Source organism: Oncorhynchus nerka, unplaced genomic scaffold (assembly GCF_034236695.1).
Source record: "Oncorhynchus nerka isolate Pitt River unplaced genomic scaffold, Oner_Uvic_2.0 unplaced_scaffold_1853, whole genome shotgun sequence".
In the NCBI taxonomy this organism is placed as follows: domain Eukaryota; kingdom Metazoa; phylum Chordata; class Actinopteri; order Salmoniformes; family Salmonidae; genus Oncorhynchus; species Oncorhynchus nerka.
The window spans coordinates 6,821-67,734 of record NW_027039474.1 but is presented as its reverse complement, the minus strand read 5'-3'; the positions used below and the strand labels follow the sequence as shown (position 1 = coordinate 67,734).

Sequence of the window (60,914 nt, the reverse complement as noted above, 5' to 3'; positions counted from 1 at the left end):
ATATTATTACTGTGTAAAACCTAGCAGTACTACTGATTTCACTGAGAGTGAGGCAGATATATATTATTACTGTGTAAAACCTAGCAGTACTACTGATTTCTCTGAGAGTGGGGCAGATATATATTATTACTGTATAAAACCTAGCAGTACTACTGATTTCTCTGAGAGTGAGGCAGATATATATTATTACTGTGTTAAACCTAGCAGTACTACTGATTTCACTGAGAGTGAGGCAGATATATATTATTACTGTGTAAAACCTAGCAGTACTACTGATTTCTCTGAGAGTGAGGCAGATATATATTATTACTGTGTAAAACCTACCAGTACTACTGATTTCACTGAGAGTGAGGCAGATATATATTATTACTGTGTAAAACCTAGCAGTACTACTGATTTCACTGAGAGTGAGGCAGATATATATTATTACTGTGTAAAACCTACCAGTACTACTGATTTCACTGAGAGTGAGGCAGATATATATTATTACTGTGTAAAACCTAGCAGTACTACTGATTTCACTGAGAGTGAGGCAGATATATATTATTACTGTGTAAAACCTAGTAGTACTACTGATTACTCTGAGAGTGAGGCAGATATATATTATTACTGTGTAAAACCTAGCAGTACTACTGATTTCACTGAGAGTGAGGCAGATATATATTATTACCGTGTAAAACCTAGCAGTACTACTGATTTCACTGAGAGTGAGGCAGATATATATTATTACTGTGTAAAACCTAGCAGTACTACTGATTTCACTGAGAGTGAGACAGATATATATTATTACTGTATATAACCTAGCAGTACTACTGATTTCTCTGAGAGTGAGGCAGATATATAGTATTACTGTGTAAAACCTAGCAGTACTACTGATTTCTCTGAGAGTGAGGCAGATATATATTATTACTGTGTAAAACCTAGCAGTACTAATCAAATCAAATCAAATCAAATTTATTTATATAGCCCTTCGTACATCAGCTGATATCTCAAAGTGCTGTACAGAAACCCAGCCTAAAACCCCAAACAGCAAACAATGCAGGTGTAAAAGCACGGTGGCTAGGAAAAACTCCCTAGAAAGGCCAAAACCTAGGAAGAAACCTAGAGAGGAACCAGGCTATGTGGGGTGGCCAGTCCTCTTCTGGCTGTGCCGGGTAGAGATTATAACAGAACATGACCAAGATGTTCAAATGTTCATAAATGACCAGCATGGTCGAATAATAATAAGGCAGAACAGTTGAAACTGGAGCAGCAGCACAGTCAGGTGGACTGGGGACAGCAAGGAGTCATCATGTCAGGTAGTCCTGGGGCACGGTCCTAGGGCTCAGGTCCTCCGAGAGAGAGAAAGAAAGAGAGAATTAGAGAGAGCATATGTGGGGTGGCCAGTCCTCTTCTGGCTGTGCCGGGTGGAGATTATAACAGAACGTGGCCAAGATGTTCAAATGTTCATAAATGACCAGCATGGTCGAATAATAATAAGGCAGAACAGTTGAAACTGGAGCAGCAGCACAGTCAGGTGGACTGGGGACAGCAAGGAGTCATCATGTCAGGTAGTCCTAGGGCACGGTCCTAGGGCTCAGGTCCTCCGAGAGAGAGAGAAAGAAAGAGAGAATTAGAGAGAGCATATGTGGGGTGGCCAGTCCTCTTCTGGCTGTGCCGGGTGGAGATTATAACAGAACGTGGCCAAGATGTTCAAATGTTCATAAATGACCAGCATGGTTGAATAATAGTAAGGCAGAACAGTTGAAACTGGAGCAGCAGCATGGCCAGGTGGACTGGGGACAGCAAGGAGTCATCATGTCAGGTAGTCCTGGGACATGGTCCTAGGGCCCAGGCCAGTTGAAACTGGAGCAGCAGCATGGCCAGGTGGACTGGGGACAGCAAGGAGTCATCATGTCAGGTAGTCCTGGGGCATGGTCCTAGGGCTCAGGTCCTCCGAGAGAGAGAAAGAAAGAGAAGGAGAGAATTAGAGAACGCACACTTAGATTCACACAGGACACCGAATAGGACAGGAGAAGTACTCCAGATATAACAAACTGACCCTAGCCCCCGACACATAAACTAATGCAGCATAAATACTGGAGGCTGAGACAGGAGGGGTCAGGAGACACTGTGGCCCCATCAGAGGACACCCCGGACAGGGCCAAACAGGAAGGATATAACCCCACCCACTTTGCCAAAGCACAGCCCCCACACCACTAGAGGGATATCTTCAACCACCAACTTACCATCCTGAGACAAGGCCGAGTATAGCCCACAAAGATCTCCGCCACGGCACAACCCAAGGGGGGCGCCAACCCAGACAGGCCGACCACAACAGTGAATCAACCCACCCAGGTGACGCACCCCCAGGGACGGCATGAGAGAGCCCCAGTAAGCCAGTGACTCAGCCCCGTAACAGGGTAGAGGCAGAGAATCCCAGTGGAAAGAGGGGAATCGGCCAGGCAGAGACAGCAAGGGCGGTTCGTTGCTCCAGAGCCTTTCCGTTCACCTTCCCACTCCTGGGCCAGACTACACTCAATCATATGACCCACTGAAGAGATGAGTCTTCAGTAAAGACTTAAAGGTTGAGACCGAGTTTGCGTCTCTGACATGGGTAGGCAGACCGTTCCATAAAAATGGAGCTCTATAGGAGAAAGCCCTGCCTCCAGCTGTTTGCTTAGAAATTCTAGGGACAATTAGGAGGCCTGCGTCTTGTGACCGTAGCGTACGTGTAGGTATGTACGGCAGGACCAAATCAGAGAGATAGGTAGGAGCAAGCCCATGTAATGCTTTGTAGGTTAGCAGTAAAACCTTGAAATCAGCCCTTGCTTTGACAGGAAGCCAGTGTAGAGAGGCTAGCACTGGAGTAATATGATCAAATTTTTTGGTTCTAGTCAGGATTCTAGCAGCCGTATTCAGCACTAACTGAAGTTTATTTAGTGCTTTATCCGGGTAGCCGGAAAATAGAGCATTGCAGTAGTCTAACCTAGAAGTGACAAAAGCATGGATTAATTTTTCTGCATCATTTTTGGACAGAAAGTTTCTGATTTTTGCAATGTTACGTAGATGGAAAAAAGCTGTCCTCGAAATGGTCTTGATATGTTCTTCAAAAGAGAGATCAGGGTCCAGAGTAACGCCGAGGTCCTTCACAGTTTTATTTGAGACGACTGTACAACCATTAAGATTAATTGTCAGATTCAACAGAAGATCTCTTTGTTTCTTGGGACCTAGAACAAGCATCTCTGTTTTGTCCGAGTTTAATAGTAGAAAGTTTGCAGCCATCCACTTCCTTATGTCTGAAACACATGCTTCTAGCGAGGGCAATTTTGGGGCTTCACCATGTTTCATTGAAATGTACAGCTGTGTGTCATCCGCATAGCAGTGAAAGTTTACATTATGTTTTCGAATAACATCCCCAAGAGGTAAAATATATAGTGAAAACAATAGTGGTCCTAAAACAGAACCTTGAGGAACACCGAAATTTACAGTTGATTTGTCAGAGGACAAACCATTCACAGAGACAAACTGATATCTTTCCGACAGATAAGATCTAAACCAGGCCAGAACATGTCCGTGTAGACCAATTTGGGTTTCCAATCTCTCCAAAAGAATGTGGTGATCGATGGTATCAAAAGCAGCACTAAGGTCTAGGAGCACGAGGACAGATGCAGAGCCTCGGTCCGTTGCCATTAAAATGTCATTTACCACCTTCACAAGTGCCGTCTCAGTGCTATGATGGGGTCTAAAACCAGACTGAAGCATTTCGTATACATTGTTTGTCTTCAGGAAGGCAGTGAGTTGCTGCGCAACAGCCTTCTCTAAAATTTTTGAGAGGAATGGAAGATTCGATATAGGCCGATAGTTTTTATATTTTCTGGGTCAAGGTTTGGCTTTTTCAAGAGAGGCTTTATTACTGCCACTTTTAGTGAGTTTGGTACACATCCAGTGGATAGAGAGCCGTTTATTATGTTCAACATAGGAGGGCCAAGCACAGGAAGCAGCTCTTTCAGTAGTTTAGTTGGAATAGGGTCCAGTATGCAGCTTGAAGGTTTAGAGGCCATGATTATTTTCATCATTGTGTCAAGAGATATAGTACTAAAAGACTTGAGCGTCTCTCTTGATCCTAGGTCCTGGCAGAGTTGTGCAGACTCAGGACAACTGAGGTTTGGAGGAATACGCAGGTTTAAAGAGGAGTCCGTAATTTGCTTTCTAATAATCATAATCTTTTCCTCAAAGAAGTTCATGAATTTATCACTGCTAAAGTGAAAGTCATCCTCTCTTGGGGAATGCTGCTTTTTAGTTAGCTTTGCGACAGTATCAAAAAGGAATTTCGGATTGTTCTTATTTTCCTCAATTAAGTTAGAAAAATAGGATGATCGAGCAGCAGTAAGGGCTCTTCGGTACTGCACGGTACCGTCCTTCCAAGCTAGTCGGAAGACTTCCAGTTTGGTGTGGCGCCATTTCCGTTCCAATTTTCTGGAAGCTTGCTTCAGAGCTCGGGTATTTTCTGTGTACCAGGGAGCTAGTTTCTTATGAGACATTTTTTAGTTTTTAGGGGTGCAACTGCATCTAGGGTATTGCGCAAGGTTAAATTGAGATACTCAGTTAGGTGGTTAACGGATTTTTGTCCTCTGGCGTCCTTGGGTAGGCAGAGGGAGTCTGGAAGGGCATCAAGGAATCTTTGTGTTGTCTGTGAATTTATAGCACGACTTTTGATGTTCCTTGGTTGGGGTCTGAGCAGATTATTTGTTGCAATTGCAAACGTAATAAAATGGTGGTCCGATAGTCCAGGATTATGAGGAAAAACATTAAGATCCACAACATTTATTCCATGGGACAAAACTAGGTCCAGCGTATGACTGTGACAGTGAGTGGGTCCAGAGACATGTTGGACAAAACCCACTGAGTCGATGATGGCTCCGAAAGCCTTTTGGAGTGGGTCTGTGGACTTTTCCATGTGAATATTAAAGTCACCAAAGATTAGAATATTATCTGCAATGACTACAAGGTCCGATAGGAATTCAGGGAACTCAGTGAGAAACACTGTATATGGCCCAGGAGGCCTGTAAACAGTAGCTATAAAAAGTGATTGAGTAGGCTGCATAGATTTCATGACTAGAAGCTCAAAAGACGAAAACGTCATTTTTTTTTTTGTAAATTGAAATTTGCTATCGTAAATGTTAGCAACACCTCCGCCTTTGCAGGGATGCACGGGGATATGGTCACTAGTGTAGCCAGGAGGTGAGGCCTCATTTAACACAGTAAATTCATCAGGCTTAAGCCATGTTTCAGTCAGGCCAATCACATCAAGATTATGATCAGTGATTAGTTCATTGACTATAATTGCCTTTGAAGTAAGGGATCTAACATTAAGTAGCCCTATTTTGAGAAGTGAGGTATCATGATCTCTTTCAGTAATGACAGGAATGGAGGTGGTCTTTATCCTAGTGAGATTGCTAAGGCGAACACCGCCATGTTTAGTTTTGCCCAACCTAGGTCGAGGCACAGACACGGTCTCAATGGTGATAGCTGAGCTGACTACACTGACTATGCTAGTGGCAGACTCCACTATGCTGGCAGGCTGGCTAATAGCCTGCTGCCTGGCCTGCACCCTATTTCATTGTGGAGCTAGAGGAGTTAGAGCCCTGTCTATGTTGGTAGATAAGATGAGAGCACCCCTCCAGCTAGGATGGAGTCCGTCACTCCTCAGCAGGTCAGGCTTGGTCCTGTTTGTGGGTGAGTCCCAGAAAGAGGGCCAATTATCTACAAATTCTATCTTTTGGGAGGGGCAGAAAACAGTTTTCAACCAGCGATTGAGTTGTGAGACTCTGCTGTAGAGCTCATCACTCCCCCTAACTGGGAGGGGGCCAGAGACAATTACTCGATGCCGACACATCTTTCTAGCTGATATGCACGCAGAAGCTATGTTGCGCTTGGTGATCTTTGACTGTTTCATCCTAACATCGTTGGTGCCGACGTGGATAACAATATCTCTATACTCTCTACACTCGCCAGTTTTAGCTTTAGCCAGCACCATCTTCAGATTAGCCTTAACGTCGGTAGCCCTGCCCCGGGTAAACAGTGTATGATCGCTGGATGATTCGCTTTAAGTCTAATACTGCGGGTAATGGAGTCGCCAATGACTAGAGTTTTCAATTTGTCAGAGCTAATGGTGGGAAGCTTCGGCGTCTCAGACCCCGTAACGGGAGGAGTAGAGACCAGAGAAGACTCGGCCTCTGACACCGACCCGCTGCTTAATGGGGAAAACCGGTTGAAAGTTTCTGTCGGCTGAATGAGCGACACCGGTTGAGCGTTCCTACAGCATTTCCTTCCAGAAACCGTGAGAAAGTTGTCCGGCTGCGGGGACTGTGCCAGGGGATTTATACTACTATCTGTACTTACTGGTGGCACAGACGCTGTTTCATCCTTTCCTACACTAAAATTACCCTTGCCTAACGATTGCGTCTGAAGCTGGGCTTGCAGTACAGCTATCCTCGCCGTAAGGCGAGCACAGCGGCTGCAATTAGAAGGCATCATGTTAATGTTACTACTTAGCTTCGGCTGTTGGAGGTCCTGACGAATCGTGTCCAGATAAAGCGTCCGGAGTGAAAAAGTTGAGGAAAAAATAAATAAATATATGAACGGTAATTAAAAAGTGAAAACCGTAAAGTTGTCAGGTAGCAAAATAGGTTGGCAACAAAACGCACAGCAACTCGAAAACAAACTACTGATTTCACTGAGAGTGAGGCAGATATATATTATTACTGTGTAAAACCTAGCAGTACTACTGATTACTCTGAGAGTGAGGCAGATATATATTATTACTGTATAAAACCTAGTAGTACTACTGATTACTCTGAGAGTGAGGCAGATATATATTATTACTGTATATAACCTAGCAGTACTACTGATTTCTCTGAGAGTGAGACAGATATATATTATTACTGTATACAACCTAGCAGTACTACTGATTTCTCTGAGAGTGAGACAGATATATATTATTACTGTGTAAAACCTAGCAGTACTACTGATTTCTCTGAGAGTGAGACAGATATATATTATTACTGTGTAAAACCTAGCAGTACTACTGATTACTCTGAGAGTGAGGCAGATATATATTATTACTGTGTAAAACCTAGTAGTACTACTGATTTCACTGAGAGTGAGGCAGATATATATTAGTACTGTGTAAAACCTAGCAGTACTACTGATTTCACTGAGAGTGAGACAGATATATATTATTACTGTATAAAACCTAGCAGTACTACTGATTTCTCTGAGAGTGAGGCAGATATATATTATTACTGTGTAAAACCTAGCAGTACTACTGATTTCACTGAGAGTGAGGCAGATATATATTATTACTGTGTAAAACCTAGCAGTACTACTGATTTCACTGAGAGTGAGGCAGATATATATTATTACTGTGTAAAACCTAGCAGTACTACTGATTTCTCTGAGAGTGAGACAGATATATATTATTACTGTGTAAAACCTAGCAGTACTACTGATTTCACTGAGAGTGAGACAGATATATATTATTACTGTGTAAAACCTAGCAGTACTACTGATTTCACTGAGAGTGAGACAGATATATATTAGTACTGTATAAAACCTAGCAGTACTACTGATTTCACTGAGAGTGTGGCAGATATATATTATTACTGTGTAAAACCTAGCAGTACTACTGATTTCTCTGAGAGTGAGGCAGATATATATTATTACTGTGTAAAACCTAGCAGTACTACTGATTTCTCTGAGAGTGAGGCAGATATATATTATTACTGTATATAACCTAGCAGTACTACTGATTTCTCTGAGAGTGAGACAGATATATATTATTACTGTGTAAAACCTAGCAGTACTACTGATTTCTCTGAGAGTGAGGCAGATATATATTATTACTGTGTAAAACCTAGCAGTACATTTACATACATTTACATTTAAGTCATTTAGCAGACGCTCTTATCCAGAGCGACTTACAAATTGGTGCATTCACCTTATGACATCCAGTGGAACAGTAGTGCATCTAAATCTTTTAAGGGGGAGGGGGGGTGAGAGGGATTACTTTATCCTATCCTAGGTATTCCTTAAAGAGGTGGGGTTTCAGGTGTCTCCGGAAGGTGGTGATTGACTCCGCTGTCCTGGCGTCGTGAGGGAGTTTGTTCCACCATTGGGGGGCCAGAGCAGCGAACAGTTTTGACTGGGCTGAGCGGGAACTGTACTTCCTCAGTGGTAGGGAGGCGAGCAGGCCAGAGGTGGATGAACGCAGTGCCCTTGTTTGGGTGTAGGGCCTGATCAGAGCCTGGAGGTACTGAGGTGCCGTTCCCCTCACAGCTCCGTAGGCAAGCACCATGGTCTTGTAGCGGATGCGAGCTTCAACTGGAAGCCAGTGGAGGGAGCGGAGGAGCGGGGTGACGTGAGAGAACTTGGGAAGGTTGAACACCAGACGGGCTGCGGCGTTCTGGATGAGTTGTAGGGGTTTAATGGCACAGGCAGGGAGCCCAGCCAACAGCGAGTTGCAGTAATCCAGACGGGAGATGACAAGTGCCTGGATTAGGACCTGCGCCGCTTCCTGTGTGAGGCAGGGTCGTACTCTGCGGATGTTGTAGAGCATGAACCTACAGGAACGGGCCACCGCCTTGATGTTAGTTGAGAACGACAGGGTGTTGTCCAGGATCACGCCAAGGTTCTTAGCGCTCTGGGAGGAGGACACAATGGAGTTGTCAACCGTGATGGCGAGATCATGGAACGGGCAGTCCTTCCCCGGGAGGAAGAGCAGCTCCGTCTTGCCGAGGTTCAGCTTGAGGTGGTGATCCGTCATCCACACGGATATGTCTGCCAGACATGCAGAGATGCGATTCGCCACCTGGTCATCAGAAGGGGGAAAGGAGAAGATTAATTGTGTGTCGTCTGCATAGCAATGATAGGAGAGACCATGTGAGGTTATGACAGAGCCAAGTGACTTGGTGTATAGCGAGAATAGGAGAGGGCCTAGAACAGAGCCCTTGGGGACACCAGTGGTGAGAGCACGTGGTGTGGAGACGGATTCTCGCCACGCCACCTGGTAGGAGCGACCTGTCAGATAGGACGCAATCAAGCGTGGGCCGCGCCGGAGATGCCCAACTCGGAGAGGGTGGAGAGGAGGATCTGATGGTTCACAGTATCGAAGGCAGCCGATAGGTCTAGAAGGATGAGAGCAGAGGAGAGAGAGTTAGCTTTAGCAGTGCGGAGCGCCTCCGTGATACAGAGAAGAGCAGTCTCAGTTGAATGACTAGTCTTGAAACCTGACTGATTTGGATCAAGAAGGTCATTCTGAGAGAGATAGCGGGAGAGCTGGCCAAGGACGGCACGTTCAAGAGTTTTGGAGAGAAAAGAAAGAAGGGATACTGGTCTGTAGTTGTTGACATCGGAGGGATCGAGTGTAGGTTTTTTCAGAAGGGGTGCAACTCTCGCTCTCTTGAAGACGGAGGGGACGTAGCCAGCGGTCAGGGATGAGTTGATGAGCGAGGTGAGGTAAGGGAGAAGGTCTCCGGAAATGGTCTGGAGAAGAGAGGAGGGGATAGGGTCAAGCGGGCAGGTTGTTGGGCGGCCGGCCGTCACAAGACGCGAGATTTCATCTGGAGAGAGAGGGGAGAAAGAGGTCAGAGCACAGGGTAGGGCAGTGTGAGCAGAACCAGCGGTGTCGTTTGACTTCGCAAACGAGGATCGGATGTCGTCGACCTTCTTTTCAAAATGGTTGACGAAGTCATCTGCAGAGAGGGAGGAGGGGGAGGGGGAGGAGGATTCAGGAGGGAGGAGAAGGTTGCAAAGAGCTTCCTAGGGTTAGAGGCAGATGCTTGGAATTTAGAGTGGTAGAAAGTGGCTTTAGCAGCAGAGAGAGAAGAGGAAAATGTAGAGAGGAGGGAGTGAAAAGATGTCAGGTCCGCAGGGAGGCGAGTTTTCCTCCATTTCCGCTCGGCTGCCCGGAGCCCTGTTCTGTGAGCTCGCAATGAGTCGTCGAGCCACGGAGCGGGAGGGAGGACCGAGCCGGCCTGGAGGATAGGGGACATAGAGAGTCAAAGGATGCAGAAAGGGAGGAGAGGAGGGTTGAGGAGGCAGAATCAGGAGATAGGTTGGAGAAGGTTTGAGCAGAGGGAAGAGATGATAGGATGGAAGAGGAGAGAGTAGCGGGGGAGAGAGAGCGAAGGTTGGGACGGCGCGATACCATCCGAGTAGGGGCAGTGTGGGAAGTGTTGGATGAGAGCGAGAGGGAAAAGGATACAAGGTAGTGGTCGGAGACTTGGAGAGGAGTTGCAACGAGGTTAGTGGAAGAACAGCATCTAGTAAAGATGAGGTCGAGCGTATTTCCTGCCTTGTGAGTAGGGGGAAGGTGAGAGGGTGAGGTCAAAAGAGGAGAGGAGTGGAAAGAAGGAGGCAGAGAGGAATGAGTCAAAGGTAGGCGTGGGGAGGTTAAAGTCGCCCAGAACTGTGAGAGGTGAGCCGTCCTCAGGAAAGGAGCTTATCAAGGCATCAAGCTCATTGATGAACTCTCCGAGGAACCTGGAGGGCGATAAATGATAAGGATGTTAAGCTTGAAAGGGCTGGTAACTGTGACAGCATGGAATTCAAAGGAGGCGATAGACAGATGGGTAAGGGGAGAAAGAGAGAATGACCACTTGGGAGAGATGAGGATCCCGGTGCCACCACCCCGCTGACCAGAAGCTCTCGGGGTGTGCGAGAACACGTGGGCAGACGAAGAGAGAGCAGTAGGAGTAGCAGTGTTGTCTGTGGTGATCCATGTTTCCGTCAGTGCCAAGAAGTCGAGGGACTGGAGGGAGACATAGGCTGAGATGAACTCTGCCTTGTTGGCCGCAGATCGGCAGTTCCAGAGGCTACCGGAGACCTGGAACTCCACGTGGGTCGTGCGCGCTGGGACCACCAGATTAGGTGGCCGCGGCCACGCGGTGTGGAGCGTTTGTATGGTCTGTGCAGAGAGGAGAGAACAGGGATAGACAGACACATAGTTGACAGGCTACACAAGAGGCTACGCTAATGCAAAGGAGATTGGAATGACAAGTGGACTACACGTCTCGAGTGTTCAGGAAGTTAAGCTTACGTAGCAAGAATCTTATTGACTAAAATGATTAAAATGATACAGTACTGCTGAAGTAGGCTAGCTGGCAGAGGCTGCGTTGTTGACTATGTAGGCTAGCTGGCATTGGCTGCGTTGTTGACACTACACTAATCAAGTCGTTCCGTTGAGTGTAATAGTTTCTACTGTGCTGCTATTCGGGGCTAGCTGGCTAGCTAGCAGTGTTGATTACGTTACGTTGCGTTAAAAGAACGACAATAGCTGGCTAGCTAACCTAGGAAATCGCTCTAGACTACACAATTATCTTTGATACAAAGACGGCTATGTAGCTAGCTATGTAGCTAGCTACGATCAAACAAATCAAGCCGTTGTACTGTAATGAAATGAAATGAAAAATGTGATACTACCTGTGGAGCGAAGCGAAATGCGACCGGATTGTTGAGTGCAGAAGTTCTGTTCGGTAGACGTTGGCTAGCTGTTGGCTAGCTAGCAGAGTCTCCTATGTTAAGGACGACATAAAACTACACACTCTAAACTACACAATTATCTTGGATACGAAGACAGCAAAGACAACTATGTAGCTAGCTAACACTACACTAATCAAGTCGTTCAGTTGAGTGTAATAGTTGTGCTGCTAATCGGTAGACGGTGGACTAGCTAACGGTGGACGTTAGCTAGCTGGCTAGCTGCAGGGCAGTGTAGACTGCGTTAGGACGACGAAATACGATAATTACGCAATTATCTATGATACAAAGACGGCTATGTAGCTAGCTAAGAAGAAATTGCTAAGATTAGACAAATCAAACCGTTGTACTATAATGAAATGTAATGAAATGTAATACTACCTGCGGACCGAGTGCAGATGCGACCGCTCGCTCCAACCCGGAAGGTTTCAGTACTACTGATTTCTCTGAGAGTGAGGCAGATATATATTATTACTGTGTAAAACCTAGCAGTACTACTGATTTCTCTGAGTGAGTATATATTATTACTGTGTAAAACCTAGATATATATTATTACTGTATAAAACCTAGCAGTACTACTGATTTCACTGAGAGTGAGGCAGATATATATTATTACTGTGTAAAACCTAGCAGTACTACTGATTTCTCTGAGAGTGAGGCAGATATATATTATTACTGTATAAAACCTAGCAGTACTACTGATTTCTCTGAGAGTGAGGCAGATATATATTATTACTGTGTAAAACCTAGCAGTACTACTGATTTCTCTGAGAGTGAGACAGATATATATTATTACTGTATAAAACCTAGCAGTACTACTGATTTCTCTGAGAGTGAGGCAGATATATATTATTACTGTATAAAACCTAGCAGTACTACTGATTTCTCTGAGAGTGAGACAGATATATATTATTACTGTATAAAACCTAGCAGTACTACTGATTTCTCTGAGAGTGAGACAGATATATATTATTACTGTGTTAAACCTAGCAGTACTACTGATTTCTCTGAGAGTGAGACAGATATATATTATTACTGTGTAAAACCTAGCAGTACTACTGATTTCACTGAGAGTGAGGCAGATATATATTATTACTGTATAAAACCAGCAGTACTACTGATTCCTCTGAGAGTGAGGCAGATATATATTATTACTGTATAAAACCAGCAGTACTACTGATTCCTCTGAGAGTGAAGCAGATATATAGCATTTTGCAAAAAAACGTGATTGTTTCTCTGAAATGAAACCATGAAGTGATATATTTTAATCAAATACTTGTCTGTCATTGAACAACCCCATGCTATGATTAGATAGTGAAAAAACACACCAATCTCTTTCAAATTGTCTTTCAGAAATAAAAGCTAATTTACAAACTTTTCTAAAAAGTGATATATAGTGTTTTGGAATGAAACTCTTCTTCTGTTTCCCCATCTGAGCTCAGAGTAGATGAGAGATGTAATGTTTGTCTCTGTTGTGTTGAAGACCAATCAAGCAGGAGAGACCAGCCTCCCCTGTTCCCAGCTGTGTGTCCATGAAGAGTGACGGGTCTATGAGTCAACCTCTATACTTTAGAAAGGGAGACTTTTCTACTGAACAAAGGTAAGAAGAACTCATGGGTCCTGGTCAGTGAGTTAAACAACACTGTCTCTAGTCATTTCTCTTCTCCCATTTTCCCATTTATTGTTGTTGTTTTCATAATCCATAGGCTAATCCTTTTGTCCATTTCCATAGCCCTAAAACAATATTAAACAAACACAACATTCCCTCCCTCACTGTGTGTTCAGATGTTGAAGCACGGCTAGGAAAAACTCCCTAGAAAGGCAGGAACCTAGGAAGAAACCTTGAAAGGAACCAGGCTCCTAGGGGTGGCCAGTCCTCTTCTGGCTGTACTGGGTAGAGAGGAACCAGGCTATGAGGGGTGGCCAGTCCTCTTCTGGCTGTACTGAGTAGAGAGGAACCAGGCTCTGAGGGGTGGCTAGTCCTCTTCTGGCTGTGCTGGGTAGAGAGGAACCAGGCTACGAGGGGTGGCCAGTCCTCTTCTGGCTGTACAGAGTAGAGAGGAACCAGGCTCTGAGGGGTGGCCAGTCCTCTTCTGGCTGTACTGGGTAGAGTGGAACCAGGCTCTGAGGGGTGACCAGTCCTCTACTGGCTGTACTGGGTAGACCAGAAGAAACAGGCTCTGAGGGGTGGCCAGTCCTCTTCTGCCTGTGCTGGGGGGAGATAATGAGAGTACATGGCCATTAAGGCCAGATCGTTCTTCAAGATGTTCATAGATGACCAGCAGGGACAAATTATAATCACAGTGGTTATAGACGGTCAACAGGTCAGCAACTCAGGAGTAAATGTCAGGTTGCTTTTCATAGCCGAGAATTCAGAGGTCGAGACAGCAGGTGTGAGTGAGAGAGTGTGAGAGAGAGAAAGTGAGAGAGCGTGAGAGAGAGAGTGAGAGAGTGCAAGAGTGTGAGAGAGAATGAGAGAGAGAGTGTAAGAGAGAGTGAGAGAGAGTGAGAGAGAGTGAGGGAGAGAGAGAGAGAGAGAGAGAGAGTGTGAGAGAGAGAGAGAGAGAGAGAGTGTAAGAGAGAGTGAGAGAGAGAGAGAGAGAGAAAGAGAGAGAGACAAAACAGCATGTTCGGGACAAGATAGCATGTCCGGTGAACAGGTCAGGGTTCCATTGCCTCAGGCAGACCAGTAGAAAGGGATCAGCAGCACGACAAGGTTTCACGTCTGGTTGAGCATGTATCGATACTGATATGATGGAAAGAAAGGGAACACTGCTCTCGGATCAGTTTCTCAATTCAAATATTTCCTCACCATTATCATTATTGCACAATACTGATGATGGATCAGCTCCTCGAGAAACACTATCACCTATTGCTGCAAATATCTACTCAGCCTATTCTAATGTTTATCCAATAAAAATGCACACCAGATTTGGCACATAATTGTGTTCATGGAAGGCTTCACATCATGAAATATATTGAGACAAATTATAGACAGTAGTCTACAAGTAGCAAAATATAAGTCAATATATTGAACATAAAATGTTTTTCAATTTGATTGAAATTGGACTATAGCTGTTTATATTTTAATGCAGTTTCCGTTGTGAAGCATCCTTTTATGCTGCTTGTTTCTGTCAATTGCAAAGACATTGTCAACTTTGTTCTGAATTCATCTGTGGTCACAGAGAGACTGATAAACCATGTGATTCTATGTTTATCTGAGATCTTCTGTGTATTGTCGTGGAGAATCGACTCAGAAATATAACACTCTTAAAATAACTTGTGAATTCAATATACAATTTAATACAAAGTAGCAAAACTGAGCCCCTCCATGGAAGGACCTTATCACTAACATAACAGGGCTGAGCCCCTCCATGGAAGGACCTTATCACTAACATAACAGGGCTGAGCCCCTCCATGGAAGGACCTTATCACAAACATAACAGGGCTGAGCCCCTCCATGGAAGGACCTTATCACAAACATAACAGGGCTGAGCCCCTCCATGGAAGGACCTTATCACTAACATAACAGGCCCTCCATGGAAGGACCCCATCACTAACATAACAGGGCTGAGCCCCTCCATGGAAAGACCTTATCACTAACATAACAGGGCTGAGCCCCTCCATGGTAGGACCTTATCACTAACATAACAGGGCTGAGCCCCTCCATGGAAGGACCTTATCACTAACATAACAGGGCTGAGCCCCTCCATGGAAGGACCTTATCACTAACATAACAGGGCTGAGCCCCTCCATGGAAGGACCTTATCACTAACATAACAGGGCTGAGTCCCTCCATGGAAGGACCTTATCACTAACATAACAGGGCTGAGCCCCTCCATGGAAGGACCCTATCACTAACATAACAGGGCTGAGCCCCTCCATGGAAGGACCTTATCACAAACATAACAGGGCTGAGCCCCTCCATGGAAGGACCCTATCACAAACATAACAGGGCTGAGCCCCTCCATGGAAGGACCCTATCACTAACATAACAGGGCTGAGCCCCTCCATGGAAGGACCTTATCACAAACATAACAGGGCTGAGCCCCTCCATGGAAGGACCCTATCACAAACATAACAGGGCTGAGCCCCTCCATGGAAGGACCCTATCACTAACATAACAGGGCTGAGCCCCTCCATGGAAGGACCTTATCACAAACATAACAGGGCTGAGCCCCTCCATGGAAGGACCTTATCACTAACATAACAGGCCCTCCATGGAAGGACCCCATCACTAACATAACAGGGCTGAGCCCCTCCATGGAAAGACCTTATCACTAACATAACAGGGCTGAGCCCCTCCATGGAAGGACCTTATCACTAACATAACAGGCCCTCCATGGAAGGACCCCATCACTAACATAACAGGGCTGAGCCCCTCCATGGAAAGACCTTATCACTAACATAACAGGGCTGAGCCCCTCCATGGTAGGACCTTATCACTAACATAACAGGGCTGAGCCCCTCCATGGAAGGACCTTATCACTAACATAACAGGGCTGAGCCCCTCCATGGAAGGACCTTATCACTAACATAACAGGGCTGAGCCCCTCCATGGAAGGACCTTATCACTAACATAACAGGGCTGAGTCCCTCCATGGAAGGACCTTATCACTAACATAACAGGGCTGAGCCCCTCCATGGAAGGACCCTATCACTAACATAACAGGGCTGAGCCCCTCCATGGAAGGACCTTATCACAAACATAACAGGGCTGAGCCCCTCCATGGAAGGACCCTATCACAAACATAACAGGGCTGAGCCCCTCCATGGAAGGACCCTATCACTAACATAACAGGGCTGAGCCCCTCCATGGAAGGACCTTATCACAAACATAACAGGGCTGAGCCCCTCCATGGAAGGACCCTATCACAAACATAACAGGGCTGAGCCCCTCCATGGAAGGACCCTATCACTAACATAACAGGGCTGAGCCCCTCCATGGAAGGACCTTATCACAAACATAACAGGGCTGAGCCCCTCCATGGAAGGACCTTATCACAAACATAACAGGGCCTCCATGGAATGACCCTATCACTAACATAACAGGGCTGAGCCCCTCCATGGAAGGACCCTATCACTAACATAACAGGGCTGAGCCCCTCCATGGAAGGACCTTATCACTAACATAACAGGGCCTCCATGGAAGGACCTTATCACAAACATAACAGGGCTGAGCCCCTCCATGGAAGGACCTTATCACTAACATAACAGGGCTGAGCCCCTCCATGGAAGAGTATAGCCTGGGTGTCATATGGTCTGATGTTCTCTTTCAAACATAGAGTATAGTCTGGGTGTCGTATGGTCTGATGTACTCTTTCAAACATAGAGTATAGTCTGGGTGTCGTATGGTCTGATGTACTCTTTCAAACATAGAGTATAGTCTGGGTGTCGTATGGTCTGACATTCAAACATAGATGTTGGATCTCTGTTTAGTTGTCACTGTGTTAACCACAACCAACATGTTGGATCTCTGTTTAGTTGTCATTGTGTTAACCAGAACCAACATGTTGGATCTCTGGTTAGTTGTCACTGTGTTAACCACAACCAACATGTTGGATCTCTGTTTAGTTGTCACTGTGTTAACCACAACCAACATGTTGGATCTCTGTTTAGTTGTCACTGTGTTAACCACAACCAACATGTTGGATCTCTGTTTAGTTGTCACTGTGTTAACCACAACCAACATGTTGGATCTCTGTTTAGTTGACACTGTGTTAACCACAACCAACATGCTGGATCTCTGTTTAGTTGTCACTGTGTTAACCACAACCAACATGCTGGATCTCTGTTTAGGGGTCAGTTCTCTAAAACGAGACTCTCTGGGAACATGACACCAAAGCTAAGAGGTGAGATTACAATGTTGTTTGTTTCTAAAACGTGTTTCCACCATTTTTTCACATTTGTTATTTATCAGACAGTATTGCTCAGGGGAACCTTGTCTGTAAAATATTGTTGTTCTAAGATTTTAATTCATGGATTTTTGTGTATGAATTTTTGTTTTTCAAAACGCTATATAGCTGGAATGGAATGTTTGTATCCTGTATATTAGACTGTGATATGTGGTTGTCTCACCAGCACACACACGCACACACACACACACACACATACATACACATATACACACACACACACACACACACACACACACACACACACACACACACACACACACACACACACACACACACACACACACACACCTCTATAAAATGTTAGCATGACACAATCATTGAGCCTCTTAATTATTATCTAATATGTTGGCAGCAAAACTTTATAGTGTTTATTCTGATCGTTGTTACAAGCTGAATTCTGACAATATATCCGTTATATCAACACACTCTTCACTCCTGTTGAAACCAGAAAGGGTTCTATCTTCCTACAATATACAGAACCACTGAAGTTCTATATAGAACCCTTTATAGGAGGTTAGGAAGTGTCTGAGTATACAGTATATATAGAATATATATAGAACCCTTTATAGGAGGTTAGGAAGTGTCTGAGTATACAGTATATATAGAATATATATAGAACCCTTTATAGGAGGTTAGGAAGTGTCTGAGTATACAGTATATATAGAATATATATAGAACCCTTTATAGGAGATTAGGAAGTGTCTGAGTATACAGTATATATAGAATATATATAGAACCCTTTATAGGAGGTTAGCCTGTCTGAGTATACAATATATATATAATATATATAGAACCCTTTATAGGAGGTTAGGAAGTGTCAGAGTATACAGTATATATATAATATATATAGAACCCTTTATAGGAGGTTAGGAAGTGTCAGAGTATACAGTATATATAGAATATATATAGAACCCTTTATAGGAGGTTAGGAAGTGTGTAACGGTTCTCTTGTGGTGAAGGAGAGTCGGACCAAAATGCAGCGTGATGATGATTCATGATATTTTAATGAAGGAAAAAACTATACATGAAGAAAATAGAAAATAATGAAATGTGAAAACCGAAACAGCCCTATCTGATGCAAACACAAAGACAGGAACAATCACCCACAAAACACTCAAAGAATATGGCTGCCTAAATATGGTTCCCAATCAGAGACAACGATAATCACCTGCCTCTGATTAAGAACCTCCTCAGGCAACCATAGACTTTCCTAGACAACCCTACTCAGCCACAATCCCGATACCTACTAAAACCCCAATACAAAAACACACCACAAAATAAACCCATGTCACACCCTGGCCTGACCAAATAAATAAAGAAAACACAAAATACTAAGACCAAGGCGTGACAAAGTGTCTGACTATACAGTATATATAGAATATATATAGAACCCTTTATAGGAGGTAAGGAAGTGTCTGAGTATACAGTATATATAGAATATATATAGAACCCTTTATAGGAGGTTAGGAAGTGTCTGAGTATACAGTATATATAGAATATATATAGAACCCTTTATAGGAGGTTAGGAAGTGTCTGAGTATACAGTATATAGTATATATATAATATATATAGAACCCTTTATAGGAGGTTAGGAAGTGTCTGAGTATACAGTATATATAGAATATATATAGAACCCTTTATAGGAGGTTAGGAAGTGTCTGAGTATACAGTATATATAGAATATATATTGGTCAGAACTCTAGAGGTTCTTCTTCACTGAATTGATCTTCATTATATCCAAACACACTGGTGGTCAGGGAGGCATCTCTTTGTTTGAACGATGGTCCACGTCAACTCTGGCATTACAATACATATATTACATTACATCACATTACATTACAATACAATACAATACATTACAATACAATACAATACAATACAATACATTACAATACAATACAATACATTACAATACAATACAATACAATACAATACAATACATTACAATACATTACATTACATTACAATACAATACAATACATTACATTACATACATTACAATACAATACAATACAATACATTACAATACATACAATACAATACAATACATTATACAATACATCATACATTACAATACATACATTACAATACATTACAATACATTACATACATTACAATACAATACATTACAATACATTACAATACAATACATTACAATACATACATTACAATACAATACATTACAATACAATACAATACAATACAATACATACATTACAATACAATACAATACAATACAATACAATACATACATTACAATACATTACAATACAATACATACATTACAATACAATACATTACAATACATTACAATACAATACAATACATACATTACATACATTACAATACATTACAATACAATACATTACAATACATACATTACATTACAATACATACAATACAATACAATACATACATTACAATACATACAATACAATACAATACAATACAATACATTACAATACAATACATTACAATACAATACAATACATTACAATACATACATTACAATACATACATTACATTACAATACAATACAATACATACATTACAATACATTACAATACAATACAATACAATACAATACATACATTACAATACATACATTACAATACATTACAATACATTACATACATTACAATACAATACATTACAATACATTACAATACATTACAATACAATACAATACAATACATACATTACAATACAACGTTGACCATTACTTACAGCATTTACATTACATTTAAGTCATTTAGCAGACGCTCTTATCCAGAGCGACTTACAAATTGGTGCTTTCACCTTATGACATCCAGTGGAACAGCCACTTTACAATAGTGCATCTAGGTCTTTTAAGGGGGGGGTGAGAAGGATTACTTTATCCTATCCTAGGTATTCCTTCAAGAGGTGGGGTTTCAGGTGTCTCCCGGAAGGTGGTGATTGACTCCGCTGTCCTGGCGTCGTGAGGGAGTTTGTTCCACCATTGGGGGCCAGAGCAGCGAACAGTTTTGACTGGGCTGAGCGGGAACTGTACTTCCTCAGTGGTAGGGAGGCGAGCAGGCCAGAGGTGGATGAACGCAGTGCCCTTGTTTGGGTGTAGGGCCTGATCAGAGCCTGGAGGTACTGAGGTGCCGTTCCCCTCACAGCTGCGTAGGCAAGCACCATGGTCTTGTAGCGGATGCGAGCTTCAACTGGAAGCCAGTGGAGAGAGCGGAGGAGCGGGGTGACGTGAGAGAACTTGGGAAGGTTGAACACCAGACGGGCTGCGGCGTTCTGGATGAGTTGTAGGGGTTTAATGGCACAGGCAGGGAGCCCAGCCAACAGCGAGTTGCAGTAATCCAGACGGGAGATGACAAGTGCCTGGATTAGGACCTGCGCCGCTTCCTGTGTGAGGCAGGGTCGTACTCTGCGGATGTTGTAGAGCATGAACCTACAGGAACGGGCCACCGCCTTGATGTTATTTGAGAACGACAGGGTGTTGTCCAGGATCACGCCAAGGTTCTTAGCGCTCTGGGACGAGGACACAATGGAGTTGTCAACCGTGATGGCGAGATCATGGAACGGGCAGTCCTTCCCGGGAGGAAGAGCAGCTCCGTCTTGCCGAGGTTCAGCTTGAGGTGATGATCCGTCATCCACACTGATATGTCTGCCAGACATGCAGAGATGCGATTCGCCACCTGGTCGTCAGAAGGGGAAAGGAGAAGATTAATTGTGTGTCGTCTGCATAGCAATGATAGGAGAGACCATGTGAGGTTATGACAGAGCCAAGTGACTTGGTGTATAGCGAGAATAGGAGAGGGCCTAGAACAGAGCCCTGGGGGACACCAGTGGTGAGAGCACGTGGTGAGGAGACGGATTCTCGCCACGCCACCTGGTAGGAGCGACCTGTCAGGTAGGGCGCAATCCAAGCGTGGGCCGCGCCGGAGATGCCCAACTCGGAGAGGGGTGGAGAGGAGGATCTGATGGTTCACAGTATCGAAGGCAGCCGATAGGTCTAGAAGGATGAGAGCAGAGGAGAGAGAGTTAGCTTTAGCAGTGCGGAGCGCCTCCGTGATACAGAGAAGAGCAGTCTCAGTTGAATGACTAGTCTTGAAACCTGACTGATTTGGATCAAGAAGGTCATTCTGAGAGAGATAGCGGGAGAGCTGGCCAAGGACGGCACGTTCAAGAGTTTTGGAGAGAAAAGAAAGAAGGGATACTGGTCTGTAGTTGTTGACATCGGAGGGATCGAGTGTAGGTTTTTTCAGAAGGGGTGCAACTCTCGCTCTCTTGAAGACGGGAGCGACGTAGCCAGCGGTCAGGGATGAGTTGATGAGCGAGGTGAGGTAAGGGAGAAGGTCACCGGAGATGGTCTGGAGAAGAGAGGAGGGGATAGGGTCAAGCGGGCAGGTTGTTGGGCGGCCGGCCGTCACAAGACGCGAGATGTCATCTGGAGAGAGAGGGGAGAAAGAGGTCAGAGCACAGGGTAGGGCAGTGTGAGCAGAACCAGCGGTGTCGTTTGACTTAGCAACGAGGATCGGATGTCGTCGACCTTCTTTTCAAAATGGTTGACGAAGTCATCTGCAGAGAGGAGGAGGGGGGGGGGAGGAGGATTCAAGAGGGAGGAGAAGGTGGCAAAGAGCTTCCTAGGGTTAGAGGCAGATGCTTGGAATTTAGAGTGGTAGAAAGTGGCTTTAGCAGCAGAGACAGAGGAGGAAAATGTAGAGAGGAGGGAGTGAAAGGATGCCAGGTCCGCAGGGAGGCGAGTTTTCCTCCATTTCCGCTGGCTGCCCGGAGCCCTGTTCTGTGAGCTCGCAATGAGTCGTCGAGCCACGGAGGCGGGAGGGGAGGACCGAGCCGGCCTGGAGGATAGGGGACATAGAGAGTCAAAGGATGCAGAAAGGGAGGAGAGGAGGGTTGAGGAGGCAGAATCAGGAGATAGGTTGCAGAAGGTTTGAGCAGAGGGAAGAGATGATAGGATGGAAGAGGAGAGAGTAGCGGGGGAGAGAGAGCGAAGGTTGGGACGGCGCGATACCATCCGAGTAGGGGCAGTGTGGGAAGTGTTGGATGAGAGCGAGAGGGAAAAGGATACAAGGTAGTGGTCGGAGACTTGGAGGGGAGTTGCAATGAGGTTAGTGGAGGAACAGCATCTAGTAAAGATGAGGTCGAGCGTATTGCCTGCCTTGTGAGTAGGGGGAAGGTGAGAGGGTGAGGTCAAAAGAGGAGAGGAGTGGAAAGAAGGAGGCAGAGAGAATGAGTCAAAGGTAGACGTGGGGAGGTTAAAGTCGCCCAGAACTGTGAGAGGTGAGCCGTCCTCAGGAAAGGAGCTTATCAAGGCATCAAGCTCATTGATGAACTCTCCGAGGGAACCTGGAGGGCGATAAATGATAAGGATGTTAAGCTTGAAAGGGCTGGTAACTGTGACAGCATGGAATTCAAAGGAGGCGATAGACAGATGGGTAAGGGGAGAAAGAGAGAATGACCACTTGGGAGAGATGAGGATCCCGGTGCCACCACCCCGCTGACCAGAAGCTCTCGGGGTGTGCGAGAGCACGTGGGCGGGACGAAGAGAGAGCAGTAGGAGTAGCGGTGTTGTCTGTGGTGATCCATGTTTCCGTCAGAGCCAAGAAGTCGAGGGACTGGAGGGAGGCATAGGCTGAGATGAACTCTGCCTTGTTGGCCGCAGATCGGCAGTTCCAGAGGCTACCGGAGACCTGGAACTCCACGTGGGTCGTGCGCGCTGGGACCACCAGATTAGGGTGGCCGCGGCCATGCGGTGTGGAGCGTTTGTATGGTCTGTGCAGAGAGGAGAGAACAGGGATAGACAGACACATAGTTGACAGGCTAGAGAAGAGGCTACGCTAATGCAGAGGAGATTGGAATGACAAGTGGACTACACGTCTCGAATGTTCAGAAAGTTAAGCTTACGTAGCAAGAATCTAATTGACTAAAATGATTAAAATGATACAGTACTGCTGAGGTAGGCTAGCTGCGTTGTTGACACTACCTAATCAAGTTGTTCCGTTGAGTGTGAAGTTTCTACAATGCTGCTTTTCGGGGGCAAGCTGGCTAGCTAGCAGTGTTGGTTACGTTACGTTGCGTTAGGAGAACGACAATAGCTGGCTAGCTAACCTAGAAAATCGCTCTAGACTACACAATTATCTTTGAAACAAAGACGGCTATGTAGCTAGCTATGTAGCTAGCTACGATCAAACAAATCACACCGTTGGGACTGTAATGAAATGAAATGAAATATGATACTACCTGTGGAGCGAGCGGAATCGACCGAATGCGAAAGTTCTATTCAGTAGACGTTGGCTGGCTATTGGCTAGCTAGGAGTGTCTCCTACGTTAAGGACGACAAAATAGCTGGCTAGCTGGCTAGCTAACCTCGGTAAATTAAGATAATCACTCTAAGACTACACACTCTAACTACACAATTATCTTGGATACGAAGACAGCAAAGACAACTATGTAGCTAGCTAACACTACACTAATCAAGTCGTTCAGTTGAGTGTGATAGTTACTACAGTGCTACGGTAGACGGTGAACGTGTTGGGCAGATAGGAGACGACGAAAATACGATAATTACGCAATTATCTTTGATACAACGACGACTATGTAGCTAGCTAAGAATAAATTGCTAAGATTAGACAAATCAGACCGTTGTACTATAATGAAATGTAATGAAATGTAATGAAAAGTTATACAACCTGCAGACCGAACGCGGATGCGACCCCTCTCGCTCAACCCGCCCCAACCCAGCAAACATGTCTCTTCTGCTCTGTTCTTAACCCCTCCTCTCTTCACTAGATGGAGGGTAACTTTAGTGTTTAACCCCTCCTCTCTTCACTAGATGGACGGTAACTTTAGTGTTAAACCCCTCCTCTCTTCACTAGATGGACTTTAGTGTTTAACCCCTCCTCTCTTCACTAGATGGACGGTAACTTTAGTGTTTAACCCCTCCTCTCTACACTAGATGGACTTTAGTGTTTAACCCCTCCTCTCTTCACTAGATGGACGGTAACTTTAGTGTTTAACCCCTCCTCTCTTCACTAGATGGACGGTAACTTTAGTGTTTAACCCCTTTTCTCTTCATTAGATGGACGGTAACTTTAGTGTTTAACCCCTCCTCTCTACACTAGATGGACGGTAACTTTAGTGTTTAACCCCTCCTCTCTTCACTAGATGGACGGTAACTTGAGTGTTTAACCCCTCCTCTCTTCACTAGATGGACAGTAACTTTAGTGTTTAACCCCTTTTCTCTTCACTAGATGGACGGTAACTTTAGTGTTTAACCCCTCCTCTCTACACTAGATGGACGGTAACTTTAGTGTTTAACCCCTCCTCTCTTCACTAGATGGACGGTAACTTTAGTGTTTAACCCCTCCTCTCTTCACTAGATGGACGGTAACTTTAGTGTTTAACCCCTCCTCTCTTCACTAGATGGACGGTAACTTTAGTGTTTAACCCCTCCTCTCTTCACTAGATGGACGGTAACTTTAGTGTTTAACCCCTCCTCTCTTCACTAGATGGACGGTAACTTTAGTGTTTAACCCCTCCTCTCTTCACTAGATGGACGGTAACTTTAGTGTTTAACCCTCCTCTCTTCACTAGATGGACGGTAACTTTAGTGTTTAACCCCTCCTCTCTTCACTAGATGGACGGTAACTTTAGTGTTTAACCCCTTTTCTCTTCACTAGATGGACAGTAACTTTAGTGTTTAACCCCTCCTCTCTTCACTAGATGGACAGTAACTTTAGTGTTTAACCCCTCCTCTCTTCACTAGATGGACGGTAACTTTAGTGTTTAACCCCTCCTCTCTTCACTAGATGGACGGTAACTTTAGTGTTTAACCCCTCCTCTCTTCACTAGATGGACGGTAACTTTAGTGTTTAACCCCTCCTCTCTTCACTAGATGGACTTTAGTGTTTAACCCCTCCTCTCTTCACTAGATGGACAGTAACTTTAGTGTTTAACCCCTCCTCTCTTCACTAGATGGACTTTAGTGTTTAACCCCTCCTCTCTTCACTAGATGGACAGTAACTTTAGTGTTTAACCCCTCCTCTCTTCACTAGATGGACGGTAACTTTAGTGTTTAACCCCTCCTCTCTTCACTAGATGGACTGTAACTTTAGTGTTTAACCCTCCTCTCTTTACTAGATGGACGGTAACTTTAGTGTTTAACCCCTCCTCTCTTTACTAGATGGACGGTAACTTTAGTGTTTAACCCCTCCTCTCTTCACTAGATGGACGGTATCTTTAGTGTTTAACCCCTTTTCTCTTCACTAGATGGACAGTAACTTTAGTGTTTAACCCCTCCTCTCTTCACTAGATGGACGGTAACTTTAGTGTTTAACCCCTCCTCTCTTCACTAGATGGACGGTAACTTTAGTGTTTAACCCCTCCTCTCTTCACTAGATGGACGGTAACTTTAGTGTTTAACCCCTCCTCTCTTCACTAGATGGACGGTAACTTTAGTGTTTAACCCCTCCTCTTCACTAGATGGACAACTTTAGTGTTTAACCCCTCCTCTCTTCACTAGATGGACGGTAACTTTAGTGTTTAACCCCTCCTCTCTTCACTAGATGGACGGTAACTTTAGTGTTTAACCCCTCCTCTCTTCACTAGATGGACTTTAGTGTTTAACCCCTCCTCTCTTCACTAGATGGACAGTAACTTTAGTGTTTAACCCCTCCTCTCTTCACTAGATGGACTTTAGTGTTTAACCCCTCCTCTCTTCACTAGATGGACAGTAACTTTAGTGTTTAACCCCTCCTCTCTTCACTAGATGGACAGTAACTTTAGTGTTTAACCCCTCCTCTCTTCACTAGATGGACTTTAGTGTTTAACCCCTCCTCTCTTCACTAGATGGACAGTAACTTTAGTGTTTAACCCCTCCTCTCTTCACTAGATGGACGGTAACTTTAGTGTTTAACCCCTCCTCTCTTCACTAGATGGACGGTAACTTTAGTGTTTAACCCCTCCTCTCTTCACTAGATGGACTGTAAACTTTAGTGTTTAACCCTCCTCTCTTTACTAGATGGACGGTAACTTTAGTGTTTAACCCCTCCTCTCTTTACTAGATGGACGGTAATTTTAGTGTTTAACCCCTCTGTGTCCAAGGACCAAACTTTTGAATATTATTTTCGGTGCGCCTTAAGTATGCTGGAAACATGACATTTACAACAATGTTTTTTCTGATAACTAGTTCATTGCATCCGCCATGGAGCCCAGTTTCATAATATTATGTTATGTTATATAGTAATCGCTACAAAACAGGCCTTATTTTAGGTCATTCTTCTCCCTGCCAGCTCCTATTTGTTCTATTGAGCTCCATGGAATCAACTCACCTTCTGAACGTTCTATTCCCAGCTCATTGTTCCGCGTCACAATGGAGGCTTCACTATTGTATCAATGACACCTGCCGGCATTAACCTTGAACGCTGACGTCAGGTTACTTATTATCAACAGGGTTACAGGTAGTTGGTGAGCGTGATCACTGTTCGCCTGGATACACGTTGTGGTGACCCACAATACTAAACCTTAAATCGTTTCTGGTCATGGTTAACCATATTTGTTTTCAGAAAAAGGTATACCACCTAACTAAAACGAATGTCCCTGTCCTCATTTTCAAGATAAGGCCAATTTAAACAGCCAGAAGAAGTTTTTAAAATTAAGAAACATCACTTTTTTTGATGACTTGTTTCTAAATGGCTGCTGGGTAATTTGATAAGCATCGAAATGTTCGTTCGTGGACATCGGATTGAGTGAAAGCTGCGCAGTTTCACTGAGTTAGAAAACAAATGGAAGGTGTAGCTCACTGATTTGTAGATCTGACGCAGTTGCTACCTCAGATTATGAGCCGAGCAGGTGTCGTGATTGAGATATGTAATACCCACAGAAGGCCAGAGGGAGGAGCAAGAGACCTATAAACACATACTGTTTTTACCTTAAAAACCCTGAACCTAACAATCAATCAAATGTATTTATAAAGCCCTTTTTACATCAGCAGATGTCACAAAGAGCTCTACAGAAACTCTATAATAAATTTTATCCTTAATCCCTAACCATACGTGTTACCCAGAGAAGGCCACAGCCCATACTGTTTTATTTTATAAAGCCCTTTTTACATCAGCATCTAACCCTACGTATGACCTATTTTAGCATTAACATTAACCCAAATTATTTTAGAAACTGTTTTAGTAATAATATTATGTTAGTAAATACCACTATGGTACTAAATAGCACTGATTATTTTGTTAATCAAAACCTGTCTCAGCATCTTGCTGTTTTTGTTTTGTTATTTTATTATATTTATTATTTCAAAGCAGAACACTTGATCAACAAGACACATCTGTTTTATTTTTCAAATGTGGTTTGAACTGTGTGACCAAGTAACTTCTATGTGAAAGTCCAGTAATTGGCTTGGGAAAGATGGGGCAGGTTAGAGATCTAAGGAATTAACCAGAAAAATACACTTTATTTCTCAGCTGCCCCACCAACGTCTGTATGTGAATTAATAACTTTTAATTGCAAAATGTCCAATAGGTGGAAGCATATGAACACGAAGCATCAGTTATAGGCTACAAGCAGCAATATGATGGACCATGAAGCATCAGTTATAGGCTACAAGCAGCAATAGACCATGAAGCATCAGTTATAGACTACAAGCAGCAATATGATGGACCATGAAGCATCAGTTATAGGCTACGAGCAGCAATATGATGGACCATGAAGCATCAGTTATAGGCTACAAGCAGCAATATGATGGACCATGAAGCATCAGTTATAGTCTACAAGCAGCAATATGATGGACCATGAAGCATCATATTATAGTCTACAAGCAGCAATATGATGGACCATGAAGCATCAGTTATAGGCTACGAGCAGCAATATGATGGACCATGAAGCATCAGTTATAGGCTACAGCAATAGCAGCAATTATAGATGGACCATGAAGCATCAGTTATAGGCTACAAGCAGATGGACCATGAAGCATCATTATGGACCATGAAAGCATCAGTTATAGGCTACAAGCAGCAATAGACCATGAAGCATCAGTTATAGACTACAAGCAGCAATATGATGGACCATGAAGCATCAGTTATAGGCTACAAGCAGCAATATGATGGACCATGAAGCATCAGTTATAGGCTACGAGCAGCAATATGATGGACCATGAAGCATCAGTTATAGGCTACAAGCAGCAATATGATGGATGAAGCATCAGTTATAGACTACAAGCAGCAATATGATGGACCATGAAGCATCAGTTATAGCAGCAATATGATGGACCATGAAGCATCAGTTATAGCTACAAATATGATGGACCACGAAGCATCAGTTATAGGCTACAAGCAGCAATATGATGGACCATGAGGCATCAGTTATAGTCTACAAGCAGCAATATGATGGACCATGAAGCATCAGTTATAGTCTACAAGCAGCAATATGATGGACCATGAAGCATCAGTTATAGTCTACAAGCAGCAATATGATGGACCATGAAGCATCAGTTATAGTCTACAAGCAGCAATATGATGGACCATGAAGCATCAGTTATAGTCTACAAGCAGCAATATGATGGACCATGAAGCATCAGTTATAGGCTACAAGCAGCAATATGATTGACATAAAATAGCAGCAACCACAGACTATATGTCCCATGCTTTTCTAAAATGGTCTCATGACTTTAGTTAGCTGTATATCTCCTATTAGGGCTGTGTTGCTTTTGGGAGAGAAAAACAAGTGACTATAGCAGGTATTGAATCCCAGGTAAATAATCACTAGTCAAAACCTCAACCTTAGTATACATTCATTATAAAAATCACCTTAATATCTGATATTGTTTATAAACAACCTCGGAATAGAAAAGACAGAGTGGGACTTCCAGCCCGTCAATAAATGACATCATGCAGCCCAGCAGTTAGCAAATAGCACATTTTCCACATGGATTCAAACCAGCCACCTTTAGGCCACAGGTCCAACTCCTTAGCCACTGGGTGAAAACCTGAGTTAATCTTGGGGAATAAGCCTGATACATGGTATCACTTGTTATACATAATTATTACACATAAATCATTGCCAAAAGCCAAAGACATATATTATTAATGGATTGATCATATCAAATATCAAAACATTATTTTTATCTGCTCCAAAACAATTACATGTGGCTCAGGAACCACTGACTCACTGCATTATTCTATAGTATTATCAAGACACCTGCTGTTAACTCTTAACTACTTAGGACACCTGCTGTTAACTCTTAACTACTTAGGACAGCTGCTGTTAACTCTTAACTACTTAGGACACCTGCTGTTAATTCTTAACTACTTAGGACAGCTGCTGTTAACTCTTAACTACTTAGGACACCTGCTGTTAACTCTTAACTACTTAGGACACCTGCTGTTAACTCTTAACTACTTAGGACAGCTGCTGTTAACTCTTAACTACTTAGGACACCTGCTGTTAACTCATAACTACTTAGGACACCTGCTGTTAACTCTTAACTACTTAGGACACCTGCTGTTAACTCATAACTACTTAGGACAGCTCAGAGGTGTCATAAATTTCTGCCAACTAGGTGGGACTAGAGACTTCATAAATAGCTTTAATTTATACCCATAAGTGTAAAATGTCTTTATTCTCAGCACTTATACGACCAATTTTCTCCTCTGAGACACTTTGTGGATATGGACCCAGATCTCAAAATATTGTTATAAAAAAACATAGAATGTTTGTTTTACATAATAATAAATAATTCATATTACTAATGTAACCCACTGTAAAGACTGGGTTCAGTTGATTGTGTTGCACTGCTCATGTCCGCGTTCTGGAACTGTCCGCGTCCCCGTACAGAACCGTCCGCGTCCCCGTACAGAACCGTCCGCGTCCCCGTACAGAACTGTCCGCGTCCACGTTCGGTGTGGCGCCAAGGATATTGTCCGGTTACGCGCAGAGTGGACTGAGGTGATCTTGGGGAATAACGACGGTGTTTGTTACAGTGTTGAGACACCGAAGTTTACTGTTCAATTTGCTTTTTTCTTTACGGTCAGGGACAGTATGAGTGTAGCCAGATCCTTTTCACTCTCTATCCTTGTTTCAATTTGTGTTTCACCGGATTCATCATCGAGACGAGGGACAGACGAACGACCTGCTAACTAACCAGCAGCATCCTAGTTATCCTAGCTAGTCGGTACAGCTCGGTAAGCTAGCTAGCTACTCTACCAGCAGCATCCTAGTTATCCTAGCTAGCTACAGCTCTAATCTATCACTCAACCAGCAGCATCCTAGTTACTGCTATTACATCATCACCGGCTGTGGACCGATGGAGCTCCCGGTTGTTTCTTCCACCTGTTAAATCCCGGTGAGGCTTCTCCCTCTCTCGTTGACGGATGCTGGCTACCTCTGTCCGGTTCTCCTCTCTTCACTAGATGGACGGTAACTTTAGTGTTTAAACCTCTGTGTCCAAGGACCGAACTTTTGAATATTATTTTCAGGGCGCCTCAATAGCAGGTATTGAACCCCGGGTAAATAATCACTAGTCAGAACCTCAACCTCAGTATACCTTCATTATAAAAATCATCTTAATATCTGATATTGTGAGTAAACAACCTCGAGATTGCGTCTTCCAGACCTCCAATAAATCACATCATTCAAACCCTCCCGGTTAGTAAATGTACCTCAACATGCCCCCGGAGAGGCAGAGTAACGACACCAGCCTTTTAGCGGGGCTGACAGACTGACTACAACGGTCGCGTCGCTAAATGAATTTCGTCATTTTAAATGACACACTGCTCGCGCGCGTTAACGTCTGTAAGTCAGTTCTATTTGTGACGCAGAATGAAGCGATAAATAGCTTTTTGGAATGAAACTCTTATGTTTCCCCATCTGAGCTCAGAGTAGATGAGAGATGTAATGTTTGTCTCTGTTGTGTTGAAGTCCAATCAAGCAGGAGAGACCAGCCTCCCCTGTTCCCAGCTGTGTGTCCATGAAGAGTGACCGGTCTATGAATCCTCCTCTAAACTTTAGAGAGGGAGACTTTTCTACTGAACAAAGGTAAGAAGAACTCATGGGTCCTGGTCAGTGAGTTAAACAACACTGTCTCTAGTCATTTCTCATCTCCCATTTTCCAAATCCTTTTGTCCATTTTCATAGTCCTAAAACAATATTAAACAAACACAACATTCCCTCACTGTGTGTGTATGTGTGTGTGTGTGTGTGTGTGGTACCTGGTACCCTGCACATTGACTCAGTACTGGTACTCCTTATAGTCTCATTATTACCTCAACTACCTGGTACCCTGCACATTGACTCAGTACTGGTACTCCTTATAGTCTCATTATTACCTCAACTACCTGGTACCCTGCACATTGACTCAGTACTGGTACTCCTTATAGTCTCATTATTACCTCAACTACCTGGTACCCTGCACATTGACTCAGTACTGGTTCTCCTTATAGTCTCATTATTACATCAACTACCTGGTACCCTGCACATTGACTCAGTACTGGTTCTCCTTATAGTCTCATTATTACCTCAACTACCTGGTACCCTGCACATTGACTCAATACTGGTACTCCTTATAGTCTCATTATTACCTCAACTACCTGGTACCCTGCACATTGACTCAGTACTGGTACTCCTTATAGTCTCATTATTACCTCAACTACCTGGTACCCTGCACATTGACTCAGTACTGGTACTCCTTATAGTCTATTTATTACCTCAACTACCTGGTACCCTGCACATTGACTCAGTACTGGTACTCCTTATAGTCTCATTATTACCTCAACTACCTGGTACCCTGCACATTGACTCAGTACTGGTACTCCTTATAGTCTCATTTATTACCTCAACTACCTGGTACCCTGCACATTGACTCAGTACTGGTACTCCTTATAGTCTCATTATTACCTCAACTACCTGGTACCCTGCACATTGACTCAGTACTGGTACTCCTTATAGTCTATTTATTACCTCAACTACCTGGTACCCTGCACATTGACTCAGTACTGGTACTCCTTATAGTCTCATTATTACCTCAACTACCTGGTACACTGCACATTGACTCAGTACTGGTCCTCCTTATAGTCTCATTATTACCTCAACTACCTGGTACCCTGCACATTGACTCAGTACTGGTACTCCTTATAGTCTCATTATTACCTCAACTACCTGGTACCCTGCACATTGACTCAGTACTGGTACTCCTTATAGTCTATTTATTACCTCAACTACCTGGTACCCTGCACATTGACTCAGTACTGGTACTCCTTATAGTCTCATTATTACCTCAACTACCTGGTACACTGCACATTGACTCAGTACTGGTCCTCCTTATAGTCTCATTATTACCTCAACTACCTGGTACCCTGCACATTGACTCAGTACTGGTACTCCTTATAGTCTCATTATTACATCAACTACCTGGTACCCCTGCACATTGACTCAGTACTGGTACTCCTTATAGTCTCATTATTACCTCAACTACCTGGTACCCCTGCACATTGACTCAGTACTGGTTCTCCTTATAGTCTCATTATTACCTCAACTACCTGGTACCCTGCACATTGACTCAGTACTGGTTCTCCTTATAGTCTCATTATTACCTCAACTACCTGGTACCCTGCACATTGACTCAGTACTGGTACTCCTTATAGTCTCATTATTACCTCAACTACCTGGTACCCTGCACATTGACTCAGTACTGGTACTCCTTATAGTCTCATTATTACCTCAACTACCTGGTACCCTGCACATTGACTCAGTACTGGTCCTCCTTATAGTCTCATTATTACCTCAACTACCTGGTACCCTGCACGTTGACTCAGTACTGGTACTCCTTATAGTCTCATTATTACCTCAACTACCTGGTACCCTGCACATTGACTCAGTACTGGTCCTCCTTATAGTCTCATTATTACCTCAACTACCTGGTACCCTGCACATTGACTCAGTACTGGTACTCCTTATAGTCTCATTATTACCTCAACTACCTGGTACCCTGCACATTGACTCAGTACTGGTACTCCTTATAGTCTATTTATTACCTCAACTACCTGGTACCCTGCACATTGACTCAGTACTGGTACTCCTTATAGTCTCATTATTACCTCAACTACCTGGTACACTGCACATTGACTCAGTACTGGTCCTCCTTATAGTCTCATTATTACCTCAACTACCTGGTACCCTGCACATTGACTCAGTACTGGTTCTCCTTATAGTCTCATTATTACCTCATCTACCTGGTACCCTGCACATTGACTCAGTACTGGTACTCCTTATAGTCTCATTATTACCTCAACTACCTGGTACCCTGCACATTGACTCAGTACTGGTTCTCCTTATAGTCTCATTATTACCTCAACTACCTGGTACCCTGCACATTGACTCAGTACTGGTTCTCCTTATAGTCTCATTATTACCTCAACTACCTGGTACCCTGCACATTGACTCAGTACTGGTTCTCCTTATAGTCTCATTATTACCTCAACTACCTGGTACCCTGCACATTGACTCAGTACTGGTTCTCCTTATAGTCTCATTATTACCTCAACTACCTGGTACCCTGCACATTGACTCAGTACTGGTTCTCCTTATAGTCTCATTATTACCTCAACTACCTGGTACCCTGCACATTGACTCAGTACTGGTACTCCTTATAGTCTCATTATTACCTCAACTACCTGGTACCTGCACATTGACTCAGTACTGGTACTCCTTATAGTCTCATTATTACCTCAACTACCTGGTACCCTGCACATTGACTCAGTACTGGTACTCCTTATAGTCTCATTATTACCTCAACTACCTGGTACCCTGCACATTGACTCAGTACTGGTTCTCCTTATAGTCTCATTATTACCTCAACTACCTGGTACCCTGCACATTGACTCAGTACTGGTACTCCTTATAGTCTCATTATTACCTCAACTACCTGGTACCCTGCACATTGACTCAGTACTGGTTCTCCTTATAGTCTCATTATTACCTCAACTACCTGGTACCCTGCACATTGACTCAGTACTGGTACTCCTTATAGTCTCATTATTACCTCAACTACCTGGTACCCTGCACATTGACTCAGTACTGGTACTCCTTATAGTCTCATTATTACCTCAACTACCTGGTACCCTGCACATTGACTCAGTACTGGTTCTCCTTATAGTCTCATTATTACCTCAACTACCTGGTACCCTGCACATTGACTCAGTACTGGTTCTCCTTATAGTCTCATTATTACCTCAACTACCTGGTACCCTGCACATTGACTCAGTACTGGTACTCCTTATAGTCTCATTATTACCTCAACTACCTGGTACCCTGCACATTGACTCAGTACTGGTACTCCTTATAGTCTCATTATTACCTCAACTACCTGGTACCCTGCACATTGACTCAGTACTGGTACTCCTTATAGTCTCATTATTACCTCAACTACCTGGTACCCTGCACATTGACTCAGTACTGATTCTCCTTATAGTCTCATTATTACCTCAACTACCTGGTACCCTGCACATTGACTCAGTACTGATTCTCCTTATAGTCTCATTATTACCTCAACTACCTGGTACCCTGCACATTGACTCAGTACTGGTCCTCCTTATAGTCTCATTATTACCTCAACTACCTGGTACCCTGCACATTGACTCAGTACTGATTCTCCTTATAGTCTCATTATTACCTCAACTACCTGGTACCCTGCACATTGACTCAGTACTGGTACTCCTTATAGTCTCATTATTACCTCAACTACCTGGTACCCTGCACATTGACTCAGTACTGGTACTCCTTATAGCCTCATTATTACCTCAACTACCTGGTACCCTGCACATTGACTCAGTACTGGTCCTCCTTATAGTCTCATTATTACCTCAACTACCTGGTACCCTGCACATTGACTCAGTACTGATTCTCCTTATAGTCTCATTATTACCTCAACTACCTGGTACCCTGCACATTGACTCAGTACTGGTCCTCCTTATAGTCTCATTATTACCTCAACTACCTGGTACCCTGCACATTGACTCAGTACTGATTCTCCTTATAGTCTCATTATTACCTCAACTACCTGGTACCCTGCACATTGACTCAGTACTGGTACTCCTTATAGTCTCATTATTACCTCAACTACCTGGTACCCTGCACATTGACTCAGTACTGGTACTCCTTATAGTCTCATTATTACCTCAACTACCTGGTACCCTGCACATTGACTCAGTACTGGTACTCCTTATAGTCTCATTATTACCTCAACTACCTGGTACCCTGCACATTGACTCAGTACTGGTACTCCTTATAGTCTCATTATTACCTCAACTACCTGGTACCCTGCACATTGACTCAGTACTGGTACTCCTTATAGTCTCATTATTACCTCAACTACCTGGTACCCTGCACATTGACTCAGTACTGGTACTCCTTATAGTCTCATTATTACCTCAACTACCTGGTACCCTGCACATTGACTCAGTACTGGTTCTCCTTATAGTCTCATTATTACCTCAACTACCTGGTACCCTGCACATTGACTCAGTACTGGTACTCCTTATAGTCTCATTATTACCTCAACTACCTGGTACCCTGCACATTGACTCAGTACTGGTACTCCTTATAGTCTCATTATTACCTCAACTACCTGGTACCCTGCACATTGACTCAGTACTGGTACTCCTTATAGTCTCATTATTACCTCAACTACCTGGTACCCTGCACATTGACTCAGTACTGGTACTCCTTATAGTCTCATTATTACCTCAACTACCTGGTACCCTGCACATTGACTCAGTACTGGTACTCCTTATAGTCTCATTATTACCTCAACTACCTGGTACCCTGCACATTGACTCAGTACTGGTACTCCTTATAGTCTCATTATTACCTCAACTACCTGGTACCCTGCACATTGACTCAGTACTGGTACTCTTATAGTCTCATTATTACCTCAACTACCTGGTACCCTGCACATTGACTCAGTACTGGTTCTCCTTATAGTCTCATTATTACCTCAACTACCTGGTACCCTGCACATTGACTCAGTACTGGTACTCCTTATAGTCTCATTATTACCTCAACTACCTGGTACCCTGCACATTGACTCAGTACTGGTACTCCTTATAGTCTCATTATTACCTCAACTACCTGGTACCCTGCACATTGACTCAGTACTGGTACTCCTTATAGTCTCATTATTACCTCAACTACCTGGTACCCTGCACATTGACTCAGTACTGGTACTCCTTATAGTCTCATTATTACCTCAACTACCTGGTACCCTGCACATTGACTCAGTACTGGTACTCTTATAGTCTCATTATTACCTCAACTACCTGGTACCCTGCACATTGACTCAGTACTGGTTCTCCTTATAGTCTCATTATTACCTCAACTACCTGGTACCCTGCACATTGACTCAGTACTGGTTCTCCTTATAGTCTCATTATTACCTCAACTACCTGGTACCCTGCACATTGACTCAGTACTGGTTCTCCTTATAGTCTCATTATTACCTCAACTACCTGGTACCCTGCACATTGACTCAGTACTGGTCCTCCTTATAGTCTCATTATTACCTCAACTACCTGGTACCCTGCACATTGACTCAGTACTGGTACTCCTTATAGTCTCATTATTACCTCAACTACCTGGTACCCTGCACATTGACTCAGTACTGGTACTCCTTATAGTCTCATTATTACCTCAACTACCTGGTACCCTGCACATTGACTCAGTACTGGTTCTCCTTATAGTCTCATTATTACCTCAACTACCTGGTACCCTGCACATTGACTCAGTACTGGTTCTCCTTATAGTCTCATTATTACCTCAACTACCTGGTACCCTGCACATTGACTCAGTACTGGTACTCCTTATAGTCTCATTATTACCTCAACTACCTGGTACCCTGCACATTGACTCAGTACTGGTTCTCCTTATAGTCTCATTATTACCTCAACTACCTGGTACCCTGCACATTGACTCAGTACTGGTTCTCCTTATAGTCTCATTATTACCTCAACTACCTGGTACCCTGCACATTGACTCAGTACTGATACTCCTTATAGTCTCATTATTACCTCAACTACCTGGTACCCTGCACATTGACTCAGTACTGGTTCTCCTTATAGTCTCATTATTACCTCAACTACCTGGTACCCTGTACATTGCCTCAGTACTGGTTCTCCTTATAGTCTCATTATTACCTCAACTACCTGGTACCCTGTACATTGCCTCAGTACTGGTTCTCCTTATAGTCTCATTATTACCTCAACTACCTGGTACCCTGCACATTGACTCAGTACTGGTACTCCTTATAGTCTCATTATTACCTCAACTACCTGGTACCCTGCACATTGACTCAGTACTGGTTCTCCTTATAGTCTCATTATTACCTCAACTACCTGGTACCCTGCACATTGACTCAGTACTGGTTCTCCTTATAGTCTCATTATTACCTCAACTACCTGGTACCCTGCACATTGACTCAGTACTGGTACTCCTTATAGTCTCATTATTACCTCAACTACCTGGTACCCTGCACATTGACTCAGTACTGGTCCTCCTTATAGTCTCATTATTACCTCAACTACCTGGTACCCTGCACATTGACTCAGTACTGGTACTCCTTATAGTCTCATTATTACCTCAACTACCTGGTACCCTGCACATTGACTCAGTACTGGTACTCCTTATAGTCTCATTATTACCTCAACTACCTGGTACCCTGCACATTGACTCAGTACTGGTTCTCCTTATAGTCTCATTATTACCTCAACTACCTGGTACCCTGCACATTGACTCAGTACTGGTTCTCCTTATAGTCTCATTATTACCTCAACTACCTGGTACCCTGCACATTGACTCAGTACTGGTACTCCTTATAGTCTCATTATTACCTCAACTACCTGGTACCCTGCACATTGACTCAGTACTGGTTCTCCTTATAGTCTCATTATTACCTCAACTACCTGGTACCCTGCACATTGACTCAGTACTGGTTCTCCTTATAGTCTCATTATTACCTCAACTACCTGGTACCCTGCACATTGACTCAGTACTGATACTCCTTATAGTCTCATTATTACCTCAACTACCTGGTACCCTGCACATTGACTCAGTACTGGTTCTCCTTATAGTCTCATTATTACCTCAACTACCTGGTACCCCTGTACATTGCCTCAGTACTGGTTCTCCTTATAGTCTCATTATTACCTCAACTACCTGGTACCCCTGTACATTGCCTCAGTACTGGTTCTCCTTATAGTCTCATTATTACCTCAACTACCTGGTACCCTGCACATTGACTCAGTACTGGTACTCCTTATAGTCTCATTATTACCTCAACTACCTGGTACCCTGCACATTGACTCAGTACTGGTACTCCTTATAGTCTCATTATTACCTCAACTACCTGGTACCCTGCACATTGACTCAGTGCTGGTCCTCCTTATAGTCTCATTATTACCTCAACTACCTGGTACCCTGCACATTGACTCAGTACTGGTACTCCTTATAGTCTCATTATTACCTCAACTACCTGGTACCCCTGCACATTGACTCAGTACTGGTACTCCTTATAGTCTCATTATTACCTCAACTACCTGGTACCCTGCACATTGACTCAGTACTGGTACTCCTTATAGTCTCATTATTTTTTATTTTGTGTTACTATTTCCAAGGTTTAAGGGCAACGTAGCACGTCTGGTGAACAGAGCAGAGTCCCATATCATCAGTCAGACCAGTAGAAACTGGATCAGCAGCACAACAAGGTAACACGTCCGGATCATGTATCAATACTGATAGGATGGAAAGAAAGGGAGCACTGCTCTCAGATCAGCTTTCTCCATTCAAATATTTCCTTAACATTATAATTATGTCACAATACTGACCACAGATCAGCTTCTATTATCACCTATGGCTTCAAGTATTGAGGAGGCTTATTATAATTCTTACCCAATAAAAATGCAGTAAATCCCAGATTTGACACATCATTGTGTTCATGTTAGGATTCACATCATTAAATATATTGAGACAAATTACAGAGTAGCCTACATGTAGCAAAATAGAACTCAATATACTGAACAATATGATTGAAATAGGCCTAAAGCCAGTTCATAGTTTAATGCAGTCATCTCGGTTTTCATTTGAAGCAAATTTGAAGAAGTCCCTTGTTTGAATCAGTTGCAAAGACATTGGCAACTTTGTTCTGAATTCATCTGCAAGTCACAGAGAGACTGATAAACCATGTGATTCTATGTTTAGCAGAGATCTTCTGTGTATAAAGTCACATGGAAGGGAAAAAAACAGCTAACAACACAATCAGCTGTTCTACGAGTGGTGTTAGTTTACCCAGCTGTTCTAGTGGTCTGAGGCAGGTGTTATATTACTCAGCTGTTCTAGTGGTCTGAGGGAGGTGTTAGATTACTCAGCTGTTCTAGTGGTCTGAGGCAGGTGTTAGATTACCCAGCTGTTCTAGTGGTCTGAGGCAGGTGTTATATTACTCAGATGATCTAGTGGTCTGAGGCAGGTGTTAGATTACTCAGCTGTTCTAGTGGTCTGAGACAGGTGTTAGTTTACCCAGCTGTTCTAGTGGTCTGAGGCAGGTGTTATATTACTCAGCTGTTCTAGTGGTCTGAGGGAGGTGTTAGATTACTCAGCTGTTCTAGTGGTCTGAGGCAGGTGTTAGATTACTCAGCTGTTCTAGTGGTCTGAGGCAGGTGTTAGATTACTCAGCTGTTCAGTGGTCTGAGACAGGTGTTAGATTACTCAGCTGTTCCAGTGGTCTGAGGCAGGTGGTAGATTACTCAGCTGTTCTAGTGGTCTGAGGCAGGTGTTAGATTACTCAGCTGTTCTAGTGGTCTGAGGCAGGTGTTAGTTTACTCAGCTGTTCTAGTGGTCTGAGGCAGGTGTTAGTTTACTCAGCTGTTCTAGTGGTCTGAGGCAGGTGTTAGTTTACTCAGCTGTTCTAGTGGTCTGAGGCAGGTGTTATATTACTCAGATGATCTAGTGGTCTGAGGCAGGTGTTAGATCACTCAGCTGTTCTAGTGGTCTGAGGCAGGTGTTAGATTACTCAGCTGTTCTAGTGGTCTGAGACAGGTGTTATATTACTCAGCTGTTCTAGTGGTCTGAGGCAGGTGTTAGATTACTCAGCTGTTCTAGTGGTCTGAGGGAGGTGTTAGATTACTCAGCTGTTCTAGTGGTCTGAGACAGGTGTTAGATTACTCAGCTGTTCTAGTGGTTTGAGGCAGGTGTTAGATTACTCAGCTGTTCTAGTGGTCTGAGACAGGTGTTAGATTACTCAGCTGTTCTAGTGGTCTGAGACAGGTGTTAGATTACTCAGCTGTTCTAGTGGTCTGAGACAGGTGTTAGATTGCTCAGCTGTTCTAGTGGTCTGAGGAATGTGTTAGATTACTCATCTGTTCTAGTGGTCTGAGACAGGTGTTATATTACTCAGCTGTTCTAGTGGTCTGAGGCAGGTGTTAGATTACTCAGCTGTTCTAGTGGTCTGAGACAGGTGTTAGATTACTCAGCTGTTCTAGTGGTTTGAGGCAGGTGTTAGATTACTCAGCTGTTCTAGTGGTCTGAGACAGGTGTTAGATTACTCAGCTGTTCTAGTGGTCTGAGACAGGTGTTAGATTACTCAGCTGTTCTAGTGGTCTGAGACAGGTGTTAGATTGCTCAGCTGTTCTAGTGGTCTGAGGAAGGTGTTAGATTACTCATCTGTTCTAGTGGTCTGAGGCAGGTGGTAGATTACTCATCTGTTCTAGTGGTCTGAGGCAGGTGTTAGATTACTCAGCTGTTCTAGTGGTCTGAGACAGGTGTTAGATTACTCAGCTGTTCTAGTGGTCTGAGGCAGGTGTTAGATTACTCAGCTGTTCTAGTGGTCTGAGGCAGGTGTTATATTACTCAGATGATCTAGTGGTCTGAGGCAGGTGTTAGATCACTCAGCTGTTCTAGTGGTCTGAGGCAGGTGTTAGATTACTCAGCTGTTCTAGTGGTCTGAGACAGGTGTTATATTACTCAGCTGTTCTAGTGGTCTGAGGCAGGTGTTAGATTACTCAGCTGTTCTAGTGGTCTGAGGGAGGTGTTAGATTACTCAGCTGTTCTAGTGGTCTGAGACAGGTGTTAGATTACTCAGCTGTTCTAGTGGTTTGAGGCAGGTGTTAGATTACTCAGCTGTTCTAGTGGTCTGAGACAGGTGTTAGATTACTCAGCTGTTCTAGTGGTCTGAGACAGGTGTTAGATTACTCAGCTGTTCTAGTGGTCTGAGACAGGTGTTAGATTGCTCAGCTGTTCTAGTGGTCTGAGGAATGTGTTAGATTACTCATCTGTTCTAGTGGTCTGAGACAGGTGTTATATTACTCAGCTGTTCTAGTGGTCTGAGGCAGGTGTTAGATTACTCAGCTGTTCTAGTGGTCTGAGACAGGTGTTAGATTACTCAGCTGTTCTAGTGGTTTGAGGCAGGTGTTAGATTACTCAGCTGTTCTAGTGGTCTGAGACAGGTGTTAGATTACTCAGCTGTTCTAGTGGTCTGAGACAGGTGTTAGATTACTCAGCTGTTCTAGTGGTCTGAGACAGGTGTTAGATTGCTCAGCTGTTCTAGTGGTCTGAGGAAGGTGTTAGATTACTCATCTGTTCTAGTGGTCTGAGGCAGGTGGTAGATTACTCATCTGTTCTAGTGGTCTGAGGCAGGTGTTAGATTACTCAGCTGTTCTAGTGGTCTGAGACAGGTGTTAGATTACTCAGCTGTTCTAGTGGTCTGAGGCAGGTGTTAGATTACTCAGCTGTTCTAGTGGTCTGAGGGAGGTGTTAGATTACTCAGATGTTCTAGTGGTCTGAGACAGGTGTTAGATTACTCAGCTGTTCTAGTGGTTTGAGGCAGGTGTTAGATTACTCAGCTGTTCTAGTGGTCTGAGACAGGTGTTAGATTACTCAGCTGTTCTAGTGGTCTGAGACAGGTGTTAGATTACTCAGCTGTTCTAGTGGTCTGAGACAGGTGTTAGATTGCTCAGCTGTTCTAGTGGTCTGAGGAAGGTGTTAGATTACTCATCTGTTCTAGTGGTCTGAGGCAGGTGGTAGATTACTCAGCTGTTCTAGTGGTCTGAGGCAGGTGGTAGATTACTCATCTGTTCTAGTGGTCTGAGCCAGGTGTTATATTACTCAGCTGTTCTAGTGGTCTGAGGCAGGTGTTAGATTACTCAGCTGTTCTAGTGGTCTGAGGCAGGTGTTAGTTTACTCAGCTGTTCTAGTGGTCTGAGGCAGGTGTTAGTTTACTCAGCTGTTCTAGTGGTCTGAGGCAGGTGTTAGTTTACTCAGCTGTTCTAGTGGTCTGAGGCAGGTGGTAGATTACTCAGCTGTTCTAGTGGTCTGAGACAGGTGTTATATTACTCAGCTGTTCTAGTGGTCTGAGGCAGGTGTTAGATTACTCAGCTGTTCTAGTGGTCTGAGGGAGGTGTTAGATTACTCAGCTGTTCTAGTGGTCTGAGGGAGGTGTTAGATTACTCAGCTGTTCTAGTGGTTTGAGGCAGGTGTTAGATTACTCAGCTGTTCTAGTGGTCTGAGACAGGTGTTAGATTACTCAGCTGTTCTAGTGGTCTGAGACAGGTGTTAGATTACTCAGCTGTTCTAGTGGTCTGAGACAGGTGTTAGATTGCTCAGCTGTTCTAGTGGTCTGAGGAAGGTGTTAGATTACTCATCTGTTCTAGTGGTCTGAGGCAGGTGGTAGATTACTCAGCTGTTCTAGTGGTCTGAGGCAGGTGGTAGATTACTCATCTGTTCTAGTGGTCTGAGGCAGGTGTTAGATTACTCAGCTGTTCTAGTGGTCTGAGGCAGGTGTTAGATTACTCAGCTGTTCTAGTGGTCTGAGGCAGGTGTTAGATTACTCAGCTGTTCTAGTGGTCTGAGGGAGGTGTTAGATTACTCAGCTGTTCTAGTGGTCTGAGACAGGTGTTAGATTACTCAGCTGTTCTAGTGGTCTGAGACAGGTGTTAGATTACTCAGCTGTTCTAGTGGTCTGAGACAGGTGTTAGATTACTCAGCTGTTCTAGTGGTTTGAGGCAGGTGTTAGATTACTCAGCTGTTCTAGTGGTCTGAGACAGGTGTTAGATTACTCAGCTGTTCTAGTGGTCTGAGACAGGTGTTAGATTACTCAGCTGTTCTAGTGGTCTGAGACAGGTGTTAGATTGCTCAGCTGTTCTAGTGGTCTGAGGAAGGTGTTAGATTACTCATCTGTTCTAGTGGTCTGAGGCAGGTGGTAGATTACTCAGCTGTTCTAGTGGTCTGAGGCAGGTGGTAGATTACTCATCTGTTCTAGTGGTCTGAGCCAGGTGTTATATTACTCAGCTGTTCTAGTGGTCTGAGGCAGGTGTTAGATTACTCAGCTGTTCTGGTGGTCTGAGGCAGGTGTTAGATTACTCAGCTGTTCTAGTGGTCTGAGGCAGGTGTTAGATTACTCAGCTGTTCTAGTGGTCTGAGACAGGTGTTAGATTACTCAGCTGTTCTAGTGGTCTGAGGCAGGTGTTATATTACTCAGCTGTTCTAGTGGTCTGAGACAGGTGTTAGATTACTCAGCTGATCTAGTGGTCTGAGGCAGGTGTTAGATCACTCAGCTGTTCTAGTGGTCTGAGGCAGGTGTTAGATTACTCAGCTGTTCTAGTGGTCTGAGGCAGGTGTTAGTTTACTCAGCTGTTCTAGTGGTCTGAGACAGGTGTTAGATTACTCAGCTGTTCTAGTGGTTTGAGGCAGGTGTTAGATTACTCAGCTGTTCTAGTGGTCTGAGACAGGTGTTAGATTACTCAGCTGTTCTAGTGGTCTGAGACAGGTGTTAGATTACTCAGCTGTTCTAGTGGTCTGAGACAGGTGTTAGATTGCTCAGCTGTTCTAGTGGTCTGAGGAAGGTGTTAGATTACTCATCTGTTCTAGTGGTCTGAGGCAGGTGGTAGATTACTCATCTGTTCTAGTGGTCTGAGGCAGGTGTTAGATTACTCAGCTGTTCTAGTGGTCTGAGGCAGGTGTTAGATTACTCAGCTGTTCTAGTGGTCTGAGGCAGGTGTTAGATTACTCAGCTGTTCTAGTGGTCTGAGGCAGGTGTTAGATTACTCAGCTGTTCTAGTGGTCTGAGGCAGGTGTTAGATTACTCAGCTGTTCTAGTGGTCTGAGGCAGGTGTTAGATTACTCAGCTGTTCTAGTGGTCTGAGACAGGTGTTAGATTACTCAGCTGTTCTAGTGGTCTGAGGCAGGTGTTAGATTACTCAGCTGTTCTAGTGGTCTGAGGAGGTGTTAGATTACTCAGCTGTTCTAGTGGTCTGAGGCAGGTGGTAGATTACTCAGCTGTTCTAGTGGTTTGAGGCAGGTGTTAGATTACTCAGCTGTTCTAGTGGTCTGAGGCAGGTGTTAGATTACTCAGCTGATCTAGTGGTCTGAGGCAGGTGTTAGATTACTCAGCTGTTCTAGTGGTCTGAGACAGGTGTTAGATTGCTCAGCTGTTCTAGTGGTCTGAGGAGGTGTTAGATTACTCAGCTGTTCTAGTGGTCTGAGACAGGTGTTAGATTACTCAGCTGTTCTAGTGGTCTGAGGCAGGTGTTAGATTACTCAGCTGTTCTAGTGGTCTGAGACAGGTGTTAGATTACTCAGCTGTTCTAGTGGTTTGAGGCAGGTGTTAGATTACTCAGCTGTTCTAGTGGTCTGAGACAGGTGTTAGATTACTCAGCTGTTCTAGTGGTCTGAGACAGGTGTTAGATTACTCAGCTGTTCTAGTGGTCTGAGACAGGTGTTAGATTGCTCAGCTGTTCTAGTGGTCTGAGGGAGGTGTTAGATTACTCAGATGTTCTAGTGGTCTGAGACAGGTGTTAGATTACTCAGCTGTTCTAGTGGTTTGAGGCAGGTGTTAGATTACTCAGCTGTTCTAGTGGTCTGAGACAGGTGTTAGATTACTCAGCTGTTCTAGTGGTCTGAGACAGGTGTTAGATTACTCAGCTGTTCTAGTGGTCTGAGACAGGTGTTAGATTGCTCAGCTGTTCTAGTGGTCTGAGGAAGGTGTTAGATTACTCATCTGTTCTAGTGGTCTGAGGCAGGTGGTAGATTACTCAGCTGTTCTAGTGGTCTGAGGCAGGTGGTAGATTACTCATCTGTTCTAGTGGTCTGAGCCAGGTGTTATATTACTCAGCTGTTCTAGTGGTCTGAGGCAGGTGTTAGATTACTCAGCTGTTCTAGTGGTCTGAGGCAGGTGTTAGTTTACTCAGCTGTTCTAGTGGTCTGAGGCAGGTGTTAGTTTACTCAGCTGTTCTAGTGGTCTGAGGCAGGTGTTAGTTTACTCAGCTGTTCTAGTGGTCTGAGGCAGGTGGTAGATTACTCAGCTGTTCTAGTGGTCTGAGACAGGTGTTATATTACTCAGCTGTTCTAGTGGTCTGAGGCAGGTGTTAGATTACTCAGCTGTTCTAGTGGTCTGAGGAGGTGTTAGATTACTCAGCTGTTCTAGTGGTCTGAGACAGGTGTTAGATTACTCAGCTGTTCTAGTGGTTTGAGGCAGGTGTTAGATTACTCAGCTGTTCTAGTGGTCTGAGACAGGTGTTAGATTACTCAGCTGTTCTAGTGGTCTGAGACAGGTGTTAGATTACTCAGCTGTTCTAGTGGTCTGAGACAGGTGTTAGATTGCTCAGCTGTTCTAGTGGTCTGAGGAGGTGTTAGATTACTCATCTGTTCTAGTGGTCTGAGGCAGGTGGTAGATTACTCAGCTGTTCTAGTGGTCTGAGGCAGGTGTTAGATTACTCAGCTGTTCTAGTGGTCTGAGGCAGGTGTTAGATTACTCAGCTGTTCTAGTGGTCTGAGGCAGGTGTTAGATTACTCAGCTGTTCTAGTGGTCTGAGGCAGGTGTTAGATTACTCAGCTGTTCTAGTGGTCTGAGGCAGGTGTTAGATTACTCAGCTGTTCTAGTGGTCTGAGGCAGGTGTTAGATTACTCAGCTGTTCTAGTGGTCTGAGACAGGTGTTAGATTACTCAGCTGTTCTAGTGGTCTGAGACAGGTGTTAGATTACTCAGCTGTTCTAGTGGTCTGAGGCAGGTGTTAGATTACTCAGCTGTTCTAGTGGTCTGAGGCAGGTGGTAGATTACTCAGCTGTTCTAGTGGTCTGAGGCAGGTGGTAGATTACTCAGCTGTTCTAGTGGTCTGAGGCAGGTGTTAGATTACTCAGCTGTTCTAGTGGTCTGAGGCAGGTGTTAGATTACTCAGCTGTTCTAGTGGTCTGAGGCAGGTGTTAGATTACTCAGCTGTTCTAGTGGTCTGAGGCAGGTGTTAGATTACTCAGCTGTTCTAGTGGTCTGAGGCAGGTGTTAGATTACTCAGCTGTTCTAGTGGTCTGAGGCAGGTGTTAGATTACTCAGCTGTTCTAGTGGTCTGAGGCAGGTGTTAGATTACTCAGCTGTTCTAGTGGTCTGAGGCAGGTGTTAGATTACTCAGCTGTTCTAGTGGTCTGAGGCAGGTGTTAGATTACTCAGCTGTTCTAGTGGTCTGAGGCAGGTGTTAGTTTACTCAGCTGTTCTAGTGGTCTGAGGCAGGTGTTAGATTAATCAGCTGTTCTAGTGGTCTGAGGCAGGTGTTAGATTACTCAGCTGTTCTAGTGGTCTGAGGCAGGTGGTAGATTACTCAGCTGTTCTAGTGGTCTGAGGCAGGTGTTATATTACTCAGCTGTTCTAGTGGTCTGAGGCAGGTGTTAGATTACTCAGCTGTTCTAGTGGTCTGAGGCAGGTGTTAGATTACTCAGCTGTTCTAGTGGTCTGAGACAGGTGTTAGATTACTCAGCTGTTCTAGTGGTTTGAGGCAGGTGTTAGATTACTCAGCTGTTCTAGTGGTCTGAGACAGGTGTTAGATTACTCAGCTGTTCTAGTGGTCTGAGACAGGTGTTAGATTACTCAGCTGTTCTAGTGGTCTGAGACAGGTGTTAGATTGCTCAGCTGTTCTAGTGGTCTGAGGAAGGTGTTAGATTACTCATCTGTTCTAGTGGTCTGAGGCAGGTGGTAGATTACTCAGCTGTTCTAGTGGTCTGAGGCAGGTGGTAGATTACTCATCTGTTCTAGTGGTCTGAGGCAGGTGTTAGATTACTCAGCTGTTCTAGTGGTCTGAGGCAGGTGTTAGATTACTCAGCTGTTCTAGTGGTCTGAGGCAGGTGTTAGATTACTCAGCTGTTCTAGTGGTCTGAGACAGGTGTTATATTACTCAGCTGTTCTAGTGGTCTGAGGCAGGTGTTAGATTACTCAGCTGTTCTAGTGGTCTGAGGGAGGTGTTAGATTACTCAGCTGTTCTAGTGGTCTGAGACAGGTGTTAGATTACTCAGCTGTTCTAGTGGTTTGAGGCAGGTGTTAGATTACTCAGCTGTTCTAGTGGTCTGAGACAGGTGTTAGATTACTCAGCTGTTCTAGTGGTCTGAGACAGGTGTTAGATTACTCAGCTGTTCTAGTGGTCTGAGACAGGTGTTAGATTACTCAGCTGTTCTAGTGGTCTGAGGCAGGTGTTAGATTACTCAGCTGTTCTAGTGGTCTGAGACAGGTGTTAGATTACTCAGCTGTTCTAGTGGTCTGAGGCAGGTGTTAGATTACTCAGCTGTTCTAGTGGTCTGAGACAGGTGTTAGATTACTCAGCTGTTCTAGTGGTCTGAGACAGGTGTTAGATTACTCAGCTGTTCTAGTGGTTTGAGGCAGGTGTTAGATTACTCAGCTGTTCTAGTGGTCTGAGACAGGTGTTAGATTACTCAGCTGTTCTAGTGGTCTGAGACAGGTGTTAGATTACTCAGCTGTTCTAGTGGTCTGAGACAGGTGTTAGATTGCTCAGCTGTTCTAGTGGTCTGAGGAAGGTGTTAGATTACTCATCTGTTCTAGTGGTCTGAGGCAGGTGGTAGATTACTCAGCTGTTCTAGTGGTCTGAGGCAGGTGGTAGATTACTCAGCTGTTCTAGTGGTCTGAGGTGTTAGATTACTCAGCTGTTCTAGTGGTCTGAGGCAGGTGTTAGATTACTCAGCTGTTCTAGTGGTCTGAGGCAGGTGTTAGTTTACTCAGCTGTTCTAGTGGTCTGAGGCAGGTGTTAGTTTACTCAGCTGTTCTAGTGGTCTGAGGCAGGTGTTAGTTTACTCAGCTGTTCTAGTGGTCTGAGGCAGGTGGTAGATTACTCAGCTGTTCTAGTGGTCTGAGACAGGTGTTATATTACTCAGCTGTTCTAGTGGTCTGAGGCAGGTGTTAGATTACTCAGCTGTTCTAGTGGTCTGAGGGAGGTGTTAGATTACTCAGCTGTTCTAGTGGTCTGAGACAGGTGTTAGATTACTCAGCTGTTCTAGTGGTTTGAGGCAGGTGTTAGATTACTCAGCTGTTCTAGTGGTCTGAGACAGGTGTTAGATTACTCAGCTGTTCTAGTGGTCTGAGACAGGTGTTAGATTACTCAGCTGTTCTAGTGGTCTGAGGCAGGTGTTAGATTACTCAGCTGTTCTAGTGGTCTGAGGCAGGTGTTAGATTACTCAGCTGTTCTAGTGGTCTGAGGCAGGTGGTAGATTACTCAGCTGTTCTAGTGGTCTGAGGCAGGTGGTAGATTACTCATCTGTTCTAGTGGTCTGAGGCAGGTGTTAGATTACTCAGCTGTTCTAGTGGTCTGAGGCAGGTGTTAGATTACTCAGCTGTTCTAGTGGTCTGAGGCAGGTGTTAGATTACTCAGCTGTTCTAGTGGTCTGAGACAGGTGTTATATTACTCAGCTGTTCTAGTGGTCTGAGGCAGGTGTTAGATTACTCAGCTGTTCTAGTGGTCTGAGGGAGGTGTTAGATTACTCAGCTGTTCTAGTGGTCTGAGACAGGTGTTAGATTACTCAGCTGTTCTAGTGGTCTGAGGCAGGTGTTAGATTACTCAGCTGTTCTAGTGGTCTGAGACAGGTGTTAGATTACTCAGCTGTTCTAGTGGTCTGAGACAGGTGTTAGATTACTCAGCTGTTCTAGTGGTCTGAGACAGGTGTTAGATTACTCAGCTGTTCTAGTGGTCTGAGGCAGGTGTTAGATTACTCAGCTGTTCTAGTGGTCTGAGACAGGTGTTAGATTACTCAGCTGTTCTAGTGGTCTGAGGCAGGTGTTAGATTACTCAGCTGTTCTAGTGGTCTGAGGCAGGTGTTAGATTACTCAGCTGTTCTAGTGGTCTGAGACAGGTGTTAGATTACTCAGCTGTTCTAGTGGTCTGAGGCAGGTGTTAGATTACTCAGCTGTTCTAGTGGTCTGAGACAGGTGTTAGATTACTCAGCTGTTCTAGTGGTCTGAGACAGGTGTTAGATTACTCAGCTGTTCTAGTGGTCTGAGACAGGTGTTAGATTACTCAGCTGTTCTAGTGGTCTGAGACAGGTGTTAGATTACTCAGCTGTTCTAGTGGTTTGAGGCAGGTGTTAGATTACTCAGCTGTTCTAGTGGTCTGAGACAGGTGTTAGATTACTCAGCTGTTCTAGTGGTCTGAGACAGGTGTTAGATTACTCAGCTGTTCTAGTGGTCTGAGACAGGTGTTAGATTGCTCAGCTGTTCTAGTGGTCTGAGGAAGGTGTTAGATTACTCATCTGTTCTAGTGGTCTGAGGCAGGTGGTAGATTACTCAGCTGTTCTAGTGGTCTGAGGCAGGTGGTAGATTACTCATCTGTTCTAGTGGTCTGAGCCAGGTGTTATATTACTCAGCTGTTCTAGTGGTCTGAGGCAGGTGTTAGATTACTCAGCTGTTCTAGTGGTCTGAGGCAGGTGTTAGTTTACTCAGCTGTTCTAGTGGTCTGAGGCAGGTGTTAGTTTACTCAGCTGTTCTAGTGGTCTGAGGCAGGTGTTAGTTTACTCAGCTGTTCTAGTGGTCTGAGGCAGGTGGTAGATTACTCAGCTGTTCTAGTGGTCTGAGACAGGTGTTATATTACTCAGCTGTTCTAGTGGTCTGAGGCAGGTGTTAGATTACTCAGCTGTTCTAGTGGTCTGAGGGAGGTGTTAGATTACTCAGCTGTTCTAGTGGTCTGAGACAGGTGTTAGATTACTCAGCTGTTCTAGTGGTTTGAGGCAGGTGTTAGATTACTCAGCTGTTCTAGTGGTCTGAGACAGGTGTTAGATTACTCAGCTGTTCTAGTGGTCTGAGACAGGTGTTAGATTACTCAGCTGTTCTAGTGGTCTGAGACAGGTGTTAGATTGCTCAGCTGTTCTAGTGGTCTGAGGAAGGTGTTAGATTACTCATCTGTTCTAGTGGTCTGAGGCAGGTGGTAGATTACTCAGCTGTTCTAGTGGTCTGAGGCAGGTGGTAGATTACTCATCTGTTCTAGTGGTCTGAGGCAGGTGTTAGATTACTCAGCTGTTCTAGTGGTCTGAGGCAGGTGTTAGATTACTCAGCTGTTCTAGTGGTCTGAGGCAGGTGTTAGATTACTCAGCTGTTCTAGTGGTCTGAGACAGGTGTTATATTACTCAGCTGTTCTAGTGGTCTGAGGCAGGTGTTAGATTACTCAGCTGTTCTAGTGGTCTGAGACAGGTGTTAGATTACTCAGCTGTTCTAGTGGTCTGAGACAGGTGTTAGATTACTCAGCTGTTCTAGTGGTCTGAGGCAGGTGGTAGATTACTCAGCTGTTCTAGTGGTCTGAGGAAGGTGTTAGATTACTCAGCTGTTCTAGTGGTCTGAGGCAGGTAGTAGGTTACTCAGCTGTTCTAGTGGTCTGAGACAGGTGTTAGATTACTCAGCTGTTCTAGTGGTCTGAGGCAGGTGGTAGATTACTCAGCTGTTCTAGTGGTCTGAGGAAGGTGTTATATTACTCAGCTGTTCTAGTGGTCTGAGGCACACGTGTATCATTTGTACAGTTCTTTATTAAAAATGCAGTTATTTGTTACATTTGACTGTATGACTGATATATATGATATATATTATTACTGTGTTAAACCTAGCAGTACTACTGATTTCTCTGAGAGTGAGGCAGATATATATTATTACTGTGTAAAACCTAGCAGTACTACTGATTTCTCTGAGAATGAGGCAGATATATATTATTACTGTATAAAACCTAGCAGTACTACTGATTTCTCTGAGAGTGAGACAGATATGTAGCACTTAAGAAAAAAACATGATTATTTTTTCTTTTTGAAAGGAAACCATCAAGTGATAGATTTTAAACAAATGCATGTCTGTCATTGAACAACCCCATGCCGTGATTAGATAGTGGAAAAAAACACCAATCTTTTTCATAATTTCTTTAAATAATAAAAGCTAATTTAGATAATTTTCTGAAAAAATAAATACTCATGTTATATACCAGGTATCTAAACACAGAGTAAATACTCATGGTATATACCAGGTATCTAAACACAGAGTAAATACTCCTGGTATATACCAGGTATCTAATCACAGAGTAAATACTCATGTTATACCAGGTATCTTACACAGAGTAAATACTCATGTTATATACCAGGTATCTAAACACAGAGTAAATACTCCTGGTATATACCAGGTATCTTATCACAGATAAACCAGGTATCTAAACACAGAGTAAATACTCCTGGTATATACCAGGTATCTAATCACAGAGTAAATACTCCTGGTATATACCAGGTATCTAATCACAGAGTAAATACTCCTGGTATATACCAGGTATCTAAACACAGAGTAAATACTCCTGGTATATACCAGGTATCTAAACACAGAGTAAATACTCCTGGTATATACCAGGTATCTAATCACAGAGTAAATACTCCTGGTATATACCAGGTATCTAATCACAGAGTAAATACTCCTGGTATATACCAGGTATCTAAACACAGAGTAAATACTCCTGGTATATACCAGGTATCTAAACACAGAGTAAATACTCCTGGTATATACCAGGTATCTAAACACAGAGTAAATACTCCTGGTATATACCAGGTATCTAAACACAGAGTAAATACCAGGTATCTTACACAGAGTAAATACTCCTGGTATATACCAGGGAATTAAACACAGAGTAAATACTCCTGGTATATACCAGGTTTCTAATCACAGAGTAAATACTCCTGATATTGATACAAATAGCGTGTTTGTGTTCAAAATGTTAAACACAGGTTCTACAAATCCCAGAGCACAAAACAGACAAGGTTTTAAAAATCTTTTAAAAGGTTGTATTCTGTTAACTCATACCCAAGTAAAACTGAATGCTCTTCAACTGATCGCTGCCTGCACCCGCCCACCTGACTAGCATCACTACTCTGGACGGCTCTGACTTAGAATACGTGGACAACTACAAATACCCACCCGACTAGCATCACTACTCTGGACGGTTCTGACTTAGAATACGTGGACAACTACAGATACCCACCCGACTAGCATCACTACTCTGGACGGTTCTGACTTAGAATACGTGGACAACTACAGATACCCACCCGACTAGCATCACTACTCTGGACGGTTCTGACTTAGAATACGTGGACAACTACAGATACCCACCCGACTAGCATCACTACTCTGGACGGTTCTGACTTAGAATACGTGGACAACTACAAATACCTGGGTGTCTGGTTAGACTGTAAACTCTCCTTCCAGACTCACATTAAGCATCTCCAATCCAAAATTAAATCTAGAATCAGCTTCCTATTTCGCAACAAAGCCTCCTTCACTCATGCTGCCAAACATACCCTCGTAAAACTGACTAGCCTACCGACTGTCATTTACAAAATAGCCTCCAACACTCTACTCAGCAAATCGAATGCAGTCTATCACAGTGCCATCCGTTTTGTCACCAAAGCCCCATACAATACCCACCCACTGAGACCTGTATGCTGTTGTTGGCTGGTCCTCACTACACATTCGCCGCCAAACCCACTGGCTCCAGGTTATCTGTAAGTCTTTGCTAGGTAAAGCCACGCTTTATCTCAGCTCACTGGTCACCATAGCAACACCCACTTGTAGCACGCGCTCCAGCAGGTATAGTTCACTGGTCATCCCCAAAGCCAACACCACTATGGCCTCTCTATTGCCTTAATTCCCTAATCGTACTACATCTGCACTGAACATAGATTGTTCTATTGTGTTACAGTCCGTTTGCTAATCCCTTTCTATTGTGTTACTGACTGTCCGTTTGCTAATCCCTTTCTATTGTGTTACTGACTGTCCGTTTGCTAATCCCTTTCTATTGTGTTTCCGACTGTCCGTTTGCTAATCCCTTTCTATTGTGTTACCGACTGTCCGTTTGCTAATCCCTTTCTATTGTGTTACCGACTGTCCGTTTGCTAATCCCTTTCTATTGTGTTACCGACTGTCTGTTTGCTAATCCCTTTCTATTGTGTTACCGACTGTCCGTTTGCTAATCCTTTCTATTGTGTTACCGACTGTCCGTTTGCTAATCCCTTTCTATTGTGTTACCGACTGTCCGTTTGCTAATCCCTTTCTATTGTGTTACCGACTGTCCGTTTGCTAATCCCTTTCTATTGTGTTACCGACTGTCCGTTTGCTAATCCCTTTCTATTGTGTTACCGACTGTCCGTTTGCTAATCCCTTTCTATTGTGTTACCGACTGTCCGTTTGCTAATCCCTTTCTATTGTGTTACCGACTGTCCGTTTGCTAATCCCTTTCTATTGTGTTACCACCTGTCCGTTTGCTAATCCCTTTCTATTGTGTTACCGACTGTCCGTTTGCTAATCCCTTTCTATTGTGTTACCGACTGTCCGTTTGCTAATCCATTTACATTTACATTTAAGTCATTTAGCAGACGCTCTTATCCAGAGCGACTTACAAATTGGTGCGTTCACCTTAAGACATCCAGTGGAACAGCCACTTTACAATAGTGCATCTAAATCTTTTAAGGGGGGAGGGGGTGAGAAGGATTACTTTATCCTATCCTAGGTATTCCTGAAAGAGGTGGGGTTTCAGGTGTCTCCGGAAGGTGGTGATTGACTCCGCTGTCCTGGCGTCGTGAGGGAGTTTGTTCCACCATTGGGGGGCCAGAGCAGTGAACAGTTTTGACTGGGCTGCGCGGGAACTGTACTTCCTCAGTGCTAATCCCTTTCTATTGTGTTACCGACTGTCCGTTTGCTAATCCCTTTCTATTGTGTTACCGACTGTCCGTTTGCTAATCCCTTTCTATTGTGTTACTGACTGTCCGTTTGCTAATCCCTTTCTATTGTGTTACTGACTGTCCGTTTGCTAATCCCTTTCTATTGTGTTACCGACTGTCCGTTTGCTAATCCCTTTCTATTGTGTTACCGACTGTCCGTTTGCTAATCCCTTTCTATTGTTACCGACTGTCCGTAATTGCTTTCTAATCCCTTTCTATTGTTTACTGACTGTCCGTTTGCTAATCCCTTTCTATTGTTACCGACTGTCCGTTTGCTAATCCCTTTCTATTGTGTTACCGACTGTCCGTTTGCTAATCCCTTTCTATTGTTTACCGACTGTCCGTTTGCTAATCCCTTTCTATTGTGTTACTGACTGTCCGTTTGCTAATCCCTTTCTATTGTGTTACTGACTGTCCGTTTGCTAATCCCTTTCTATTGTGTTACCGACTGTCCGTTTGCTAATCCCTTTCTATTGTGTTACCGTCCGTTTGCTAATCCCTTTCTATTGTGTTACCGACTGTCCGTTTGCTAATCCCTTTCTATTGTGTTACCGACTGTCCGTTTGCTAATCCCTTTCTATTGTGTTACCCTTTCTACGACTGTCCGTTTGCTAATCCCTTTCTATTGTGTTACTTAATCCCTTTCTATTGTGTTACCGACTGTCCGTTTGCTAATCCCTTTCTATTGTTTACCGACTGTCCGTTTTTCTATTGCTAATGTCCCTTTTTCTATTGTGTTACTGACTGTCCGTTTGCTAATCCCTTTCTATTGTGTTACCGACTGTCCGTTTGCTAATCCCTTTCTATTGTGTTACTGACTGTCCGTTTGCTAATCCCTTTCTATTGTGTTACCGACTGTCCGTTTGCTAATCCCTTTCTATTGTGTTACTGACTGTCCGTTTGCTAATCCCTTTCTATTGTGTTACCGACTGTCCGTTTGCTAATCCATGTGGAACTCTAAATTGTTGTTTTTGTCGCACAGCTTTGCTTTATCTTGGCCAGGTCGCAGTTGTAAATGAGAACTTGTTCTTAATAGGCCAACCTGGTTAAATAAAGGTTAAATAAAATGACAAATAAATAACTTAATTACCAATTATTAGAAGGAAAACTATTTCACTCATATTTTAATACATTTTAGGTCAGATTTCATATAAACCTGTAAACACTAGACAGATACTTTAAGGGTTTTTAGCTCAATCATCTGAGCTGGAGTTTACAAACACAACACATAAAGCCAACACATAAACAAATGTAGTCCCAGATATAAATCAAATTGGTGACATACACATGATTAGCAGATGTTATTGGTCACATACACATGATTAGCAGATGTTATTGGTCACATACACATGGTTAGCAGATGTTATTGGTCACATACACAGGGTTAGCAGATGTTATTGGTCACATACACAGGGTTAGCAGATGTTATTGGTCACATACACAGGGTTAACAGATGTTATTGGTCACATACACATGGTTAGCAGATGTTATTGGTCACATACACAGGGTTAACAGATGTTATTGGTCACATACACAGGGTTAGCAGATGTTATTGGTCACATACACATGGTTAGCAGATGTTATTGGTCCCATGCACAGGGTTAGCAGATGTTATTGGTCACATACACAGGGTTAGCAGATGTTATTGGTCACATACACATGGTTAGCAGATGTTATTGGTCACATACACATGGTTAGCAGATGTTATTGGTCCCATACACAGGGTTAGCAGATGTTATTGGTCACATACACAGGGTTAGCAGATGTTATTGGTCACATACACATGGTTAGCAGATGTTATTGGTTACATACACATGGTTAGCAGATGTTATTGGTCACATGGTTAGCAGATGTTATTGGTCACATACACATGATTAGCAGATGTTATTGGTCACATACACATGGTTAGCAGATGTTATTGATCACATACACATGGTTAGCAGATGTTATTGGTCACATACACATGGTTAGCAGATGTTATTGGTCACATACACATGATTAGCAGATGTTATTGGTCACATACATTAGCAGATGTTATTGGTCATACACATGGTTAGCAGATGTTATTGGTCACATACACATGGTTAGCAGATGTTATTGGTCACATACACATGATTAGCAGATGTTATTGGTCACATACACATGGTTAGCAGATATTATTGGTCACATACACAGGGTTAGCAGATGTTATTGGTCACATACACATGATTAGCAGATGTTATTGGTCACATACACATGGTTAGCAGATGTTATTGGTCACATACACAGGGTTAGCAGATGTTATTGGTCACATACACAGGGTTAGCAGATGTTATTGGTCACATACACATGGTTAGCAGATGTTATTTACAATGTCTGCCTAGGAACAGTGGTTAACTGCCTTGTTCAGGGGCAGATTTTTACCTTGTCAGCTCAGGGATTCAATCTAGCAACCTTTCGGTTACTGGCCCAACACTCTAACCACGAGGCTACCTGCCACCTCTACACTCTAACCACGAGGCTACCTGCCACCTCTACACTCTAACCACGAGGCTACCTGCCATCTCTACACTCTAACCACAAGGCGACCTGCCACCTCTACACTCTAACCATGAGGCTACCTGCCACCTCTACACTCTAACCACAAGGCTACCTGCCACCTCTACACTCTAACCACAAGGCTACCTGCCATCTCTACACTCTAACCACAAGGCTACCTGCCACCTCTACACTCTAACCACAAGGCGACCTGCCACCTCTACACTCTAACCATGAGGCTACCTGCCACCTCTACACTCTAACCACAAGGCTACCTGCCACCTCTACACTCTAACCACTAGGCTACCTGCCATCTCTACACTCTAACCACAAGGCTACCTGCCACCTCTACACTCTAACCACAAGGCTACCTGCCACCTCTACACTCTAACCACAAGGCTACCTGCCACCTCTACACTCTAACCACAAGGCTACCTGCCACCTCTACACTCTAACCACAAGGCGACCTGCCACCTCTACACTCTAACCACAAGGCGACCTGCCACCTCTACACTCTAACCACAAGGCTACCTGCCGCCACAGACATACATGGTATCACTTGTTATACATAATTATTATACATAAATCATTGCCAAAAGCACAAGACATACTGTTGCATGTTGGTCTATATTATTAATGGATTGATCATATAGAAATATAAAACATTCTTTTAACTACTACAATGCAATTACATGTGGAGCAGGAACCACTGACTCACTGCATTATTCTATAGTATTATCAAGACACCTGCTGTTAACTCTTAACTACTTAGGACACCTGCTGTTAACTCTTAACTACTTAGGACAGCTCACCAGGTGTCCTAAATATTGCGTACAGAACTGTCCGCGTCCCCGTACAGAACTGTCCGCGTCCACGTTCGGTGTGGCGCCAAGCCGGTTACGCGCAGAGTGGACTGAGGTGATCTCGGGGAATAACGATGGAGTTTGTTACAGTGTTGAGACACCGAAGTTTATTGTTCAATTTGCTTTTTTCTTTACGGTCAGGGACAGTATGAGTGTAGACAGATCCTTTTCACTCTCTATCCTTGTTTCAATTTGTGTTTCACCGGATTCATCATCGAGAGGAGGGACAGACGAACGACCTGCTAACTAACCAGCAGCATCCTAGTTATCCTAGCTATTCGGTACAGCTCGGTAAGCTAGCTAGCTACTCTACCAGCAGCATCCTAGTTATCCTAGCTAGTCGGTACAGCTCGGTAAACTAGCTAGCTACTCTACCAGCAGCATCCTAGTTATCCTAGCTAGTCGGTACAGCTCGGTAAGCTAGCTAGCTACTCTACCAGCAGCATCCTAGTTACCATAGCTACCACTACATCATCACCGGCTCCCCGGTTGTTTCTTCCACCTGTTAAATCCCGGTGAGGCTTCTCCCTCTCTCGTTGACGGATGCTGGCTACCTCTGTCCGGTTCTCCTCTCTTCACTAGATGGACGGTAACTTTAGTGTTTAACCCTCTGTGTCCAAGGACCAAACTTTTGAATATTATTTTCAGGGCGCCTCAATAGCAGGTATTGAACCCCGGGTAAATAATCACTAGTCAGAACCTCAACCTCAGTATACATTCATTATAAAAATCATCTTAATATCTGATATTGTGAGTAAACAACCTCGAGAGTGCGTCTTCCAGCCCTCCAATAAATTACATCATTCAACCCTCCCGGTTAGTAAATTTACCTCAACATGCCCCGGAGAAGGCAGAGTAACGACACCAGCCTTTTAGCGGGGCTGACAGACTGACTACAACGTTCGCGTCGCTAAATTAATTTCGTTTTAAAAATGACACACTGCTCGCGCTGCAACGAGCGTCTAGAAGTCAGTTCTATTTGTGAAACTCTTCTTATGTTTCCCCATCTGAGCTCAGAGTAGATGAGAGATGTAATGTTTGTCTCTGTTGTGTTGAAGACCAATCAAGCAGGAGAGACCAGCCTCCCCTGTTCCCAGCTGTGTGTCCATGAAGAGTGACCTGTCTATGAATCTACCTATACACTTTAGAGAGGGAGACTTTTCTACTGAACAAAGGTAAGAAGAACTCATGGGTCCTGGTCAGTGAGTTAAACAACACTGTCTCTAGTCATTTCTCCTCCCATTTTCCCATTTATTGTTGTTGTTTTCATAATCAATAGGCTAATCATTTTGTCCATTTTCATAGTCCTAAAACAATATTAAACAAACACAACATTGACTCAGTACTGGTTCTCCTTATAGCCTCATTATTACCTCAACTACCTGGTACCCTGCACATTGACTCAGTACTGGTTCTCCTTATAGTCTCATTATTACCTCAACTACCTGGTACCCTGCACATTGACTCAGTACTGGTTCTCCTTATAGCCTCATTATTACCTCAACTACTCTGGTACCCTGCACATTGACTCAGTACTGGTCAACTCATATAGCCTCATTATTACCTCAACTACCTGGTACCCTGCACATTGACTCAGTACTGGTTCTCCTTATAGCCTCATTATTACCTCAACTACCTGGTACCCTGCACATTGACTCAGTACTGGCAGTCCTTATGATCTCATTATTACCTCAACTACCTGTCTCATTGACTTACCTCAACTACCTGGTACCCTGCACATTGACTCAGTACTGGTACTCCCTTATAGTCTCATTATTACCTCAACTACCTGGTACCCTGCACATTGACTCAGTACTGGTACTCCTTATAGCCTCATTATTACCTCAACTACCTGGTACCCTGCACATTGACTCAGTACTGGTAGTCCTTATAGCCTCATTATTACCTCAACTTTACCTGGTACCCTGCACATTGACTCAGTACTGGTAGTCCTTATAGTCTCATTATTACCTCAACTACCTGGTACCCTGCACATTGACTCAGTACTGATGCTCATATAGTCTCATTATTACCTCAACTACCTGGTACCCTGCACATTGACTCAGTACTGGTACTCCTTATAGTCTCATTATTACCTCAACTACCTGGTACCCTGCACATTGACTCAGTACTGGTACTCCTTATAGCCTCATTATTCCGGTCGGTAACATTTGAGAGTGAGGCAAATATATAGCATTTTGCGGAAAAAAACATGATTATTTGTCTCTCTGAAATGAAGACATCAAGTGATTTTAAACAAATACATATCTGTCATTGAACAACCCCATGATTAGATAGTGAACAACCCCATGATTAGATAGTGAACAACCCCATGATTAGATAGTGAACAACCCCATGATTAGATAGTGAACAACCCCATGATTAGATAGTGAACAACCCCATGATTAGATAGTGAACAACCCCATGATTAGATAGTGAACAACCCCATGATTAGATAGTGAACAACCCCATGATTAGATAGTGAACAACCCCATGATTAGATAGTGAACAACCCCATGATTAGATAGTGAACAACCCCATGATTAGATAGTGAACAACCCCATGATTAGATAGTGAACAACCCCATGATTAGATAGTGAACAACCCCATGATTAGATAGTGAACAACCCCATGCCATGATTAGATAGTGAACAACCCCATGATTAGATAGTGAACAACCCCATGCCATGATTAGATAGTGAACAACCCCATGATTAGATAGTGAACAACCCCATGATTAGATAGTGAACAACCCCATGATTAGATAGTGAACAACCCCATGATTAGATAGTGAACAACCCCATGCCATGATTAGATAGTGAACAACCCCATGATTAGATAGTGAACAACCCCATGATTAGATAGTGAACAACCCCATGATTAGATAGTGAACAACCCCATGATTAGATAGTGAACAACCCCATGATTAGATAGTGAACAACCCCATGATTAGATAGTGAACAACCCCATGATTAGATAGTGAACAACCCCATGATTAGATAGTGAACAACCCCATGATTAGATAGTGAACAACCCCATGATTAGATAGTGAACAACCCCATGATTAG

The 60,914-nt window shown here is 43.7% G+C and overlaps 1 long non-coding RNA gene across 2 annotated transcripts; it reads left to right on the top strand.

Annotated features, from left to right (window-relative positions):
- The first annotated feature begins 12,630 nt into the window (after window positions 1-12,630).
- On the top strand, window positions 12,631-59,234 carry LOC135567702 (uncharacterized). Of its 2 annotated transcripts, XR_010462390.1 has the most exons (5): window positions 12,631-13,120; window positions 17,320-17,372; window positions 31,359-31,475; window positions 39,101-39,190; window positions 58,905-59,234. It is a non-coding gene; the product is annotated as an uncharacterized LOC135567702 (long non-coding RNA). The 2 variants fall into 2 exon arrangements; XR_010462389.1 differs by lacking the exons at window positions 31,359-31,475; window positions 39,101-39,190; window positions 58,905-59,234 and having other exon boundaries at window positions 17,320-17,755.
- Window positions 59,235-60,914: the final 1,680 nt, after the last annotated feature.